General features: G+C 36.8%; 1 long non-coding RNA gene across 1 annotated transcript; it reads right to left on the reverse strand.

Annotated features, from left to right (window-relative positions):
- Positions 1–3235: 3235 nt before the first annotated feature.
- Positions 3236–38505, reverse strand: LOC117980062 (uncharacterized). The gene is made up of 3 exons (XR_004671194.3): positions 38349–38505; positions 7865–8296; positions 3236–3909 (listed from the first exon to the last, which is right to left on the reverse strand). It is a non-coding gene; the product is annotated as an uncharacterized LOC117980062 (long non-coding RNA).
- Positions 38506–72089: the final 33584 nt, after the last annotated feature.

The following is a 72089-nucleotide window of genomic DNA, read 5'->3' on the forward strand; positions in this document are numbered from 1 at the left end:
CTAACATTACTCCCTCTGTTTGATATCACAGACTGTGTTTGACATTTGCTTCTTTCTCACATATTGCTGAGTGAGAAATCAGAATATGCAATTCAGCAAATCCAGGGCAAGAATTTGGTCTGCAATGTCACCTAAAATGCTATGCTGAAAGCCATATCAAGATTTTAAAATAGATGCCTTTAGCACTTTTTTTTGGGTAAATCTGAGAGAAACCATGAGTGATTGCAAAACTTGATAGTAGTTGTTTAATAAACAAAAATAAAGGTGGTAGGCTGGGAAAAAATATGGGATAAAAGCACAGAACCAGGCGATGTGGAGTGTGTAAACGCTGCTGTTTCTTCATTTTCTGTTAGCCTTACTCAATACAACCAGAAAAGTAATGTTCTAAAGATGGTACTGACACTCTCTTGGTCTTAGCGGAGTTAAATGAGATAATAATCATTTGTGTGCATTAATGTGTAGACTATTGGCACAAAATGGGAAGTTAAGAGATTTTGTGTGTTGCAACGTGAGACAGAAAATGTAATTTTGCTGATTGTATATTTTTAAAAAGACTTAACTAGGCTTTCTGGAAAATTATTTTGCTACTTGTTAACCTAGACCTGGGTTTGGCAAACTTTTTATGTAAAGGGCCAGATTATACAGGTTAAATACTGTGAGCTTTGTAGGCTAATGATCTGCCACAGCTACTCCTCTGTCATCATTGTCCAAAAGTTGCCATCTATAGTACATAAATGAATGAGAATAGCTGTGTTCCATTTAAACTTCATTTATATAAACAGGCATGAGCTTGACTTAGCCTGCAGGCTGTCATTTGTGAAAACTGACCTAAATCTAAACAATTGTTTGTCTGTGGTTTCTAAAATTTTATATATTAACGTTATGAAAAAACGGGGCAATACAAAGAAACTGAAACTCTCTTCACTCAGTTTTGGAGATACTCAATTAATTGGGTATTTTAAAAGTCCAAAATCCCACTGTTGCATTTTAAACCCTTAAGTACAACATGGTCTTAGATATTTTGTTATTATAAATTGGAGTTATGAGGCACTTAACAAGAATTTAGGGTGTTAGGACATTGTCATGTCCCTACCAGTGACCACCAGGAAAGAATGACACCTAGATAGGTACTGTAAAATTTGATAGATATCCTGGAACATCTGATGTTTTCATGATTTCAGAGCCAAATATTATCTCAGCAAATAATCCATTAATGTGATACAGGCATAGCACACGGAAGCATGCATTTCTTCTTACTTGAAATGGATTCACCAAAGTACCAAGAAGCTGTATAAATATGAGTAGAGAAAATTTCTCTCTAATTTGAGAAGAATGTATTTAATCAGCCATAAGTTGAAAACAAACTGTGATTTTTTTTCCAGTTACTCTTTTCTTTTTCTTTCTTTCTTTTCTTTTTTTTTTCTTTTGCCTATGTCAATGCCCTTCAGCTAACGACCACCAGGAAAACATTTATATTTGAACAACTTTTGTGTACTAATTGCAGTGAGAGAGAACACACATTGTGGGGACTGACCGAGATGACCTCAAAGTTCCCCTTAGTTTGTCTAAACTTTAGACAGATTTCTTCCTGACTGTAGGTCCCTGACCTCCCTGTCTCAGAGCATCTACTTCAGAAAACTTGCAATTATAAGTGCTTTCTCTATCCCTTCAAGAAGTCAATCTTCTCTCAGCCTCTTGCCAGTTTTACAACCCATAAATGTCTTTTTCAAGACTTGGAAGACATCCCTTTGAAATGTAATCATCAAGAAAGAGAGAATACCTTATTTCCTACTCTCTGTGGGAATCAGAAGCTTACATGTAATAAGTGCCAACTAGCAAACAGAGATGGCCTAGTCACAGTGACCCACCTCCCTCCCATGTCCTCCAGTGCTTTTCCACTAGCTCGCCCTGGTGCTTAACATCTCTTCTGCCTTTTGTGTCAGCAGACTGAGTTCAGTCCCTCTCTCTTTTGCAGTAGTCTTGAATAAAATCTTCCTTGCCTGTTTAATTCCATCTGGTGCAACTTTTCTTTGACAGAAACTATGGGTCATTTCAGTAAGGGGGAGTTAGGACTTCCAAGATTTGAGTTATGGTTGGGTAAATTTGGAGAGGATCTAAGGAAGTGGGAACTTACTCTGCCAGAAAGCAAAGAAATTCTGTGAATGAGTGTCAGTGAATCTTATTTATAGAGAAGGCAGACTAGAGAGGACAACAGTGTAATTTGTCAAGAAGTAGTAGCAGTCACTCATTTAATGAGAGAGGGGACATTTTGTGTTTTGTGGGTTGTGCAGTTAACTTGTTTTGGTCTCAATTTATTATGGTCTCACAACAACCTTGTTTAATGTTGATGTTCTGTGAAACAATGTATGTCCAACAGAGGAACAAAATGGCCTGACTGTGAGCATCAGACCAGCTTGTAATAACATCGAGACCTAGCTGCCGGGTCAGATCAGCTTCCAAATGTCAGGGGCGGCTGTTTTTCCTTCTTACTTTCTCACACCAAAAAGGAAACACCGCTGCCGCACTTACAAAGCTTTTTAAGGCATAAGACAAAATAATGGTTTGGGAATTTATGTTTTTAGAAGATCAGAAATGTCTATTCTGACATTTATACACAAACACGTACACTTTCTCTCTCTCTTATAATGATCATGAAAATTGCGTCTGACTTACTATGATCTTGATGAACTAGGAAGAAACCTTACCTTAGGTAATGGTGTGAATAAAATGCTATCAATAAATTACAGAGTCAGGGGTATTTTGTCTATGCTTACCTCGCATATTCATGATCAGTCTGTGTTCTTTGAAGTTGATAACTGGCAAGTTTAAGACTCATTTTGTCTTGGAAAGAAGGTCCTATTTATTCCAGGGGCTCATTGGTTTTGCTGAGTTGAATAATTGTTCGTATCAATAGGGTCTATGCTGGAGATGAGATGAGGCTCTCCCTGGTTGAATGATATTCTAGATATCAGCTGGCTGTACTGCACCTGCAAGGCCTGTTCTTGCATCCCTGAAGTGAGAATACATTTGGCTGAATTCTGCAGGCTCATTTTGATTTTAGTGAAATATCAGTCCACTGGATCTTCAGTTCATTTGTGTAAAAGACACTGTGCATTCATTTATTCATTCACTTATCCTTCCAGAAATCACTGAACACCTCCTATATGACAGATGCTGCCCTAGATACTTGATAAACATTAGTTAATAAACCAGAATTTTATGGATTGTAGCATTTACAGAGAGACAGACAATAAGTAAACAAATAAATAAAAATACATCAAGTGTTGTGAATAAGAACAATGGTTATATTAAAAATAACTGCAGGAAAATAAGCATAAAGATTCAGCTGTCTCTGAAGAGCTGAATTTAAGCTGAGACTTTAAAGTTGAGAAAGAATCCGTCATGCAAAGATTGATGTGAAGAACGAATTCCTTTCACTCTCCTTCATGGTTGATCCATCAGCATAGATTTAATTAATAGCCTGATGCCATTGTTTTGTTTTATTTATACAACATTTACTTGCTTGGCTGGGTCTCAACCCTCATTAAATTGTGTTCTTTTACATTACATTTACACTTAACATTTTTATTAACATAGTTACCGTTACAGCTTGACCCATAATGTCTCACAAATAGATGTTGCCGTTAAGTTGTGTAGGCAGGATGCTTTATCTTACTTTTGAGAATCTGTTAGTTTTCCATGGTGTTAAGGACAGTTTTCTTTTCGTAAGAGTTTCTGACAGTGAGAAGTATCAGCTTGTATTTGTAGTTTTGATATATAGGTTAAGATCCAACAGCTTATCAGTTTTATGTAGATCAATACAGTTAGGAAAAGCATGAAGCCATGGTTCCTGGTCAGTTTAAATCTTTTTGTCATTTCCAATGGCCTGCTGACAAGTTTCGGAGCTGTCTATCGAAAGAACAGAGACACAGAAAGAGATAAAGAGAGAGAGAGAGAAACTTTCCGTCCCTTCCTCATTACCTCTTCTGAGATTTTTGTGTTGCAGTCCCTATAAGTGACATGACCATCTTTCAGTTCCCTCTGATTCTAAATCTTGATCAGACAGGCTTCTCCCTCTCCTTCTCCTTGCACATTCAAGTAGTCACAGAATCTCTTCACTAAGTCTGATTTTGCTCTCATCTTTCTACCTGGATGTTTTCTATCTTGAGTCCCTATTGTTCTAGATCTGTGCTGCCCACTAAGACAGTCATTAGCCACATATGGCTATTTAAATTTAAATTCAGTGAAATTATACATTCAGGTCCTTGGTTGTACTAGCTACATTTCAAGTACTTAAAAGCAACATGTGGCTTGTGGTTACTGTATTGGACAGAACAGATACAGAACATTTCTGTTATTTCAGAAAGTTCTCCTGGGCAGTGCTGGCCCATATTGTTATAACAGCCTCTCTGCCCCCCAAATTGTGTGGGTTCTCAAGCAAGCCAACCCCACCTTATCCTACCTCTTTCTTTCTGCCAAAATTAATCTATTCAAAGGGCTAATCTAGATATTTTGCTCCATTGATTAAAAATCATCAATGAGTTTCTCCTTAACTTTCTAATTAAATCCAAACTCCTGGCCCTGTTATTCATCATGCTCTAAGATCTAATCTCATTTTCCACTCATACAATTAGCAAATATTTTTAAAAGTGGTGATACTCAGTTCTGGCAAAGGAAACAGTGAGGCTGTTTCTCTTGCATATTGATGGTAAATTGGCACATTTCTAGAAATAAATATGGCAAATGCAGCAAGACACTTAAAGTGAATATACCGTTTACTTTAATAATTTCATTTCTGACAATCTCATCTTTAAAAACTAGCTAAAGATATAATCAAAGTTATGTACCAAAGGGCATTCATCTCAGCTTACTATTTGGGAAAAATTGGAAATACTCTAAATGCTCAAACAAAAGGGAAATGCTTAAATCAATTAGGCTACATCTACACTAATGATTCTCAACATTGTAATCTTGATGCCACAAAAATACTTATAGCTTCATTTCTTGCCACTTCATTTGTTCTTCCATTGCTTCTAAACTCCAGGCACATCAAATACATAATACTGAACCTTCATTTTTTGTATAAGCTCTACTGTCTGCTTGAATTTTTTTTTTTAAATTTTGGACCACCTAATGTCTACTGATGCTTTAAAACCTGCTCAGATTTTATCTCCTTCATGAATTCTTAGACTTCCTCCACCAGAGTTGATAGTTCCTTTACACTCACATGGCACTTGTGTAGCATATATTATGTTTTATTTGCAATTTATAGCTCATATATTTATGTCTCCCACTCATGAAATATAAAATCTCAGAGGCTAGAATAGTTTCTTTTTTTTAATCATTGTGTCTATAGTATGAAGGACAGTATCTGGCCCATTTTAAATACTAAATAAAATATTCCTGAAGAAATAAATGTAGGAGAGAAATAAATGTAACCGTAATAATTAATGCCTGGAAGGTCCAGTGAATGCTGTCAGATCTTCTTTTTCTTTTTTTAAATAATAGAGTTGGGGAAAATCGATCTGAGAAAAGAGAAGATAACCATAGAAATGAACTGAAGGAATGTCAAAGGTTTAATTTTGTGTTATTGTTAATGTTAATCCTCTTCAGGCTGTGTAAACTTTGTTCAGTTAAGCAAATATTCCAGAAGACAAAGATTTTATATTTACTGGGAAATTCACAGTTGCAAGTGTCTGTGTGTTCCCAGTATCCTTAGGAACCTTAGCAAATAACTAACAGATTTGCATTTTCTTTCCACCTAAAGTGAAAGGTCTCTAGGTCCCTCACTGAACAATGACATTAAATAAATACTTAGAAAACAGGCACAGAGTTGGTAGAAGGGATTTGGGTTGATCTTTGATTTTGGAATAGATTACTCACAGATATTATAGCCCAGTAAAGAGAATAGAATTAAAATTACATTTATAATTATATTTGTATTCACTCCATATGCACTGTTAACATAGGCTTTAAAAATCATGACTTTTATATATCAGGCAGGTCAGGTAATTTTAAAACAAATATTCAGCTCAAAGTGAAGCAAACTCATGGAGTAGGGAAAAATGATCCTAATATGCCACAACTTTTAAAAAAATTACATTAAAAATGCATGCATAGTATTTCACCACCAAATCACCCAATTTTATAGCATATATTTAGGGAGCAGAAACATTAAATTCATCAAACTCACCTAATTTTGGATGCCCCATAAATAAATAATGAAAGAAAGTCAATAAATCCGAATCTCTTCCTTATATTTATTTATACAAACTTATATTTTTCAAGAATTTATATAATAATTTATATGGAGAAATGCTCTGTGGGGATTTCTGTCATCAATCCTTGTCAGAGCATTTTGACGTTAGCCAAATTTATGAATTTTGTTTTACATATAGTGAAGAAGGGGACAACAAGATGGCAATTTCTTGAAAGTGGCAAATCAAGATTCTGAAAAGTTGAGTGGAAAAAATTCTTGATTTTCACTTGTAAAGTGGAGATTTGAATATCAGTGTTATTCGATGCCAGGCATATTATCACTGACAAATGTGTAGAAAAGGGAGTGGATGTGGTCCATGGGCCCTGGGATGATGCAGATGTTTATTTGCCAATTTCTAATTTTTAATTGGTTCCTAATTATTTAGTTGTTTTAAGTATATGTTTTTGTAATTAAATGTAAGTATGTGGTTTTTGATTTATTTTATTTTTAAAAATAGGTTACCCCATCTTGAGGTCTCAGGGTCATTCAGTTTCTGTTCCCAAATAACTGGCAACTACTCACATGTACTGGCAGCAAAATGTGATGGATGAAGGAAAACTCTTGACTGGCTTCTTAAAAGCCTAGTGAAGAGGTAGTTCCAACCTTAAATACTGTGGGAGTAAGAATGTCACAGCAGGTCGCAACAGAGATCTTGTCCCAATTACACAAGAAGAAGAAGAGCAGGAGGCCTTTGAGATTCCCTCCAACTGTAGCATGCAGGCCCAGTGGGTCGGTCTGCTAGAGAATACATCCACATGGCTGGAAAAAAACTGCTTCAGAGTCTTCCCTGAGCAAATGCAGTAATTGTACTCACTAGAACATGTTGTCTCCCAGAGGCGTGGTGATTCTCTGAGGGAGACCACTGGGCTCTTTGGAGAATTCTTACAGCATTTCAAAATTTTTTAGTGGATTGTGTTGTATAGTCCTGGCCCACTTTAGAAAATAGTACAGTATATTTTTGCCTCTAAATACATTTGATTTTCATAACATTTTCTCAGCCTGGATCCTGGGACTAGGTGAAAATTTGCCTCAGCAAGAGTCCTCTATTTTCTTTTGTGCATTGCTTCTTTAGAAAGAGGCAAAATCATTTTGCTGACAAAGTAATTTCTAAAGCTTGTCTAAACTGCATTCACTGAAGCCAAACCAGTTTATTCTCTTTTCTAAAAATCCCCCCAAATTTTGTCTTAGTGTTAAATTATTTACTTCCTTTATAATCCTCATCCAGTCTGTATGGTTTATATTACCTGCGTTATTGCCTGATGATCTTTTTGTTTACTTCCATTAAGAAACAAACTTCTTCTCTTTTGGTTCCTTTATCTGGTCCTTTAAACTTACACTAAATGTCTTTGTTATTTATATATCTAAAATGCGTGATCTTCCAAGAAGTCTAGCTTCATTAGTTGAAGCAGATGAAGAGCCCTCATTCAATCAACTATGGCTCACCACCCTGATCAGTTTCTCAATATGACCCTACTTAGCTCCAGGAAACATTTTCACTCAGGCATGTTTCTTAGTTTCTTAGCCTTATTTATTTATTTATTTTTAATATGGGAAGAGAAAAACAGTAAGAAGTTTTCAGTTTTGAGTATAAGCTTAGTACCATACCTGTATTGGTGGAAGAGAGGGGCAGGGTAGTACCTTATTACAGGTTCCTATGCTGACAGGTCGAGCACATACTGGGAATTCAGGCAAATGATCCTTTAACTCAGTGTTAACTTGGGTGGGGGAAAAAGGGTCTATGTGAAAGTTCCAGAATGGCCCTTCCATTCTTTAGAATTTTCCCCAGTTCCCTACAGTATAATAGTCTTTCAAATGCAGGCCTGAGATTCTTCATATATTCAGGGTGGGTTAGAAACACGCTGCCTCTTATGAACTTTCTTTTTTTTCTTCTTTCCTTATGGGATGTTTAGTTCTGTTAGTTTAGTTTAGTTCTTTTCTAGTCTTCTAGGGTACTGGTTGTCCTTGGCTCTGCTGTTGCTCCTCTTTAGGTTCCTCTAAGGAGTTGGGGGAACCAGCTTGGACCACACGACAGAGTAACTGGAAGACAAACAAGACATTCACACTGCAATGTTGCCCGTTTCCCAGCAGATTCCCATATATGAATGAAGCAAGGGCTCTGTTTCTTTTTTGTCACTACTAATTGACAAGTTTTGCCAAACTCTGATTTTGGTGTACACTTTGCTTCAAAAAGGGAGATGGGAGGAAAAAGTAAACCATCTATTAACAACACCTTTTTTTGCTAAAGATATCCTTTCAGCTCTTGAATGTGGGATATGATCAGTTTCCTGTTAATGGGTAAAGAAGCCTGCTGAATTAATTGGGTTATCATGGATAAATGGAAGGAATATATGACACCATTTCTCTGCTCAAAACCCTCTGATTGCTTCCTGTCATAAAGATAATGAAATCCAGTCTTCACCGCAATCTATAAGACAAAATACAATCATATCCCTGACTTCTTCTCCAGTTCATTCCTAACCATGCTTTCTTGAACACTCTTCTCTGGCTTTATTAGCCCAATTGCTGTTCCTTGAATACATCAAATATGATATTGTCACAGAGTCGTTGTGCTTGCTCTTCCTTCTGCTTGGGACACTTTTCTTCCAAATGTTTACTTCACATCTCTAGTCAACTGTTACCTTCAGTGAGAGGCAGCCCGAACACTCATTTAAGACAGCATGCCCAAACGGCTTTTATTTTTCCCATTGTCCTTATCATTATAAACCACTGGAACAGAGATTTTATTCTATTCACACTGCCACATTTCCTAACAACTAAAGAAATGCCTGGTTCATAGGAATCAGTCAAAAAATATTAATTAACTTTATTTTTATTAATGGGTCACTTTATTGGCTACTACTATGACCCATAAATGGGCTGCAGTTGCAGTTGTTATTGCTTCAGAGATGCTACCTTTTGTGTTGCAAGTAATGATGAAATGATGAATTGAATACCTACGGCAGGTATCAAGAGTAGATTTTACACAGGCCTGGGCCTTATGGCCCAAGATGGTAGAGACTATTGAGGCAAAAATACAACATAGGCTTAATTCATTCAGAAAACACAATCGAAATGGCATATTCAGTCAGTTATGACCCATGATTCATTGAAGTGAGTTTGCATTAATATTTCATCTTTAATTACAAAGTTATCTGAAACATGGGCAAGGTGTTATGATGACATACTTCTTTACCTCCTTCAGCCAGGATTGAGTAATTCCTGGGGTAAGTAGTTTTTCATATGGTGTTATACAAATAAAAGAAGATTTGTTTTTGGTTTGGTGGCTCTCTGTCTTGATCCATTCTGACCAAGAAACAGATTTAAGAGTTAATTATATGGAAAATGTTTCAATTATTAAGAATAAAAATATTTAAAACTCCTGTATGTCATACTCAAATGGATCCACAACCAGAGAAATTTAGTGAAATTTATTTAAAAATTAACAGAAATGTCTGGAAATGTCTGGACATTAACAGAAATGTCTTTTTCTTTGATTCAAATTGGAGTATCACATGCCCTTTCTGGCACCATGGCCATGCTCTTGCAAGGGTAGTAGGTAGAAAGAAAAATCTGTCTCACTCCATGAAATTTCCCATGGATTTAACCACATCAGAATTTCTTTGGGATTCTGATACAAAGTAATTTAGTTAAATAGAAGTTATAAATCTGTAACTGACTTGAAAATAAATCTTGCAGTATTTCTTCTTTGACCATAAACTTCATCTCAATAACAACATTACACTGCCACATGTAGATTTCAATTAGATCCCAATTTTGACTAAGTATGGCTTTCTATGTATTTAGTTTTAAAAAAAATTCCTTTTTTTTTTTTTTTTTTTTGTGAGTTACAGTCCTTACTGCATCCCAGCAGGTCCGACATTGTTTTGGTCTTTTTCTTTCAGTTGCAACTGTAATTCATATTCTTAAGGTTAGGAACACAAAGCCTGCAACCAGCTCATTAGTGGATTTGGTCATTATGCTCAAATTATACATTAATTTTACCTGAATTACTTGGAGCCAAGTAACAACAACAACAAAAAGCCTGCCTCAATATCTGCTTCCTTAAAGGTTATTGAATTCAATCATATTGAGATAATACCTTTAAATTAACATTTATATTGAACTTTGCAGATATGCAGTTCTTAAATTTTTGAACTTGGTTACTCAAATCATAGAAATTGCATCCCAACTAGATCTTCTGGCCTCCAACCTTTCTCTTATCTCACTCATTCATTATCTTGTCACCAAAGTTGTTTCTCTAAGTCACAGATAGGGTTATGTGTCATCCGGCTAGGAAACTGGCTATGACTCCTCCCAGCCTACGGAATTAAGTTCAAATCCCATTGTGTAGTGTTCAAGACTATTTATAATCTCATCTCAGTCTGCCTTTCTAACCTCATCTCCTGCATACACACAGCTACTGCCACACATATCTTTCATACACTGAATTTAACAGATGAGCCATAATTTTCTAGTCATGCATGCCTTTTCATGTCTCTATACTTTCGCTTATGCTTTTTGCTCTGTCTGAAATGAACTTCCTCCCCTTTTCAATTTGGTTAAGTCCAACTCAACCAATATGTCACCTCCTCTGCAGTCTGCTCTGACCCTCCACCTCTTCCCTTACCTCAGAAAGAAGTTATCATCGTTCCCTCCAGTATTCAGCATGAATGAACAGAAGGCTGTTACTAAAAAGTAAAAATAAATTTCTTTACCATATATTACCAGTTAAGTCACTGGATGTATATTTTATGGTATTTTATTCATTTTAAACTGAAAAGCTTCATAAAATTACCTGTAAAATCTGTTCTCTGTGATCTGTATTCATAGAACACATAAAAAAACAGCATTGCTACTGTTGGCTGGGCCATTAGTCCTGTGAATCGATTAGTCTTACACAAATATCAAATGTCCACCAGTTCAAAAAGAGGCCATTTACACAGAATACTTTGGGGCCCATTTCTGGGTTGGATCTGTTTGCCCTGAGTTCCTTGGAAAAGGACCCTAGCTTCAGCCCTCATCTCACAGACCCATTCGCATCAGCTGATCCGCCAGTGTAGAGGAAACTAAAACGGTATGACACGTGCTCGATAGAAGAAGCAACAAGATATAGTGGGATGGTTTTAGAGGCTTGAGGAAAGCTTCCAGAAGGAAGGATCACTAACTTGAGAATTGGCATGGGAGTGGGTATTAGGAATTAGCCTAATGCTCAAATTATACATTAATTTTACGTGAATTACTTGGAGCCAAGTAACAACAACATTAGAAGAATTCTAATGTTGAAGCAAAAGAAATTCATTAAGGATGGAGCATGCTGGAGTTGGTGTGTCCATATGAGTAGATGTGTGTATAGGTGTAGTGGAGGCTTCCCTTAGGGGGAGAAGATGAGAAAAGCAGAGACCAGATATTCAAAAGTCAAATATATTTTTTAATCAAAGTATCTTCTAAACATTAATGCTTTCTTTATCTGGTTATTTTTAGAGTTCTATCTATTAACATTTAATTAATGAGTGCCAACTATGTGCAAGGCACCCTGTTAAGTCCTTGGGAAACAAAAAAATAATTTACTATCTTAGTATAGAAGAGAGAAAACCTGCATACAAATAACCATAATACAAGGTAGAAAATGATACATGCTACAAGAGAGACAAAAAAAAAAAAAAAAAAAACAATGCTACGGAAGTTCAGAGGAGGGAGAATTCACACATTTATATGTGGCTAACCTATTTTTACTAACACTATGATAATCTTAGCTATGTGGCTTATCTCAATCATGGTGATGCTAATTTTGCAACTACTTTGACTTTCTGTAGTGTACAGTCCTTAGACAAAAACACCCTATTTATGAGACAAACTTGATGTAATTACTGAGTGTTTGCAGGCTGATTACTAGAATGAAATTAAAACCTGAGTTTCAGTGGGTTTAAGCTGTAAATGAATGGAAGTAATAAAAATTGAAGCTCACTATTTCTCAAACTTGGGGACCATGCCAGTTAAGTGTGGGTCAGTGTAGAGTTTTAATTACTGGGAATGGGTGAAAAGAAAAATTCAGAAAAAATAAGTTGAAAGTATTATTAATGTTCAAACAGTAGGCTTTTAATCTGGGTAAATGCTCTTCCTGTGAAGGAAAAAGTTTAATTTGTGAAGAGACACCCTTTTTTTCACTGTAAGACACCTATGCTCCCTATCTGAGTGGACACCACCGAACTAGAGGGAGTCTATCCCATTAATAGACTCATGTATGTAGTTGGTGATGACGAGCCTCTATTTTCCCAAGCACCTGCAGGCTCAGCTCCACTACTTGGTGAGCCCAAAATCACCAGGCCTAGTAATAGGATATCCCAATGCATCAGATGAAGAGATTAGAATTAGTTCTGTTCTAAGTCCAGCCTTGTGTTCATTGAGCTGTGATCATTTTTTTGTAAACGCTGCTGAGCTTGCCTGTCAGGCTTCTAAGACTGGTGTTCATATCCTTCCGTCTTTAAGCAGATGGTGCTATCCTGTCAGCAGAAATAATTGTTACTTTCCATCCCCTTGAAATAACAGTGGTCAGAGCTAACGTCTTGTACTTAATTTGATCCCTCAAGCAAACATTTTTAAAAGGCAAATGTAGCAAATGCAACCTAGTGGAAAAGCTCAAGACTCAGAGTTGGATTTTGGATTCATTTGCTTAGTAATTATGTCACTGGGATAGATTGGTATATGTCTTTGAGTTTTCATTTAGTCATTTGCAAAATGGATTGCTATGGGATTAAATGTGAAATATAAACATAAGGCTTTAAATGCTATATAGGATAAGGTATTATTTATTGAAGATCAAAAGCTCTTTTATAATTAGAAGTGCTTTTCTATTTTCCCAAATCTTACACATAGGGACATTTATTATAGCCATTCAATCTAGAGATCAAAGGGAAGGTGCCATTCTTCCAAACGTGTAGTTGAAGACACTTCCAGAGAGTAAAGATGAGTGTGATTTTATTTACCTTTCAAGGGTGTGTATAGCCACACAAGCTAATTAAAAGATATGGTCACACTGGTAAATTCAGTAAGCTAAAAATGTACCTTATATTTCTTTTGTAAATGGTATATTATTCCATCAACTCCATTTTCATACATTCACATAGAACAGGAGTATTTAAGTGAAAGAATATTTCAGAAAAAAGAAGGACAGGATAGTAATTACAACCCAACTTGTCTTGTGCTGACAGCAGCCAACTCATTTATTAAGTCAATGTAGTCAAGTAACACGGCAACATCACACTTGATTGAAATCTTGGCCAAGTCTGACAGATGTTCTCTACTCATTGTCAATCTCAAGTATGTTTTAATGAGTTTCAAGTGGCTGGAGCTCCCCTCTGCAGGTGCCACTGTTGCAGAGATTGTGAACAGATTCTTCAGGGCAATGGGTTTTGTATTTAATAAGTGGTGCACGGTAGGTAACTGGTAGAAATCATTGCTGAAAATGCAATCGCATCTCTGGAAACAGACACTCCCATTCTATAGCTGATGAGCCTCTTTCAAATCAGTTAAATTCATAATAGTGTCCCAAAGCTGGTCTGTGTGTATAACATCTCCAATCTTAAAAGTTGATAGAAGTATTTCAAAACCTCAATCTTTTTGGAGATTTTAGAAGATTCCTGCTTTAGAAGACTCACTGGAAACATTTTAAAAATTGCTTTTTTTGTTGTTGTTGTTCTTCAGTGAAATTGCAATGTCTGATGACAAAGGGGGTGGCGAGAGTAGCTTACAAAGTAATTCCCATTTTTTTGTATGTATTATAAATAGGTTTTAGATTTTTTTAAAGTAGTTTTCAGGAAGATAGTTTGATATTTCTACTGGCTTATAGACCTGCTTTTTCACTTTAAAAATTATTACTTGTGTAGAGAAAAACCACCAGGCTAATATTTCCTTTGGTCAATCTCTATCTCAAACAAAATGGTTTATATATTTTGTATACTATGCCATAAAAATGAATATTGCTTAGCTGCTGTGGTGTATTAGTTTTCTCCACACTAGAATAAATCTACTTCTTATTACTAGCCTATCTCTTCAGTATAACAGTTCATTTCTGTTTTCTTTCTTCATATGTCATATATAAACCTTTTAATGATCTAAAATGTCTTTTCATAATGGTCTGAAGTGAACAACAATTTCTAAGAAACTTCTTTCATCTTATGACGTAGAAATTGTTTAAGAGCAGAGAAATTTCTGAGACAGGAAATAAAACTCAGTATAAATCACAGGAGATGTGTTGAAGTCCTGATTTCATTTATCCAACATTTTGTCTAAGTAAATGAAACTTACAAATATTAAAAGAGTGCTTTGTCAGATTTCTGATATTTACAACTTTTCATGCTTCATGCTTGATTTAAAACCCAAAGCCTGTCAGAAAGCCTGATGGCAAGTAAGGACATCTCTGATGCATTAATACTTAGCTCCTAAGAGGTGGAAAAGGATTTATTTGCTTCTGAGAAGACGTGGGGTAGGGTAGACCACCACTGCCCCTAATGCGTAGTGGGGGAGTGATGATGGTTTCTGTGTTAAGAGGACTTCTTTAAAAATTATTTATTTATTATCTGTTAGGTTTCCATAGCTCCATGCCCTTTGAGTCTTCAGAGCCTGGCTGCTGCATGCAGCAATTAGTTTGTGCCAGAGAGAAAATGAGTGGTGAGAGAAATATCTGGGCTGAAATGCAGTGTGTGACAAACACAGTGGAATCTGAAAGAGTTGCTTGTTAGTTAGAAATTAGTCATGGGCTAGCCCAAGGGTGGGTGCATAGTAATTTTAGATTATTCATTCTTGTCTTTTTTGGGTAGCCCTGCCCTTCTCTTAGACATGGTATATTCTCTGGGGAGTTGATAATGGCACTGCCAAAAGTATACAACATTGAAATGAAACACCAACTGAGAAACAAATTTGCAGCTTGGAAAAGCAATAAATAAGGTGGATACTGAGAATGGGAGGCAATTTTTCTTCTCTCCCAAAGAGAAGGGCAGTAAGGGGTGAGGTTGCTCACTGTAGGCTGATTACAGAGTGCAAAGATGGTGGGTTGATTGAAGGTGTGTAAATAGACCACAGAATCTGTTAATCCAGGAGAGCATATTTGTCTGTGTTCATTCGAATGTAAAGCTGAAAGGTGGTTTAGATCAACTGCAATATTTAAAGTTATTGTTTACCAAAGCAACATTCCAATGTCCTTGGCATTCTTGTAAATTGTGGGCAGAGCACATGGGCTAAAATATTCAACCTCTGAAAAAGTGCGGCTTTGAAGCTGTAAAAAGCCACTAACTGCCTTAGTTGATTACATAGCAGGCTCTTTCGACCGCCAGTTTCTCGGCAGGCATCCCTGCCTCACATTTTCCTATTTATTTCTGCTGAAACTCTACCATGGATTTTAACCTGAAAGAAAAAATAAACATGCAGGCATTTGTTTAAGAAGAATCGGGAACCTCTCTGATATGCTATGTGAGCTGAGAAACACCGGCGTGGTGGGTTATTGTATGCCACCAGCTGTAGCCACTTTAGCTGGAGAGCACTTTGTATTCTTCTTCTTTAAGGCAGTAATTGGTAAGTATATTTCTGCCTGTAATCAATAGCTTTTACATTCAACGTAATATTTCTAAACAAAAAGAAATATTACATTCAATGTAAAAGCTATTGATTGCAGAGAGCAAATGTCTTTTCCACATGCCACTCCACATGGCTGAATAATCCTGAAATTCTATAGAGCTACCAATGTGACAGATGCCTCTGTCATTAACTGGTTCTTCAGTCTTTGAGACCCAAGAAAGAAAATTTCTTTAACCAAATCTCCAGTGAAACCATGTCTTGTATATAAAAAGAATGCCATGTGATATGAATCAGAAAATATTATTTGACCCTTTTTTCTAGTAGTGAGTCTTTAGACTGTGTATACATTGAAATATATATGTATATATGTATCAGTATGGATATATATGTATATATATCTATCAGTATAGATATACATATGTGTATATATATCAGTATCTACATATATGTATATATTGACTCACATTCTCTTATATGTATATGGATATATGATACATATATCAGTGTATATATCAGATATATATAAGTATATATACATGTATATATGTGTATATATACATATACATCATATGTATATCTATACATACATATGACGTTATATCATATATGTCAGTATATATGTACACATATGCATATATACATATTAGTATATACATATATTTATGTACATATAAATATACTGATATATATCAGTATATATGCATATATACACGTATATGTATACCAGTATAAATCTGTATGTATGCACACATATACATATAAGAGAATGTGGATCAGTATATACATGTGGATCGGTATATATAGTATATATACATATATAGGTATATCAGTATATATCAGTATATATGTATACACATATATACATACAAGACAATTGTATCAGTACATAAGTGTGGATCAGTATATATATATATATATACAGTGTATATACAGTATATGTATATACACACTGTATATATACTGATCCACATTTTTTTCCTTGATCCTTCCCATGACTGGTGTGTATACACACACACAATCTACATGTAGTTGACTTTTGAACAGCATGAGAGTGAACTGAATGGGTTCACTTACATACATGGATCTTCTTCCACTTCTGCTACTACTGACACAGCAAGACCAAACCCTCCTCTTCCTCCTCCTCCTCCTCCTCATCTTACTCATTGTACAGATGATGAAGATGAAGACTTTTCTAATGGTCCACTTTCACTTAAAGTATAATAAATATATTTTCTCATTTTTATGATTTTCTTAATTACGTGTTTTTCCCTCTGGCTTACTTTATTATAAGAAGGCAGTAATAGAATACATACAACATACAACATTTATTTAATGAACAGTTTATGTTACCAGTAAGGCTTTTGGTCAACAGAAGACTATTAGTAAGTAGTTAAATTTTGAGGGAGTGAAAAGTTATCTATGGATTTTTGACTGTGCAGGGGATTGGCACCCCTAACCTGTCATGTTGTTCAAGGGTCAACTGTGTGTGTGGGTGTATAATATATAATATATAATATATAATATATACATATATATACACCCCCCACACACATATATACACATGCACTATATATATATATTAGTCATAGGGAAAATCATATATATGACATAAAGATATATATAATATACCCACATATACACATACATATTGATCCTCACTGAACCAATCTCTTCCCTGATCTTCCATGACTGATATATGTTGAACTTCCCCATTATATCTATATCTCTGCATACCATCTAACCTTGTTATATATATGTATATATGCACACATGCATACATACATTATATATGTATGCATGTGTAATCCTTCATCACCTGGTCTTTTACATAACTAATTGTAAACCCTTCCAAAGTAGCTGACTCTGGTCAGCAAAGCGGCCTCTGACTGAGTTCGTTTTTCTTTGTGAAAGCAAACCTGCTTTTGTTGTAGCATTTATTTTTTAGGTTAGGATCACTGGCCAAAGCATACAGTTGTGCAGGTTGTGTCCTGCACAGGGGCATCTCCCTGAGTTGATAGGCAATACGCAGTCCACTCTCAGTTTTCTGAGCTCAGGGCTGCCTCCACCTTGATAAAAGAACACTCCCTTTAACCTATGTGAAAATGCTATCTACTATCGAAGTCATGGTGGATGTATGTTTTCATAACAGCGGTAGCCTTTTTTTTTTTGTACAACATTGTTTTATGAACTAGCAGTAACTTTGCTGGCACGATGACCTATGAATTTAGCTAATGAATTAGGTACTAACATTGTTATAATTAATAAAACATGTGATCTCTGCATAATCAACAACAAAACATTATTTTCAAGCCAAGAAAAATACTGCAAAGAGATGAAACTTTGTAAAATGTAGCTAAGCCAGTAAGAGGTGGAATTCAGACATCACCAAGAGAAATTTGAGTAATCAAGATTCTTTGAATTTGAAATTTATGATGTAATGTAGCCACTCCTACATCATAGACTCCATCATGCATAAATAACAAAAGAAATCATTATAGAAATTTTCTTCAGATTTGCTACTTTGGAAGGACATTCTGAAACTCAAATATATGGGTGGGAGTCTGGGTAGATTAGAATGGAGATTTTATCCCCTAAAAATAAACAGTTCAAAGCTAGGTTAACAGTGCATTCTTACTTTTCATTATTTTTATTTTTTATTATTATACTTTAAATTCTAGGGTACATGTGCACAACATGCAGGTTTGTTGCAAATGTATACATGTGCCATGTTGGTGTGCTGCACCCATTAACTCGTCATTTACATTAGGTATATCTCCTAGTGCTATCCCTCCCCTCTCCCCCCACCCCACAACAGGCTCAGTGTATGATGTCCCCCTTCCTGTGTCCAAGTGTTCTCATTGTTCAATTCCCACCTATGAGTGAGAACATGCAGTGTTTGGTTTTTTGTCCTTGTGATAGTTTGCTGAGAATGATGGTTTCCAGCTTCATCCATGTCCCTAAAAAGGACATGAACTCATCACTTTTTATGGCTGCAGAGTATTCCATAATGTATATGTGCCACATTTTCTTAATCCAGTCTATCATTATTGGACATTTGGGTTGGTTCCAGGTCTTTGCTATTATGAATAGTGCCGCAATAAACATACATGTGCATGTGTCTTTATAGCAGCATGATTTATAATCCTTTGGGTATATACCCAGTAATGGGATGGCTGGGTCAAATGGTATTTCTAGTTCTAGATCCCTGAGGAATTGCCACACTGTGTTCCACAATGGTTGAACCAGTTTACAGTCCCACCAACAGTGTAAAAGTGTTCCTATTTCTCCACATCCTCTCCAGCACCTGTTGTTTCCTTACTTTTTAATGATTGCCATTCTAACTGGTGTGAGACGGTATCTCATTGTGGTTTTGATTTGCATTTCTCTGATGGCCAGCAGCCAACAGACGCATTCTTTTTTTTTTTATACTTTAAGTTCTGGGGTACATGTGCAGAACATGCGGTTTTGTTACATAGGTATACATGTGCCATGGTGGTTTGTTGCAGCCATTGACCTGTCACCTACATTAGGTATTTCTCCTAATGCTATCCCTCCTCTAGCCCCCCCATCCCCCAATGGGCCCTGGTGTGTGATGTGCCCTTCCCTGTGTCCATGTGTTCTCATTTTCAACTCCCACTTATGAGTGAGAGCATGCAGTGTTTGGTTTTCTGTTCTTGTGTTAGTTTGCTGAGAATGATGGTTTCCAGCTTCATCCATGTCCCTAAAAAGGACATGAACTCATCCTTTTTATGGCTGCGTAGTATTCCATGGTGTATGTGTGCCACATTTTCTTTATTCAGTCTATCATTGATGGCCATTTGGGTTGGTTCTAAGTCTATACTATTGTGAATAGTGCCACAAATAAACATACCTATGCATGTGTCTTTATAGTAGAATGATTTATAATCCTTTGGGTATATACCCAGTAATGGGATTGCTGGATCAAATGGTATTTCTAGTTCTAGATCCTTGAGGAATCACCACACTGTCTTCCACAATGGTTGAACTAATTTACACTCCCACCAACAGTGTAAAAGCGTTCCTATTTCTCCACATCCTCTCCAGCATCTGTTGTTCCCTGACTTTTTAATGATCACCATTCTAACTGGCATGAGATGGTATCTCATTATAGTTTTGATTTGCATTTCTCTAATGACCAGTGATGAGGAGCATTTTTAAATATGTTTGTTGGTTGCATAAATGTCTTCTTTTGAGAAGTGTCGGTTCATATTCTTTGCCCACTTTTTGATGGGTTGTTTTTTTCTTGTAAATTTGTTTAAGACTTAAACATAAGACCTAAAACCATAAAAATCCTAGAAGAAAACCTAGGCAATACCATTCAGGACATAAGCATGGGCAAAGACTTCATGTCCAAAACACCAAAAGCTATGGCAACAAAAGCCAAAATTGACAAATGGGATATAATTAAACTAAAGAGTCTCTGTACAGCAAAAGAAACTACCATCAGATTGAACAGGCAACCTATAGAATGGGAGAAAACTTTTGCAATCTATCCATCCGACAAAGGGCTAATATCCAGAATCTGCAGTGTATTCTTTTAAATGTTTTTTTTTTTTTTTTTTTTTTTTTGACACAGAGTCTGGCTCTGTCACCCAGGCTGGAATGCAGTGATCTTGGCTCACTGCAACGTCTGCCTCTCAGGTTCAACCGATTCTTCTGCCTCAGCCTCCCAAGTAGCTGGGATTACAGGCACCTGCCACTACGCCTGGCTGATTTTTGTATTTTTAGTAGAGATGGGGGTTTTGCCATGTTGGCCAGGCTGATCACCAACTCCTGACATCAGGTGATCCGCCTGCCTCAGCCTCCCAAAGTGCTGGGATTACAGGCATGGACCACCACGCCTGGCTTCTTTTAAATGGTTCTATATTAGTGATATTGGCATAGTCTGGTTCTATTCTAACAATGTTTAGACCAATGATATTTTGGTTTTGAATCTTAATATACAAAATAACGTGAGAAACTTAAAGAGATAACTTCAGTTTTAGGTTGTGCTAAATGTAGGTTCTCATAAACTCCTAATAGTTTATAGGTGATGAAATAACCATCTTGAACATTTCTCCATAAACAGAATTTTTATTTCAAGACCCACAGTCTCAGATGCAGGTTCAATGGAATCACTAGGGACCAGACAAGAAGAGACATCAAGTAATCTCCCACCACTGAAATCAGCTCCCTCTAGAAAGGGGCTACAGAAGAGACAAGACAGCTCTCTGAATTTACTTGCACATGAATAGAATTCAGGCTCCAAAAGAGGCCACCTGCTACCCTTTATAGGTGCTAAGAAATACCAAAATTAAAAGTACAGGAAATACGATACTCTAAACAGGGAAGGTAAAAGAATGGTAATGAACTTTCAGAATAGACAAGTAGACTGCACTGGTTGCTATTAAAAATACACATCCACAGGCAGAGAAACAGTTGCCCAAATTGTACAGGGATGCTACAGCACTCTTTTAACTTATAATGAGGCATTGTAAAAAATATTTTCTTATTGTGCATGTATCTATGGATTTGTGAGTTCACTCATCAGAGCAGGCACTACTTTTAGGGAGTGCGTGTGTGTGTGTGTGTGTGTGTGTGTGTGTGCATGCACATGCCTGTGTATTGGGGGAAATTAATTTCTTTCAGAGTGTTTCAGTCCCTAGGGGAAGCCACATAAAGAAAGTTGTTTGATGTATGAAAGAGTGTTTTATACAGTATTAAATCCAGGAGTTTACTATTTGGGGGACAGACTCACATTTTATGGCAAGACCACTATTCACTTTACTGTATTCTGTCCTTTTTCTGGCAGAAACATCCTGTAGAAAATTCCAAATAGTTATACCCTCAAGTCATAGTACCAGTAAATATCTTTTTTAAAAAAATTTTTTATTTTTATTTTTTGTTATACTTTAAGTTTTAGGGTACATGTGCACAACGTGCAGGTTTGTTACATATGTACACATGTGCCACAGCAGAGAGGCATATTTCCCAAAACATGCTCTGGGCTATAAGATTCTACTGTAAATCTTAACTTTTCTAGTGCTCAGGGATGGTACAGAGGGAGTTTGTTGATGTTGAATGGGAGCACTAAGTGGAATACTTCTGTTAAACTTAGTTTTTTTCAAATGTGACACTTTAAAAAGCCTTGGTTTGTATAGGATAAGACAGAGATATTCATGGATCCGAGTACCAATACACACACACACACACAAATACACAATAAATTATAAATTACTTGATCCCAATGTAATAATTCTAAAAATATTTGTACCGGCAGAATAGAAGGAAAATCAATAAGCAAATTAATTAATGAATTAGTTGAATTTATGACAATTTAGAATTCATTTTGCAGACATAAGCTGGCATAAATACATCAGTTACAGAAAAATTTATAACTACCAACCTCATCGCAAATAATACCACACATACAAATACATGTACACATATATATGGTGTTTTTTACATTTCTGGAATTATCCGTTTTTTAACATAGTTGGATTCAAAATGTATTGTTATGATTCGAATACGCAAAAAGCAAAACTTTTGCAAACCCTTTAGGAACTTAATTTAAATCACGTGACCAGTATTAGGTAAAAGTAAATAGCATGCTTCAAAACAAATGGCACTTTTGATTTGGATAAATATATTTCTTCTAATATTTAAACCTGAAAGCTTTCTTAGTTGCAATATACTATTTATGGTAATCTGAGGTGTTGTTACTGAAGATGAAAAATACTTAACCCATTAGGTGTGCCTCAAATGAAAACTCCACTCTTTCTTTTCTGCTCTGCATAAAATCAGAGTTCTATATAACCAGGCTAAATAAGTTCACATGCTATGGACCGATGCATGGTGTTTCTTATACAATGACCCTCGTCTAAAGAGAGGGATCTGCTTTGCATCTGAATATATGTAGTCAACTTAAATATGCTGATGTTAGAAATGAGAATTAGTGGTTTTTATAACTACAGTTGAGAGAACATTTCATCTAAAATGCTGAAAACTCTGGTTTAATATATGAAAATAAAGCAGCCAAGACATTTTTCATATGTTCTAGATTTCATCCTGCAGCCTTTCATAAAAAGGTGAGATGACAGATATCAGATGGATTTACCTTTTTAGTTAGCTGCAAAACTACAAATCAATTTCATATAAACAGATCTCTCAGCCAAATATAGCTTGACAGTAATTCTATAAGATTCATCAAGTCAAGGAAAGAGATTATGTCTGATGACATGAACTAATGTAAAAGTAAGATATATCACAATTTCAATATACTAGGTGAGAGAATCCATTCAGTATCACTTTTTAAATGAAAATGCTTTCCTCTGTACTGATGATTTCAGTATTCATTTACTTTTTAGAATGATAAGTAATTATTATACCTTTCACATTGTTACCCAGAATAATGTGAAAAAAATTACTAAAACAGTTTTCACATTGCAAGTGATATAGAGTATGTAAAATTATTTAGAAATATCCAGGTCAGTGTAAGGCTTTGAAAATATTGTTATTTCACTTATTAGACTAACAGTGTATATTGGAACTGCAGTTAAGTAATTACATTTAAGTAATTACTTTACTCATAAGAGAAGAAACAAGATGTGATGTGCATAAAGCACTTAATCACTTGTAGTTTAAAGCCTATTTTATTTCTCTGTAATATTTGGAGGCAGACCTAAACCAACTCCAGAACAGTGATGGAAGAGATTCTGTACATTAACGAAAGGCTCTCAGTCTGCACTTAATTCTGATATAATGACATCTGGCCAACATCCTAAGATGAAATTTTCAATAAATGCTGGCAACTTAACACAATTCATTATGGTTTCTCCTGGTAAATGATGTGGGTAAAAATTGCTTTGGCTCTAAAAAAGCTTTCACTTCATTATGAGACCGGATCAATCAGCAGAAGATACTCATTGGGCTACTTATTTTGCAGCTGTGATGCATTTCGTTATCAGGGCCCGTTGAAGACACTAAGAAATTGTTTTTATTAGGCAACCATTATTGCTAAACTTCTCTAAGCTAAATGCATTTTTAAGTGTATTTCTTTTTTAAAGAGATGGAACAATCAGTCTGAACTGAAACTGGCATGAGATTACCTGTTCATCCTTATAAAAGCAATGCCATTTAGATGGCATTTTATTTGTACTTTTGCACAAAAAGAAATGACAATATATATTTCTCCATTAAACTAAGAAAGCGATCAAGTTACTCAATAATCACTATGTATTTGAGACAAGTGGAGAAGTTGAATTCACATCCAGTGCCTCCCTTCTTCTCTCCTTAACCTCCCTCCTTGTAAGGAAAATTTAAATGATGCTCTAAGTTGAGTAGTGGTATAGAACCAAAGCTCACAACCATATCTACCGGCACCATCATTTCACGTCTCCATTGATTTTTGTTTGAATTTTTGAGGCCTGAAAAGAAAAGAAATAAAACTTTTCTGACATTAAAATGAGTTTTAATAACTATCTCACTAAAAATCTGATGTATAAGCATTATTTTGCATTTTACACTTGTGGTTTCTAAATATTCTACAATATATTGCAGCAGATTCCTCTGGACAAGCTGTATTTAAATTTTCACTACGTTCCTCTCTCATGGGTCCTCTAGAAAAAAAATTGCAGCATCTTCTGTTACCCACAGTGTCAATTAATCCCTTCAGTCAAATTCCCTTTATCATCAAAGAAAAATTCAGAAGGTTGCCTACCATTTCATAGGTAGTTTATTCTGAATATGCCTAAAGAAAAACACATAAATTGGCACATACGAGTATGTACAATGGTTCTCACATGTTAAAGAAGTGTGAATTATTGCAGATGAAGAAGATATTTAAGAACAAATAAGCATGCTGTAGTGATTTGGAATGACAACTGAAAAATTCCAAAATAGAACTTGTGAACCACCTCAAATATCCAAGGTGGGATTTTGTTCTGGCGTGTCTCCACCAGCAAAACAAGGGAAGTGATTTACCATCAGTTGTCAAGTTGCTTAGTCTTTCACAACTGCTAAAGCGCCAAAGCCTTTTTGGATGGTCTTATCATACTTCTACCTTCTTAAAACTGCTTGGGTAGAGTAGTAAATAACTGGCTAGAAAATATAGCTGAGAAACTTTTGGGAAGTGGATAATTCTTAACTCTCCCACACTACCCTATTAGTGCTATATAGGAGTCTTATCAGAAAATGTGTTTTGATGAATGTATAGGCTTCTCCATGGACCCTAAATGGAATAAGGTTTTGTTTCCATGTTTGGCATAGATAAATACCAATTTCATTGTCATCTCTGTTAGTTCATATAGAAAATTAAATTACATAGTGAATAGAACACTTCTGAAGTTTTGCTAAATGGCTAAAGAGGAGAAAAAAGTAGATCAGGAAGGTTATATATATTTACTAGTTTAGGTAACGTCAGTTTTTATAACAAGTCAACATTAGAATACAATAGTATTCACAGATCCAGGCCAATAGATCTACTATCTTCAGCTTAAAGATTCTAAGGTTGTCCTGGGGATTAACACCCAGGTAGAGGTAGAAGAATATGGATGGTTTTAAAGGTCCAGTCCTGGGATTAGTGAACTTTACATTCACTCATATTTTGTTGATTAGGATTCAGCAACATGACCACAGCTATTTATAAGTAAGGCTGGAAGCTGTAGTGTAGATGTGTGTTCAGAAAGAAGAGGTGAACAGCCATCTAGTCTCAGCAACAAAATTGTACTGTATTCATTCTTATGGAAACGAATGGGAAAACAAAATAGAACTTTTTTCATTTGGATGCTACAGAAATTGTCATGAAACTAGGTCATGAGATGGAATTTCTAAAGATAAAACTTCTGGGATTGGGACAAGAAGGTGGGATTTGGTTTGAATTAAAAACTGATTAAATAAAATCTGAATTTAGTGATTGACCACCAGGTCTCTCCTCTTCTCCTCATTCCCCTTTTACCCTCCATTCTGCTTCCCTTTGGAAAATTAGAAATCATATCACAAGCTGTAAATACTTGCTAGTCTGATTCAGTCAATGCTTGGGTATTTTCAGCAATAGTATTACAACATTTAAAACATTTTAATTTATACTTACATATTAATATAAGGGTCCCTACTTAAATTCAAATATTATACATAATCTCAGTGCAAACCACATAATCAGTGCATAATCTTGTGCAAACCACACAAAATTGGACCTGCTTTGGTTGAAATAGCCATAGGGACCCAGAGTTTCTCCCATTCTGCCTGCCCTAATCCCAGCTTTGACCCCATGTCAGACCTTAAAGAGACAGAGTGAGAACAACTGTTCTACTCTAATACCACCAAGAGTCATGTTAATAGCGAATTTTTAGGTGCTTACTCCAGATTTCAGCTGTACCTATGTCTCCTAGTTCTCTAGTGTGTTTGGGTCATTCTGTTGAATGGTGTTTAAATAAAAATGATTCAATTCCTTATTCACCTCAACATCATCTATGGTTTCCTAATGAATATTTCTAAATACTCTCAGACAGAATCTATTTCTTCTGAATTGCTTGTTATTCCCATTTGTTGAAGCTGACAAATTCTCCATTGGTCTTTTTCATTTATGCTCTTTTCCATTTATCTATTCTCAGTTGATCCAAATGGGCAATCGGGCTCCTATGCCCTAATTTTCATTTTGAAATTCACAGAAGACAATTGTGTGACTAGACTGTTACTGAAGGTGAGGTCACTCTGGAAGGAGATTGCATATTTCATCAGAGCACGATAGACAGACAATTTATTCTGATAGCTATCCCCATCCTTAAATGTGGCCAAACCACCTGCACGTTTCTCACTGGCTGATTTTTGTTTACACGTCACAGCCTCCTGCCATTTTGCTGGCCTTCTCCTCTACGGCTCCTAGCCCCTCTGCTTTTCCAGATTCCCAGGACTATTCTTACTCTCTCTTTATAGGGCAGCTAGTGGAAACTCAAAAAACTTTTTTCTTTTTACAGAGTTTTATTTTGTCTCATTCACTGTCTGATCTGGTCATGGCAAAGAAACTGTTCATATATATATACATATATATATATATAATATCCTTTCAAGGCTATTATTTGTGAAACAACAAATTTTCTTACCTAAAAAAAATTTGCCACCACTTTTAAAGTAACACTGTTAAGATTAAAGAAAGAAACCCTGAAATGAATGCACAGTGGGACCTGTATGCTGAGACAGAGAAATTATGTGGAGAAATCAAGACAATAATGTCCACATCTGTATCTCAATAGAGACAATAATTATATATGGGTTTTATCCTCCAGACCTTAATACTTCCTTCCTTTACTTTCCATTGTGTATACTGTCTCTTAGATTTCTAACTTTCTTTGCATTACTGTGCCTTTTGACTCCATAGTGCATTGTGGTGATAGAGGGTTGTATGGCATATCAAATAAGCTAAGCAAAAAACTTGACCAGTCTGTTTAAAAAGAAAACCACTTTCTGATATCTAACACTTATGATTTTTATGATCTCACCACATTCACATTTCTTATCTGTTATCACTCTCTGGGATTTCCATCTAATTTCCATAATGCATGTTCATAGTTCATGTTTATTACAACAGAGAGCTAAGTTAACTTATAGCTTTTCTGCATTTATATTTTTCTCCCATTTTTAAATTTTAAGAGACACCAAGGCAAATATGACAGTTACCTAATAAAGCTGAAATTCTGTCTACAATTGGAGTACCCTGGGATGTTGATTGCCTTTGGCTCTATGAACGCACACTGTATGCTTGTGTTGCATTGATCAGAATGAGTCTGCGGGCAGTGAGCCATGGGCATGCTCTGGGCCATGAAACTTAAGGGGAGTGAGGGATGGTGTAATCATTGTGAGAGCAACTTAGATTCCATTGGTTGATGCTCATGACACCAACAATGAACTTCTCTCTAGAGGGGCGTATTGCAGTTGTGAAGTCAAGCAAGTATAAATATGATGGGGTGGAACTTCAATTTTTCTCCAAGTAAAGAAACTAGTCCAGAGGTCACAGCTGATGAATGATGAACTGCTCCCTTTTGTGGGGTGTCTGTAAAGGTGGACTGATATTCATAAAAATCTGCAGATAATCCCATAAAAGTTCTCCTTTAATTCTAAACATACACCTTTGCTTTAGGCTACTAGCAAAAGGAAACTAACTTTAAAAATATGGCTTGATACAATATGAAACTGGGAACAATAGCACTAAAAAAATCCCTCTTGAAAGTGAAATGCTGATGGTCTGATGGATTTATGATTGAAGGAACCTGTAGAAGTTGCCTGGTGCAGCCTCTCCCATAGTGCTCAAATGAGTGCTAGTGGTCATTTCAATCTATGCATGGGGCATCTGAGTTGGGAGAGCTTACCTTACAGTTACAATTTTATTTATTTGGAAATTGTGTTGAGCTGAAAGATGTCTTCCTGTTACCTATAGTTTTAATCTTACTTCTGACATTTGGAGCTATCCTGCAGTACATCCTAATCTTTCTTCTTAATTCTTTCAAATATTTGATAATAGCTCTTATGTTTCTACTATGCCTTCACTTTACCAGTCTTTGTTAATTCTAATATTCCTCAAATAATGTAATTTATAGACACTTAATTTTTTTGTTGCTCTCCTATGGACAACTTTAGCATGTCTGTATCTTTTTAAAATGTAGAGTCCAGGACAAAATGCAGTGAACTTGTTTTGGAGGGAAAAATTCATAGTACAGTGTGAGTTTCACTTTTCTCTTTTTTTGGCATTGATATTTATTTACAACCTAGAGTAATATTAGCTATTTTTGCAGCTACATTTCATTATTATCTTATGATAGGCATTTTTTTAAAACAAGAACTGCTCTTACATTAGGTTTCTTTTACTGTGAAATTCTATAGTAGATTTTTGAACTATTATTTGTTTTTTATATTTATTCCTATTGAGTTATACCATGTTAGCTGCAATCTACTCTTCCAATCCAATATGAATTTTTAAAATTTATCATCAATAAATGAATCTAAATTTTAAGTTAGTTACATATACATTTAATAAAAATGTCTTATCTATTTAATGAAAATGCTTTATGTGACTTAATAGATCACTGATAAAAATGGGAACAAGGCAGGATGAAGTACATGCCTCAACTAGTACTCTATCTTGAGGCCTGTATCAATATATTAATTTACAATTTGGCCATAGCTGAAACAGCTATGAATGCCCTGAATTCTACTATCATCTAGCCTCCAAATCTCTTAGGGAATCATGGGAAAATTGGTCATATTTCTTTCTGAAATCCATATTTATTCTATCTAGGTTATTCTTCTTTGCTAATATAGGGATTCTATTGCAAAGGAAATAAAATCGACATGATTTATTCTCAGTGGAGCCATTGTAGCTGCTAGTAATTACTGTTTTATGTGGAAAATACCCATAAAACATCCACCTAAACTTTTATTCTTGTGAAATGTGATATACAAAATGGCATCACTATGCAGCAGAGCTCAAAATGGAGTCAAGAAGCCATTCTAAGAAGGACTTTCTCCATGACCTTGCACAGAAAAACAAAAACAAAACCAAAAAACAGGAATTTGCCTTGAATCTTTTAACTGCCAAACTGCAATGATCACAACATCATGGAAAGCAGCTGAATTTCACCAGTGCTGCAATTTCTGGGACAGTGACAACCAATGAATTGTGGCTGCCTCGACCAATGATAGCTCTTTCAAAACAATTTGTGTAATCACCCTCAGCATTAAAATAAAATATCTTAACTCTCCTCCCTCTCTTTGGAACACAATTTGACCCTTCAGCAAATCTTTGTCTCCTGAATTGCAATTTCTAAGACCCCCCAAAATGCCTTGTCGCACTGATTCATAGTCTGGTCTCTTACCTCTTCTTGGTTGGCATTCTCAAGTTTTGCCTGAGGTGGATATAAAGTTACCACATCATTTGGAGAAGGTACAAGGACACTTAGAAGAAAGCACTTGGGAGAAGTTGGATCTACATAAAGAACTGAATTCTAATTCTCACAGGTAGAAAATTTGTTTTGTCTCAATAAGATTGGGTCTGGAAGAAGGCCTGCCCACTATGGATTCATTGGTGGGCTCACCTATGGTGGATAGGAGTACTACAAAAAGGCAGAGCAAGAGTTGGAGGCAAAGGCCGATAGAGCATAGCATGCTGTAATTTCCAGAATCTGCTTCCACTCATGTTTGAAAATTGGAGAGTTTTTCAAAATTATTTTTAGTTTTTCTAAATCTTTGCATATTGTCTAGATATGTGCCAGTAGCCATTCCACAATTACATATGGATATTCTTTTACTATTTTTGCATGCATTTAATCTGTATTTGGAGTCTTAAAGGTAATGTAAAGCAATTTAGTTTACTCTTATCATTTCCTTATCTAATTTATACTCTAGTTCCCTGGTAACCAAGTCTGTTCCGTATTTTCCAATGGGAGGATCACTGTCTTTAGTAAAGAATGAAAGTGAAATGGAAATCGAGTAGCCTTGCTTTCTCGCTGTCTCTGGTTATCTTTGTACCACATATCTCAAATACTGAGCCTGTGCCTTCCTTTCCCTAAGCATCAAGTAAAACAAATGTTCATTGTGTGCTAACTCTGTGCTAGGTATGAAGCTAGGTGTTTTATTTACATTATTTTATTCAATTCTCAGAAACCCAATGGAGAAGTATTGTTATCCTCATTTTACAAATGCAGAAACTATAAATCAGAGAAATTAAGTATATTTTCCAGGGTCCACAGTTAAAAATGCAACAAAGCCAGCCTTAGAATCAAGTCTATTTTAAAATCTTATTTTCCTAAGCAATATATCCAGTGATGTCATTTTAGAATTTTTAGCATTTTACTTCAAAGCCTCAGTATGGGGCTTTTATCATCCTAATTACATTCTCTTCTTCCTCCTGGCTTATAATAATGTGTTTTGCTTGTGTTTGGTTATGAGGATTTCCTTGCATTTTTTTAGACATGCCTGTTAAAAATCCAAGTTCAGGTGGCTGGCGTGATCCACAGAGAAGAAGGAAGAGCAATGTGGTATGGCAGCCCACCTGAGAGCCACACAGGGCAGGGACCCCCCCATGCCCCCGGCCAGGGGAGGTGGTGAGTGAGTGTGCTACTCAGCCTTGGAAACCATGCTTTTTCCATAAAACTGTGTGACCCATGGGTTGGAAGATCCCACTTGTGAACCCATGTCACTGGAGCCTAGGGTCCCAATCAGGGAGCCAGTCAGATTTTCAATAGCCACTCAGCTAGAATCTGCTTAAGCCTGCCGAGTTCCTGGTGGAAGGGGTGGCATCACCACAGCTGCAGCTTCCTGCTATCTAAGTCATCTGAGCTCCTTGGGGAGGGGCAGCAGCCAACACTCAGACCTAAAGCTGCCTAACATACTAAGCTCCCAGGGTGGGGGAAGGGTGGCAGCCATCTTTATAGTTCCAGGCCACGCTTTTCCCCTGCTGGAGCCAGGGAGGCTGGATGGCTTGGTTCAAGCCCAACACATCAGCTGTGGCAGACTGGCCAGAGTGCCTCTCCAGGCATGGCCCTGACCCATCCCTGCTCACTGGGTGAGGCCTCCCTGCAGGAACTCCAGCAACTCCAGCCAGGGGCTCAGGGACAAAACTTTGATCTCCCTGGCCCTGAGCCCCTAGTGAGAGGGGTGGCCAGTCTCCACTGACCAGAAGATTTAGTCTTTCGTCCTGCTAGTTGTGAGGAATCCAGGTAGCCCAGATGAGTGGATTTCCCCCGAGTAAAGCACAAACCCTCCACCAAGAGACAGTCAAAGTACTTCATTAAACTGGTCCAGTTCCCTGTGTTACCCAATTGAGTGAGACCCTTCAACAGGAGTTGTCAGACACCCTCTACAGGAGTATGCCTATTGGTCGGTGCCCTTTGAGGTCAGAGATCCCAGAGGAAGGAGCAGGCACGCATCTTTGCTGTTCTCCAGGCTCATCTCCCAGGCGTGGGGGCAAACTATAAAAATAGAGCCCGAAGTGAGCCCCCAGCAAATCACAGCAGCCCTACAGAATAGGGTCATGACTATTGAAAAAACAAACAAACAAACGAACAGCAACAACAACAGCATCAACAAAAAAAGTCCTCACAAAAACCCCATCCAAGGGTCAGCAGCCTCAAAGATTGATACTAGAAAAACCTCACGAAGATGAGAAAGAATCAATGAAAAATGCTAAAAACCCAAATGACCAGAGGCCCTTCTCTCCAAATGATCACAATGCTTCTCCAGCAAGGACACAATTGGATGGAGGATGAGATGCACACATTGACAGAAGTAGCCTTTAGAAGGTGGCTAATAACAAACTCTGTTGTGCTAAAGAAGCATGTATTAACCCAATGCAAAGGAGCTAAGAACCTCGATAAAATACTACAGGAGCTGCAAACTAGAATAACCAGTTTAGAGAGGAACATAACTGACCTGATGGAGCTGAAAAGCAGAGCATGAGAACTTTGTGAAGCATACGCAAGTATCATAAATCAACCAAGCAGAAGAGAGGATATCAGAGTTTGAAGACCATCTTGCTGAAATAAGGTATGCAGACAAAACTAGAGAAAAAAGAATAAAAAAGAATGAAAAAAACCTCAGAGAAATATGGGACTACATAAAAAGACCAAACCTATGCTTGATTGGAGTACCTGAAAGAGACAGGGAAAATGGAACCAAGTTGGAAAACACGCTTCAGGATATTATCCAGGAGAACTTCCCCAACCTAGCAAGACAGGTTGACATTCAAATTCAGGAAATACAGAGAACACCACTAAGATACTCCATGAGAAGACCAACATCAAGACACATAATCATCAGATTCTCCAAGGTCAAAATGAAGGAAAAAAAGTTCAGGGCATCCAGAGAGAAAGACCAGGTGACCTGTAAGGGAAGCCCATCAGACTAACAATGGACTTCTCCACAGAAACCCTACAAACCAGAAGAGAGTGGAGGCCAACATTCAACATTCTTAAAGAAAATAATTTTTAACCCAGAATTTCATCTGGCCAAACTAAGCTTCATAAGTGAAGGAGAAATAAAATCCTTTCCAGACAAGCAAATGCTGAGGGATTTCATCACTACCAGGTCTGCCTTGGAAGAGCTCCTGAAAGAAGCACTAAATATGGAAAGGAAAAACCAGTACCAGCCACTGCAAAAACACACCAAAATATAAAGACCAATGACACTATGAAGAAACTGCATCAACTAGTGTGCAAAATAACCAGGTAGCATCATGATAACAGGATCAAATTCACACATAACAATATTAATGTTAAATATACATGGGCTAAATGCCCCAATTAGAAGACACAGACTGGAAATTGGATGAAGAGTCAAGACCCATTGGTGTGCTGTATTCAGGAGACCCATCTCACATGCAAAGATACACATAGGCTCAAAATAAATGCATGGAGGAATATTTACCAAGCAAATGGAAAGCAAAAAAAAAAAAGCAGGGGTTGCAAACCTTGTCTCTAACAAGACAGGCTTTAAACCAACAAAGATCAGAAAAGACAAAGAAGGGCATTACATAGTGGTAACAGGATCAATGCAACAAGAAGAGATAACTCTCCTAAATATATATACACCCAGTACTGGAGCAGCCAGATTCATAAAGCAAGTTCTTAGAGACCTACAAAGAGACTTTGACTCACACACAATAATAGTAGGAGCCTTTAACACTCCGCTGTCAATATTAGACAGACCAACAAGACAGAAAATCAACAAGGAGATTCAGGACTTGAACTCAACTCTGGATCAAGTGGACCTAATAGACATCTAAAGAACTCTCCCCCCAAATCAACAGAATATACATTCTTCTCAGTGCCACATGGCACTTATTCTAAAATCGACCACATAATTGGAAGTAAAACACTCCTCAGCAAATGCAAAAGAATGGAAATCATAACAAACTGTCTCTGAGACCACGGTGCAATCAAATTAGAACTCAGGATTAAGAAACACACTCAAAACCACACAGCTACATGGAAATTGAACAACCTTGGTAAATAATGACTCCTGGGTAAATAATGAAATTAAGGCAGAAATAAATAAGTTCTTTGAAACCAATGAGAACAAAGAGGCAATGTACCAGAATATTTGGGACACAGCTAAAGCAGTGTTAGGAGGGAAATTTATAGAACTAAGTGCCCACATCAGAAAGCTAGAATGATCTCAAATTGGCAACCTAACATCACAATGAAAAGAACTACAGAAGCAAGAGCAAAAAAATCCAAAAGCTAGCAGAAGACAAGAAATAACTAAGATCAGAGCAGAACAGAAGGAGATAGAGACACAAAAAAAAATTTCAAAAAATCAATGAATCCAGGAGCTGGTTTTTTGAAAAAATTAACAAAATAGATAGACAGCTAGCTAGACTAATAAAGAAGAAAAGAGAGGGGAATCAAATGACACAATACAAAATGATAAAGGGGATATCACCCCCGATCCCACAGAAATACAAACTACCATCAGAGAATACTATAAACACCCCTATGCAAATAAGCTAGAAAATCTAGAAGAAATGGATACCAGGACACATACACCCTCCCAAGACTAAACCAGGAAGAAGTCAAATCCCTGAAGAGACCAATAACGAGTTCTGAAATTGAGGCAGCAATTAATAGCCTACCAACCAAAAAAAGCCCAGGACCAGATGGATTCACAGCCGAATTCTACCAGAGGTACAAAAAAGAGTTGGTTCCATTCCTTCTGAAACTATTCCAAACAACTGAAAAGGAAGAACTCCTCCCTAACTCATTTAATGAGGCCAGCATCATCCTGATACCAAAACCTGGCAGAGACAAACACAAAAAAGAAAATTTCAGGCCATTATTCCTGATGAACATCAATGTGAAAATCCTCAATAGAATACTGGCAAACTAAATCCAGCAGCACATTGAAAAATGTACCCATCACAATCAAGTCAGCTTCATCCTTGGGCTGCAAGACTGGTTCAACATACACAGATCAATAAACGTAATCCATCACATAAAGAGAACCAATGACAAAAACCACATGATTATCTCAATAGATGCAGAAAAGGCCTTCAATAAAATTCAACATCCCTTCATGTTAAAAACTCACAATAAAGTAGGTATTGATAGAACGTATCTCAAAATGGTAAGAGGTATTTACGACAAACCCACAGCCAATATTATACTGAATGGGAAAAAGCTGGAAGCATTCCCTTTGAAAATCGGCACAAGACAATGATGCCCTCTCTCACCACTCCTATTCAACACAGTACTGGAAGTTCTGGCCAGAGCAATCAGGCAAGAGAAAGAAATAAATGGTATTCAAATAAGAAGAGAGAAAGTCAAATTGTCTGTTTGCAGATGACATGATTGTATATTTAGAAAACCCCGTCATCTGAGCCCCAAAACTCCTTAAGTTGATAAGCAACTTCAGCAAAGTCTCAGGATACCAAATCAATGTGGAAAAATCACAAGCATTCCTATACACCAACAATAGACAAGCAGAGAGCCAAATCATGAATGAACTCTCATTCACAATTGCTACAAAGAGAATAAAATCCCTAAAAATACAGCCAACAAGGGATGTGAAGGACTTCTTCAAAGAGAACTACAAACAACCGCTCAAGGAAATGAGAGAGGACACAAACAAATGGAAAAACATTCCATCCTCATAGATAGGAAGAATCAATATCATGAAAATGGCCATACTGCCCAAAGTAATTTATAGAATCAATGCTATTCCCATCAAACTACCATTGATTTTCTTCACAGAATTAGAGAAAACTATTTTAAATTTCATATAGAGCCAAAAAAGAGCCCGTATAGCCTAGAGAATCCTAAGCAAAAAGAACAAAATTGGAGACATCACGCTACCTGTCTTCAAACTATATTACAAGCTTAGAGTAACAAAAACAGCATGGTACTGGTACCAAAACAGACATATAGACCAATGGAACAGAACAGAGACCTCAGAAATAATACCACACATCCACAATCATCTGATCTTTGACATACCTGACAAAGACAAGCAATGGGGAGAGGATTCCCTATTTAATAAATGGTCCTGGGAAAACTGGCTAGCCATATGCAGAAAAATGAAACTAGACCCCTTTCTTACACCTTATACAAAAATTAACTCACGATGGATTAAAGACTTAAATGTAAAACCCGAAATTATAAAAACCCTAGAAGAAAACCTAGGCAATACACATTCAGGACATAGGCACATGCAAAGACTTCATGATGAAAATGCCAAAATCAATTGCAGCAAAAGCCAAAATGGATAAATCGTATCTAATTAAACTAAAGAGCTTCTACACAGAAACAAACTATCATCAGAGTGAACAGGCACCCTTCAGAGTGGGAGCAAATTTTTGCAATATACTCATCTGACAGTGGCCTAATATTCAGAATATACAAGGAACTTAAACAAATTTACAAGAAAAAAACAACCCCATCAAAAAGTGGTCAAAGGATATGATCAGACTAGACACTTCTCAAAAAAAGACATTTATGTGTCCAAAAAAACATGAAAAAAAAGCTCGACATCACTGATCATTAGAGAACTGCAAATCAAAACCACAATTAGATACCATTTCATGCCAGTCAGAATAGTGATTATTAAAAAGTCAAGAAACAATAGATGCTGGTGAGGCTATGGAGAAATAGAGACACTTTTACACTGGTGGGAATGTAAATTAGTTCAACCATTGTGGAAGACTGTGTGGTGATTCCTCAAGGATCTAGAACCAGAAATACCATTTGACCCAGCAATCCCATTACTGGGTATATACCCAAAGGAATATAAATCATTCTACTATAAAGACACATGAACATGTATGTTCATTGCAGCACTATTTACAATAGCAAAGACATGGAATCAACCAAAATGCCCATCAATGAGACTGGATAGAGAAAATGTCGTACGTATATACCATATTATGCTATGCAATCATGAAACAGAATAAGATCATGTTCTTTTTCAGGGACATGGATGAAGCTGGAAGCCATCATCCTCAGCAAACTAACACGGGAACAGGAAACCAAACACCACATGTTCTTACTCATAAGTGGGAGTTGAACAATGAGAACATATGGACACAGGGAGGGGAAAAACACACACCAGGCCAGTCGGGAGCTGGGGGTCGAGGGGAGGGAGGGCATTAGGACATATACCTAATGCATGTGGGGCTTAAACCTAGATAATGGCTTGATAGGTGCAGCAAACCACCATGGCACATGTACACCTATGTAACAAACCTGCACATTCTGCACTTGTGTCCCAGAACTAAAAGTAAAATAAAAATAAAAAATAAAAATCCAATTTCATTGTATTAATCTATCTACAGCTACTTTAATTTATTTTGATAATTCCCTATGCTCCCACATTTAGATTGTATTTTCAGGATGATTTTAATAAATAGATATTTCCAGTTGAGCCCTATAACTAAACTTTATGAATTGATATATTTTGTAAATTGGTTGAGGTCATCAGAGCAATTCTGTAGTCAGCTGGAACAAGTCCTCATTGGTCCTCTTTATTGCTATTGTCAACAGAATGTTGCATCGAAGTTCAGATTATTTTAAAGGTATGTAGTAAGCAATGCAAGGCCTGTGACCATTTGCCCCAAAGATTACAGATTGCATTCACTATGATCACACATTGTAAGACACGGCTATATACACTTGTTACTCAGAATCAGCTATGTGATGTATCGGTTAAGCTAGAATCTGCAGAAACAAGGCTAGTATAATGAAATTATAATTATCTGGCTAATTGTGATCCCTGATAGTATTAGTTAGGAGAACATAGTTTGGAGGGTGTGATAGATTGTACTTTATTTTGGATTAGAGTTTTGTGCTTGTTGTTGCCAGATTATTGCTCAGGCCTCATTACCAGACATTCCTAGCTACTTTGACTTTCTTTGCCTAGGCAGAATTTACATTTCCTGGGAATCTAACCATTTTTTAAAATTAAATTTTGTTCATTAAAAAAGTCACATTTGCTTTTTTTAAAAAAGATACCATGACTTTCAAAATTATAGTGTTTTCATATGTATGTAAGTTTTCTAATGGTAGAAGAACACAGTTTTGCAAATATAATCACAGATAGGCAATTTGCTACTCTTTTTTGTTTATAGGCAAAGGTGAAATTTTTGAAACTTCCCCCTTGCAAATGAACTCAGAAGTTAGTCATTAGATATAAATGTATAATTTTCCAGTTTTTCTGCATTCATTCTGATGATAACTTTTGGGAAACCCATATATCTAGCAGTAGCTTTTCAAGCACTGAAAATATACACAGCACTTTAATTCCTTCATATTCAAGTGTCCACTGTATATATAAAATATAATTTCAGACATAGAAACAGGACTTAAGTGAAGCTCCTGCTTAGGACAGGCGCTTAACCATCTGGCTCTGAGCTGTGAAACAGGGATAGTGATACTATTTATCTCATATGGTTGTGGTAATGAGTAAATGAGAACTACTTTACAAATGACAAAACTGTAAAGACATTAGTTATCTAAAATTTGTCCTTGGACTCTGAGAATACCTGATGGCCACTGTTGTCCCAGCAAAACTGTGCTCTGCTCTGTTTTTTATCACAGCCACATCCAGTTTCTGTAAATTCCTTGTGCCGATGTAATTCGGTAGAGAGCATCATCTTCACGGTCAAGTATAGCAAGTCAGCCGTAAGAACCTCCTCAGTGAAGAAGTGAGTCTCCTGTGTAAATCAGCACATCTTGTTCATTAACACAGCTCAGGATAAATGGGCCACAGAGCCAAGAGAATGTTGGAAGAGGTCCAGATTGCTTCAAATCCAGATAGATGGAAACAGATTGAGATATGTCTGGAAACCAGAGTCTGCCTACTAAACACTATGTGCTTTCCCAGCAATCACTGATTAGGAAAAAAATAAAAGTTTAATGCCCCTCCACCCACACAGAGAACCCTCAGATGAAGTCAGGCGCATCATCTCCCCTTGCTTTACACAGATCACGGGAGCACTCTCAAATAACCAATGCTGCATGCAATTTATTTTCTCTTACCCTCTGTTCTTCTGAATGACACCACTTGGCAGGAGGTTTTGCCACTTTCAGAAGGTTTGGGACCTGAATGGTTAGCAGGCTGCCTCAGTGGAGATTTATCATGTAGAATAATTCATTGAGCCATATGTTCCAATGAATATATACAGAACATTGTAAATACATCCACTGAATTTCTCATTTGCTACCAGAGGGAATCCATCTTTCACATTTTCCAGCAGAGCACTTGACTGCAGATGTTAGAAAATATTTTGCTTTAAGTTTTGTTCTGACTGTTCCCTCTGGTATGATTTACCTGGTTTTTATTTCCTGCAATAGTCTAAGCTCTGTGCCAATATTTCATTTATATATACCGTAAGCACCCTTGGGTATTCTCGGGCTGATTATTTCCACCAAAATAATCTCTCTTGCCATTTGCCTATCTTAACAACAAAATGACAATGTCTCTTATGCCACCTGTTTAGGTACTTGTTTCCATGTGATGCAGAAAAGAATTTGATTATAACTCTGAATTCAAGAAGTGTAACAAAATGCTCTCCTAACTCTTTAAGATCTTTGATGCAGACTCAGTCTTTCTCAGATAGTCCAGTCTGTATGCTCTTCTGTCTCCACTTTCTAAAACAAGCCTGTGGTAGCTCCCTCTGGATGACATTAACAGCAATACTTTAGCTAGATCTCAACTTAACATCAGCTGAGAACAACCTCAGTGTCGAAATTTTGATTAGTCACCAGAAGGAGAGACAGTTAATACTGAAGTATGGGTACTTTTAAATGAGTTGGTCTTTGATAGGTTGGGAATTTCATAGACAAGCATAATAAAACAGATAGTCTGGAACTGGGAAGAGAGAGAAGAAGATGGCAGGAAAGAGCAAGGAATAATTGTGTTTGCTTCTATATTTCATAGGGGATCCTGAGGATAGTTTGTGAGCCACTGAAAATCATTTCCTTCTGCCTTTACCATGTGTGTTACAGTTAGTTGCCAAGACATGAATCTGGATGTCGAGACTATTATGAAACCTTAAAAATGGAAAACCATGCTTATATTAATTGATTGTCTCCCTACTAAAAGTTTGTCTAATGTCCTCCACTTCATCAAGCTGCTTCACTGACGGAACATAGCTCCATTTCTATTCAGGATAGAAGAGACTAAATGGAGAAAGATAAAGGAGAATGAACAAATGGAAGGGTAAAACTATACCATGAAGAAAATAAGCCAGTTATCTTCTTTTTCATTTTTATTATGGATTCCTAGGGATCTCTCATAACCTATTCACCTTCCTTAATGCCAAGAGCTGTCACTGCTTTGGAGGAAATTGGATTCATGTTTTAAATGAAGAGAAGGGAGACAATGAAGGCATAGTGTAAATTGGTGGTGGTTGGAAGGACGGCAACTTACATGTGAAAGGTATTTGAATATTCATACCTCATTTCCACCTGCAAGCACGTAATAAAAACTGAGCAATAGAATTAGAAACTAAATGTTTCTCAAGTAGGTATCAATGATAATTTTCTCAAGTAGTTAATAAAATACACCTTTTAATCTTTCCTTCTCCCCACTTCCTTCAATTGTCTAATAAAGGAGCGTTCCTTCTCATTCATGTGTCCCCTGCAGTAATCTGTTAATAATCCAGGGGGAAATAATGCTTGCTATTGGTTCACTACAATTGTGTGAAGGAAGCTAGTGATGGAAGACACAGCTGCTACCAGAAAAAGGCAGTTTGTTGGCAGCCTGACAGCTGTTGACTGTTTGAGTGTTTAAGCAGCAAGACCCTGAATGCCCTGCAGTAATCCTATAGAAATACTGGAGACTCTCCAAGTTTAAGATGCCATGGCTGTGACTGTCATGCTTGCTTGTGCCTTCTCTTATCAAAGGTAGTTTTACTTATTTTATCTGATCAAGTTAATGTCATTTCTGGGGCAACAACAGGAAGAAAAAGTAATGCACCTTCCAGAAAACCAAATTCAAAATGGCACCTGGCTGTCTGGTACCATGATTGTCCAAAAAGCAAAGTTGCAATTAATGACGCAAGATCAGGAACTTGAAATTTATTTTGTAATCATGCTGCTACATTACTTAAACTAGTTTTAAATGTGCTTTCATCTCTATCTTGAAAAGGCCCAATGCTTAGGGTGAAAATCAAATAAAAACCATTGTAATATATTGTTTATGTTAGAATATCACAAACCTTCAGTCCAGAAATGCTGGATTATTAAATAGGAAAATTTATAATTTTGCAAATTATGAGGAAACTAAGGAAACATGAGATTCTACTTTAGAGTTTGAGATCTAAAATTAAGAAATTGACAGATAATGTCTGTAGCTTTGGTTATAGTAATCTAAAATGAATGGAAAAATATATATGCCTTTCTATAATGTGAGTCTGTTTTACCAATCCCTTATCACTAGATTATGAGTACAACATTTAGTCCTGAGTTGCTAAAATAATATCTTTGTCCTGATTTTGCATTATGCTTCACTTTCTTGTTACATCTAAAGCTGAACTAGTCTTTTTCATGTTATGTTGGTCTCCCTTTTGTATAAAAGATTGCTATGCTAATTGAAAATAATTTTTAGTTTATTTGCATACAATTGGTTAATGTTCAGTCTGTAAAACACATCAACTTCCGTTCCACTAGCTATTTCTGTGTCTGTTGCCACATATAATTGCATGATGCTGGAGAGATGGTTCGTTATATGCTCTTAAAAATGCATGTAAATGCCTCCAGAAAAGAACATTTACTGCAGCTGCAATGGGAAAATCATTTTTTTTCTAGCATCCCTGATTTTAGGAGAAAATATGAATAAATTCTAATTAGATTTCTACTTGGGATACTTTACTTGGTTACTCAAAAGACTAATGTTTCCTACAATCAAATATAATACACCTCTCAGTGTAGGACTTGGATTAAAGAGAGCTTTGCATCTTCAGTGATTTTGGTGCATAATTTAATCCCTGTGGGTTACGTGGAGTACCATAGCAAGTACTATTGACTACTCCAAGAGCTTGCCAGTTCTTAAAGCATTAACAGGTTTAAAGAGGTTACAGTATTCAAAAGAGAAATTATAAGCCCATGAAATACTTCTAGTAAAAACTCACAGGATGTGAGTGTGGGAGATGATTGTTAAATGGTGATTAGTCCATCTTGGCTGGAGTATATTCATTTCCTAAAAAAGCATAAGACTTATTTAATAAAAGTGTTACATGACAAGAGAGTGGTCAGAAATCAAGACTCCCAAAACAGGGAAATCTTGTTTTCAAATGCTTGGGTTTGATGAAGAATGGACAGTCGTGTAGATGTATTATTGGACAAAAGGGGTAGAAGCTAATGGTAATAAACTAGGGGCAACTTAGCAAGGTCTTGATCCAGTTTGGATGTTTGTCCCCTCCCAATCTCATGTTGAAATGTAATCCCCAGTGTTGGAAGTGGGGCCTAATGGGAGATGTTTGAATTATGGTGTTCCTGGACAGAATTGGGGTCTGGCTGCTTGTTCTCCCGGTCCAATAACAAGATGCAGACAGACTGGGAATGAAGGGAGTTTATTTCTGCAACCGGTTACAAGGAGAAAGTCAGAGTAACTCACCAGACCAACCCAAAGTTACAAGTTTTGTTCTAGTGCTTACATACATTTTAAGCTCCATGCTAGATGTGAGGTTGCACCTACAAACAGGAGTGTTTCACTCGATCTATGTCTAATCTTTAACTGGGGTCTGAGGTCTGGAAAGCTTTCTCTAGAGTCTTGGAAAATTTCTTAATCTTAAGACAAAACGAGGTGTGTAAGAATGCTATTATTATTCGATCAGACTTTAGGGTCTGAGAAAACCCGGGTATGGTCTTAATGGGTTTGTTTTGGCATTCCAGCCCTTGTACTCAGGCACCAGTTTCTTCAGTTCTTCAAAGTTTAACTTATGCGTTCATCAAAATTATGGTGAAGGGTTATTGGAAACTGTTCTGGTTGCTAATGGAAACCTGGCCTGCCACCATGGCACTGGATCCTCTGGAATGGCTTAGAGCCCTCCTGACAGTAATGAGTTCACAGGAGTTCTGGTTCTTAAAAGCCCAGCACCTCCTCTTCTTCATCTTGCTTTTCTTCCTCTTCTTCATCTTGCTCCCTCTCTCACCGTGTGACACACTTACTCCCTTTTTGTCTTCCACCATCATTGTAAACTTCCGAGGCCTCACCAGAAGCCGAGCAGATGTTGGTGCCATGCTTGTACAGTATGTAGAACTATAAGCCAAATAAACCTCTTTTCTTTATAAATTACCCAGTCTCAGGCATTCTTTTATAGCAATATAAAATGGATTAACACAGGCCTAGTCGTTCAGATTCTTCTTGGCCTCTAAGTATAGTGCAGGGCCTCTCTTGAATGAAGGTCTTATGACCCACTTTCAGGAGAGGTGGGTCAGATAATTCTTTTATGGCTTTTTTTGGGGGGGGAAGAAAGATGGGAGAAGGTCAGAGAGTGACCTTTTTAATTGCATTCAGCTTAAAATCAGAGTATATGCATTGACAGGGCTGCAACAACAACAACATAGGATCCTAGATGAGCCTGTGTCATGAGGGACCTGATTTTAGGCTTCATTTAGTAAGTTGGGGAGCCTTTCAGAATTATGGCTAGGAAGATTCACTGGTATGATGTAAACAACAGATTTGATCAGGAGAGGAACTCCAGCCTATCCCTACTCTCAGAGGAGAAGCTATCAATTGGAGGTTTCTGTAAATTAGGACAGAGATGGTAGGAATCTGAGATAGGATAGTCATATTAGGAATAGGTGGTAGAGGATAAATGTAAGAGGAAATGGGAAGGCTTCATTTGAAAGGTTTGACCATTTCCCCATATCCACGATTTCCAGCATCAGTGATGGAGACTTTAAATGTAAATCTAAAGTTTTCCACCTGTGCTCTTGTGGTGATGTTATTTCTGAAAATAGACAAGAGAACAGTGTGAAGATCTAAAGATAGACGGAAATAAATTTGGTTTTAAAATGCATTATATTTGAAGTTCTAAAAAGAATATCTAGGTAGAAATGTCAAGCCGGCAGCTAGAAATGTTTGTTTAGGCTCAGAGGAGAGAACAGAGTTGGAGATATTGATTTGGAAGTAGAAGGTGTAGGAGTGAATGGAATTTTCAGGGAGAAAACAATATTGCTGCCCACATGAGCTATTCACTGGGCTTGGTGGTCATTAAAAGGCATGCTGCGTAGGGTTAGGTCACCATGGTTGGTCAATACCTCATTAGGTAGTGGATCAGTAAGTCAGCCAGGAAGAGTATGGGAATGAGGAAGAGTACACATGTCTATCTCTTGCTGATGCAACCAAATACATTGGTTGAAAAGACATCACCAAATTATTAAAGACAAATATCCACAGTTTTCTTGGCTATTTATTTATGTATTGCTTGTTTGATTATTTTTATAATGCATTGGGTTTTAAAATGAAGAAACTACTGCTTGAACTGTTATTTAGACTATCTTTTTTGGTTCTACAGAAATTATGTGGTTCTGCACAAACTCTTCAAAATTTATATTTTCTATCCTCACATTGACTTGGATTATATTTAACTGCATACATAATGAATTTTTAAAAATGACTTTTTAACTTTTTCATATAAAATCTTAAAAATTAAAATTTTAATTTTGAAATTAAAAATTAACAAGTAAATAATTGAGCATTTGATAACTGCCTAATATTCACTCTAGTTGATTATTTAAATCCCCAAATTGTTGAAAGCATATGTCATAAAATAAATTTTCATGTACTCAGACATCAGTGTTTACTTTAAAAAATGATTTGCATTACTTTTAATTGTAAGACCTCTTTGAGGCTTGATATAAGGGAATAAATCTAATAATCCATATTTCCTCATTTCAGAAGAGTCAAACATATGCAAGACACAACTTTTCTAATAACGGATTTTGCAGAGCTACTCAGTGTAAAAACAAAATTCTGTCTAAACTTTTTCAGTTAAATGGCAGGAATTAAATATAAACAGACTGCCATTTCTGTATTTAGTCACTAAGCTAAATTGAGATTTGAGGCTTCATAAAATGGTAAAAACAAAACAAACAAATAAAAATCCTTCCTCATCTCAAAACTTTATTTGTATCATTTTTGACACTTAAAAAAATTTCAGGCTTAATGCTTTGGCTTTTTCTCTCCTAAGCAAGTGCCTTTGGGATGAACATTTGTGTGCTGTGCTAAATAAAAACCAAACACAAAGTTGATGAACAGTGTTCTTACATAAGAGTTATGCTTGGCCGGGTGCAGTGGCTCATGCCTGTAATTCCAGCACTTTAGGAGGCCGAGGTGGGTGGATCACCTGAAGTCAGGAGTTTGAGACCAGCCTGGCCAACATGGTAAAACCCCATCTCTACTAAAAATACAAAAAAAAAAAAAAAAAAAAAGAAATTAGCTGGGTGTGGTGGCAGGTGCCTGTACTCCCAGCTGCTTGGGAGGCTGAGGCAGGAAAGTAGCTTGAACCCAGGAGGCAGAGGTTGCAGTGAATAAGCTGAGATAGCGCCACTGCACTCCAGCCTGGGTGACAGAGCGAGACTCTGTCTAAAAAACGAAAACAAAAACAAAAACAAACAAACAAAGAGTTATTCTTCTGTAGCCCCAATGCTGGGTATCTGTTCTTGTCTGTTGGCATGTGCTTAGCAACCTGCTTAAAGTTAGGTGGTGATTGTAGGTAACCTTAAGGAAGGTTTTCATTGCCACTAAGAAGGAGAAATGGTAATTGTATAAGTGGTCATCTCTTCAAAAGTTCAGAATTGAAGTTACAGTCTATAAGACATGAAGGGTTTTGACATTTTGATGCTAAACACTTATGTTAGTAATATTATGCCTTCTGGTCTGGGGATTTATACTATGTCCTTATGTGTTTCTTTTCAGCTTTCCATTTTAAGCTATGGTGTAACTGGAAAGTTGCTCTTAAAAAGACTTTGAGTACAATACCGTACTCTCCACACATGAATCAACTGTTATTGTACATAAAATGTTATCAAGGGGCTTGGCAAATAGGCTCTTGGAAGAAAAGCCCTACTTTAACCAGGATTACTGGCAGGAAAGCTCACTAAATACTGGAAATAACTGGGCTTTTACTTTTCTACCATAATATCTGTAACTAAATGCTTTCAAACATTATAAAAATAAAATTATTCAGAAATATCAAAGTAGTATCATTAATCTACTGTTTAATGTGATACTTTTGGTTATCTTGTTATATTTTAAATATGAATTATTTTGTCATATATCCTGTTGCATAGATTAAAACAGGCATAACAATCTTAGAAATTTCCATTCTTCATCATCTTTTGTAAGGGAAAGAAAAGATGTGTTTACATCTGAAGAAATCATTCAAGATTTAGTATAATGTATACAGACATTTACATGATTTATAATGGAAAATCTTTCTGTTTTTGTACTCTTACTTGTAAGGGACTAAATAGAAAACAGTATATATTTAGAAGAACTTTGCTAATGATATATTTACTCATGACACAGTATTGACCTGCCAGTGTTTTTATTTTTTATTTTTTTTTATTTTTTGAGATAGAGTTTCATTCCATTACCGAGGCTGGAGTGCAGTGGCGAGATCTCTGCTCACTCCAACCTCCATCTCCCCAGTTCAAGTAATTCTCATTCCCCAGCCTCCCGAGTAGCTGGAGTTACAGGTGTGCCCCACCACACTCGGCTAATTTCTGTATTTTTAGTAGAGATGGTGTAACGCTTAAGGTTTTTGCCTAGCCACGCCAAAGAGGTGGTGTGGTGGCTGACTGCAGCGAGTGATAGAGACACGGACCGATAGAGAGGAAAAGCTGTAGGCTTTATTGAGCAGAGTGAAAGTACAAAGCTTCCACAGCATAGAAGAGGTCCCGAACGGGTAGCCACTGCTGGTTTTGGGCGATTGCCTTTTAAACTCTTTAAGACGGGAAATACGTGCAGCGGGAAGATGTTACCAGAGTGGGAAACAAAGGCAGTAAATTATTTTGTGACATGTCTTAGATTTTGAGGAAAAACCGGAATTGCAACTTAGGTTTAATTTACTTTACGACCTTGCAGTGGCATGGCAAAGGAGACAGGATCTTACAGGACTTTACAAAGTATGTTTACAAGGAATTGGAATTGGGAGCATAGATAAGGTCCACTAGTCACAGAAAAACGGGCAGTTAACATTCCTTTTACTTTAGTTTCGGGGAGGGGGAAGGGAGAGAGGGACAGAGGACACAGGGAAATTTACAGCAAAATTTTTGCTGTTTATAGCTTTCTTGGGGAAGAAAACACATGTACAAATCCTGGTTTAAGCATATATCTTCAATATTATCCATCCAGGACTGAAGTAAGTCCTGATGCAGGAAATGAGTGAGTTTCACAGCTTTCTGAGCCCCTACTCGACCCAGGAAGCCCAGCTGGCCCCTCCTCTCAATAGGGTTTCACCATATTGGCCAGGCTGGTCTCAAACTCCTGCCCTCAAGTGATTTGCCCACCTCGGCCTCCCAAAGTGCTGGGTTGACAGGTGTGAGCCACTGCACCCAGCATGACCTGTCAATATTTAAAATAATACCATGTTCGACCATTTTTAAATTACTAATGTCTGCAGTAAAATATAAAAGATAATAATTTACTATCTTATAATGCAGGATTATTTTTCAGATTTGCTTTCATATTCATAGCACCACTGTGAATTCTGACATGAATGAAATTTCAACCTTGATCATTTGAATTAATCAACACAAGCTGTTGGGTTTGGGACAAAATGTTTGTATTTTCTCATTTGCTATTTACGTGTAAAACTCACTTCAGCCACTGCTTGGCTCCCATGAAAGCAGAGCATGAGACATGAAACGGAGCCTAGAATGTAGAAAATTGATATACAGGGAGCAAGAGGGAAGGGCAAGAGGAGTGAAACAGGAAGGGAGGACAGCACAAGGTGCATTATGGACATGATCACAACGAGAGGTGACATTGCTCTTATAGGACTTGCTGAGGGTTCTGTGACATGGGTCTCGGAACCCTATGAGAGACCAAATGAGAGAGCATTTATCTATTGGTTCTTATTCCTTGAGTTCACGGACAAAGATGAATTACCTTGCATTTCTAGGTTGGACCTGTGTTGAGTGTCAATGGAATCTTATAGTCCAAAGAACCCTGAGGCATAAAGAGAGATATATTATATAATAAGTGGGTGCTGTTAGGTTGCATTAGTGGGGAGCTGGTCAAATACTGCTTGGAAATGAACTCTAAGGCAGGATCTGGAGTAAGAGGTAAAGCCCAAAAGATTTAAGTGGTGTATAAGAGATGTTTGCTGTGGCTATTTAGAACCTATAACTGATATTGTGACTTCATTACCTGCTTGAGTTATATACATAAAAATCTAGTGAAAAGGTTCATATAAACCATTTTATCATATTCTTCCATTTTCTCTGTTGTTCCCTCCTTTAAAGTGGACAATCCCACTTCTGACTCTCAACTTTTGTTTATGGGACTGGTCTAGCTGTAAATCTGGTTGTCATCATGCCTCTATATCTAATTATTCACTAAGTATTGAAGATTTAAAGTACAAAATATTATCTATATCTATCCTCTCTCTGTTATCTCTATTAACATAGCTTGGGGCGTCTTTCTTCTTTCTCTATGATGATCCCGGGCAATTAGCCATATAAAATCATTTATACTCTCTTAGCACCCCTTGGCAACTCACCATGATTAATGGGGGAACTATAACCTGTTTAGGGAATTTAATTGAACAATATGATTATTAGACTGTGAAGAAATCTATTGGGTTATGGGGAACTGGCAGGGTTGGAGAAGGTGAGTGAAAGAAAGAGGGTATGGAAGATGATTCTTATTGCAGCATATTAGGAAATTTGCAAAGGCATATACTTGATAATGATCCCCTTCTCCAATGAAACCAGCAACTATATATAGCCTATATGTGAATTTTTCATTTCTGTGTATTGATTATCATTCAAACAGATGGTAAATAACTTTTGAGGACCAAAATGTTTAAAGAGTATGAAGAGACCACATGAATATTATGGTATCTACCAATGGCATTTTGAGTACATCAGTTGGAAATATGTATAATATTCTTTTTTTCTTTGTTTGAGACAGAGTCTCACTCTGTTACCCAGGCTGGAGTGCAGTGGCATAAACTCAGCTCACTGCAACCTCTGCCACCCGGGTTCATGGGATTCTCATGCCTCAGCTTCCCAAGTAGCTGGGATTACCAGTGCCCGCCACTCGCCTGGCTAATTTTTGTGTTTTTAGTAGGGGTTTCGCCATGTTGGCTAGGCTGATCTTGAACTCCTGGCCTCAAATGATCCTCCCACCTTCACCTCCCAAAGTGCTGGGATTACAGGTGTAAGCCACTGTGGCCGGCTGGAAATATGTATAATATTCTTAAAAATAATTCTGTCTATTTTATTGGAGATAAAAATGGTAGCCATTTTGCTGGGGATGGTGGCTGATGCCTGTAATCTCAGTGCTTTGGGAGGCTGAGGCCAAGAGTTCAAGACTAGCCTGGGCAACATAGTGAGACCCCATCTCTACAAAAAATAAAAAAAATTAGCTGGGCATGGTGGTGCATGCCTGTAGTCCTAGCTACTCTGAAGGCTGAAGTGGGAGGATTGCTTGAGTCCAAGAGTTTGAGGCTGCAGTGATCTATGATTGTACGATTGCAATCCAGCCTGGGTGACAGAATAAGATAGAGTCTCTATAAACAAACAAACAAACAAACAAAAAAGAGTACTAATTTCACAGGATTATTCTGAGGATCAAGTGATTAAATGAGGTAATATATGAAAAATACCTGTAACAGTGTTTGGCACATAGTACATGTTCAATAAATGCTTATTATTGTTATCATTATTAAAATATCTTTTGTCCTATTTTAACTACATATTTAAGATTTTCCAAGTTTTATCCCATTGGATAAGAACATAGAAATTTGAGAGCTAACTACGGGAGTCTTAAAAATATCTTCCTTTTTTTCCTTCAAATGTGTAACTGCTGTCTAAAGTAGTTCTTTGTGCATAAATGTGTTGCGGGGAGTAGTGCTTAGAGAACTATCTACTATTTAATTAATTAAACTTTAAAGGAATTTTCTCTACTTTCTTTATTTCAGAACTCAAAATTATTTTCTACAGCAATTGCCCAATCCACTGTGGGCATCCTAATGACCAAATTATAAAGCAAGAGTCTTAAGTGGGGCGGGGGGGCAGGCATAGAGATTCTCTTTTTCTTCTACGTCTTTTTAAAAATTGGAGTATTGCATGCCTAAGTTATGAGAAATTCTCTTTATATTTTCTAATTTGTTGATCTAATTATTTTCTGATTATACATAATGCTGGTGGAAATAAATACCTCAGTTTTCAAATAGCAGCATTAATTCTTTGGAGAAACAATTTTGTAGTAGTCACAGTAGAAAGATAGAAGGGAACTATTGAACTTGTTATTTTCTTCAAGAAGACTGAGAACCTATCTTTCTGCCAGTATGTGACTCAACTTGTTCTATTTAAGGTGAGTTGCTTTTGGTTTTCTTCGGTTAGGAGAGGGGAAGAGGGGCTGTAATCACACTTTGTTGCTCAGTGCCACTTCTACAGTCTTTTGATCGGCAGGAGAATCTAATACAATGGAGATGTCAATCAATGCACATCTTTGGCCAAAAAGCTCCCCTTGAAAACCATATAACAGTGAATGCTTCAGACTAACAGTCTTCTTTACTTACCAGCAGACTGCACAGGGTGATCACCAAGGGTTTTGTAAATGAAAAGCCTTGCACCCTTAGTGCATCCAGCTAGGGGATAATTCTGAAGTGGAATTTAGTAGAAACCATATGAAACATCACAAAAGATGCCACACAGGCAGCTCGATGGAACATAATATGTCACTCACTACTGACTGTATGACCTCCTGCCTGTCCACTCAACACAGGAGCCCAAACAAATAAACTTGTGCTTAACTAAGAGAAAGAGATTTCTGTTTTCTTCTTTTACAATGTATGCAACATCAGTAAACAGTGAGTACTTGCTAGGAGAAAAATATGAAATAACATTATTTGTCATTAGTACATTTCTGACAATGACATTGACTTAAAGACTTTCGATAATAATTTGAAGTAGTTCAAGGCAGTGAAGCTTCTGCAGTGGAGACTGTAGTCTCCACTGCAGAAGCTTCACATTGGTCCCATTACTGTTAACAGGATTCATGAGTGTTTTTCCATACAAATTATTTGAACAGTTTACCCCACAGAGTCTTGCACACTGTGGAAACAGGAGATCACTGGTAAAGCAGAATCTGGAAATGAAAGTTAACATGAAGAAATCCATATTTTGATAGGAAAGCAACTTGGTGACAAAATAGCATTCTGAGCTGCAGAAATGTGGATAATCAAATGGATCTTTGATCTCTTAAATATCTTGGGCTTGATCATTATCAGATAGTCTTTGATATTGCCCACCAGAATGAGATATTAGCCCCATAAAAACAAAACAAAGCAAAGCAAAACAAACAAACATAAAACACAGAGTAGTATAGAATGCTGTTCTTGGCATGCAGGCAGAAGTAAGAACTAGATGTTTGCTACTTTTATGAAAATTTAAACTGAGAGGTATAACCAAAATAATTTTTTAATATGAATTTGTTAAAAATCAAGAAGTAAAAAGAAAACAACAAGAAAAAATGACTCCAAATGTCAATTTTAGGTTGTTTTAAATTTTTTATAAAATAATTGATCCTTTAGTCAAGCATCAAAAAATTCACCTTATTGACTGTATCAATATTTAATTTCAGAACACTTTTATTTAAACATTGGACTCTTTTTGGAAATTATCAAATGTTTTCTTTTCATTCCTTATATTTCTATTCAGTTAAAGCACCCATACATCTCCTGAATTATTTTTGGTAAATAATGTTATTTGTACTGGGTTGAATAGCATCTTCCCAAAATTCATGTTCACCTGGAACATGTAAACATGGTCTAATTTGGAAATAGGATCTTTGCAGTTGTAATCATGTTAAAATGAAGTTATACTGAATTAGGGTGGGTCTCAAATCCAATATGACGGGTGTTCTTACAAGAAAAGCAAAATCTGGATACAGTGACACAGGCATATGAAGAGGAGAACAACGTATTGTGACAGAGGCCGATGAGAATGATGCATGTATAAGACAAGGAACACCAAGAATTACTGGCAACCACCTGAACTAGGAGAAAGGCACAGAACAGATTTTCTCTGAAAGCAGTCAAAAAGAAACCAATCCTGCAGACACTTGATTTTGGACTTTCAGCCTCCAGAACTATGAGGGAATAAATTTCTGTTGTTTTGAGCTACTCAGTTTTTGGTACTTTATTATGAGAGCTCTAGGAAAATAATAACATACAATAAATACAGTTGTATTTTGCAACTTATTGGGAAAAGTTTCCACTTTCTATCATTTTATTCTTATTAAAAACTTTTCATTTCAATTTTGCCTGCTGACTCTACTTTTGTTTTTGTTGAGTTGGATTTCAATGTAATTCCTACTCTGAAAGTAGGAAGAGAAATCAGTGCCAGTTCTTCAAGGACCATTACAAGAGTAGAGTGAAACACACAAATTAAGCCAGAAATTAAGAAGAAAAATATAAAAAGAAGTACGAACCCACAACCTGGGAATCAGGCTCAGAAGGGAATAGATGCTGTTGTGAAAGCACCACACACCTTACTTAGTCTTGCTGTCTGGACCTTCCTCTGCCTCTCAGTCTTCAGCACTAAGCATAAGTATTACCACCTTTTTACCATGAGACCAAGGGACCAGTTCTATATTTTACATTTCTAATTCATGTAATAATGTGGAAATAAGAATAAGGAATGGTAAAACAACTTTACTTTAAAATTTCATAACTATTTAAACAGAGCAAGTCCACATTTTTATTTCATGTTTTCTGACTTTTGAAGATATATTAGTCTGAAATGAACCCTGTTCTCTGAATGAAACTAATAGCTGTCAGTTGTCATGTCTGTACTTGGAACACATTCATCTTCTATATACTGGTTTCAGATTTTAAATATATCTTAGGTAGATCCTAGTTTATCATCATAACTGGTTCTTCTTGCACTTGCATGACCAAAATGCATTACTTGACAAACCTTTTGAAATACTAACATCTTATAATTTTGTTGAAGATGACCATCTTCTGTGTTCCCTAATTACAAAACATTTTTATTTCTAGGTTTATAAACACAAATTATGATGATTAACTTAATTTGATTTTCATTTGACATCACTTATAGTGATGTCAAGTAACTCTAGTTACTTATGTGTACCCATATACTTTCAGCATCTGTCTACTTAGGAACCTTACGATTGCAAAAGATGAAAGGATATGGTCACATGTTTTTTTAGCCAAACAGAATAGTCCAAGTTCCTGTCTTAAACTATTACATTACAAAGTTCTTTGTTAAATGACTAAGTGAATAAGAATACTAGATTTATTTCTCTTTTGTTCTTAAAATATTGTTCATCTGTCAATCTTGAATTTGAGGCAATTCATATAGGATATTGTCATCTGAAGACACATAGTCTGAGATTTCACTTATACCATCAATTTCATTATCATCATTCTAGTCTAGAATGCTGCAGTTCATCACTTTGTATTCATCTTCTGATTTACCTAATAAACATGAATCATTATCTTCTGACAATTTTCTTCTCTTTGTCAGTATGATGAGAAAACAAAATTTCTGCATTCTCAACTGTCTTCAATGAAACCTTAAAGCAGTCTACAAAGATTGTATCTCCAGCCTCCTTTCATCATTCTTTTTAGAAGGTAATGATGTAAAATTTTGGTCAACTCAGTATGAAAATTGAAAGATGATGCAATAGTAATGATTTACTTCAATGTTGTATCATCATTTTTAGATGATTCCAACATTTTTCTGTCTTATTATTTAGTCTTTCTTAGCATTGCTGGGAATAATCAATGATAATTGATGAAACAATTCTTAGAATGATGAAATAGCAAATTGTTTCAAGATACAAAGTATCTTAGATTTATAAAAAGTTTCAATTCACTTATATTGTAATTGTGAGATAGAACGGATTTTATTCAATTAAAAAATAAGTAAATTTAATTTTGTTCATTGATAGACCTTTAATAAAAATTAAAAGAATAGATGCCATGAAATATCAATTCGTATAAATTGTTAGTCATTCTCATCAAGGAAAATAAAAAACTAAAATTGAGTCCAGAGGACTCTGATGATATACCAAGGATTAAGTGAGTGAAGATACGGGGCCACTAGATACATGTTTCAATAGATGGTGAAAAAGGGGTTAAACATATTTTCCTTAGGAATGTTCACTTAGATATTCCAGATAAAAAAGAATCCCCCATGATATGTTCTTTTAAAAATTATTTTTCTTCTTCTTATTTTTTATTTCAATAGTTTTTTGGGAACAGGTGATTTTTGGTCACATGGATAAGTTCTTTTGTGGTAATTTCTGAGATTTTGCTGCACCCATCACCTGAGCAGTGTACACTGTACCCAATGTGTAGTCTTTTATCCCTCACCCCCTCCCACCCTTCGCTCTGAGTCCCCAAAGTCCATTCTATCCTTCTTATGCCTTTGCATCCTCATAGCTTAGCTCCCACTTATATGTGAGAACAAACGATATTTGCTTTTCCATTCCTGGGTTACTTCACTTAGAATGATAGTCCCCAACACCATCCAGGTTGCTGCAAATGACATTATTTTGTTTCTTTTTATGACTGAGTAGTATTCCATTGTGTATATATACCACATTTTCTTTATCCACTTGTTGGTTGATGGGCATTTACGCTGATTCCATATTTTTGCAATAGTGAATTGTGTTGTTACAAACGTGTGTTGTAAGTGTCTTTTTCATATAATGACTTCCTTTCCTCTGGGTAGATACCCAATAGTGGGATTGCTGGATCAAATGGTGGTTCTACTTTTAATTCTTTCAGGAATCTCCACACTGTTTTCTATAGTGGTTGTATTAGTTTACATTTCCCACCAGTGGTGTAAAAGCGATCTCTTTTTCTTTCTTTCTTTTTTTTTTTAAAGATAGAGTCTTGCTGTGTCGCCCAGTCTGGAGTGCAGTGATACCATCTTGGGTCACTGCAACCTGTGCCTCCCGGGTACAAGCAATTCTTGTGCCTCAGCCTCCTGAGAAGCTGGAATTACAGGCGCGCGCCACCGTGCCTGGCTGTTTTGTATTTTTTTGTAGAGATGGGGTTTCACCATGTTGGCCAGTCTGGTCTCAGACTCCTGGACTCAAGTGATCCACCTGCCTCGGCCTCCCAAAATGCTGGGATTACAGGTGTGAGCCACTGAGCCTGGCCTAAAGTGTTCCCCTTTCACCGCATCCATGCCAACATCTATTATTTTTTTGATTTTTAAATTATGGCCATTCTTTCAGGAGTAAGGTGGTATTGCACTATGGTTTTGATTTGCATTTCTCTAATAATTAGTGATGCTGAGCATTTTTTCACATGTTTGTTAGCCATTTGTATGTCTTCTTTTGAGAATTTATTCATGTCCTTTACCCAGTTTTTGATGAAATTATTTGTTTTGTTCTCGCTGATTTGTTTGTATTTCTTGTAGGTTCTGGATATTAGTCCTTTGTCAGATGCAGAGTTTACAAATATTTTCTCCCATTCTGTGGGTTTTCTGTTCACTCTGCTGATTATTTCTTTGGCTGTGCAGAAGCTTTTCAGTTAATTAGGTTCCAGCAATTTGTTTTTGTTTGTGTTGCATTTGCTTTTGGGTTCTTGGTCATGAACTCTTCCTAACCCAACATCTAGAAGAGTTTTTTCTGATGTTATCTTCTAGAACTTTTATTGTTTCAGGTTGTAGATTTAGGTATTTGATCCATATTGAGTTGATTTTTGTATAAAATGAGAGATGACAATCCAGTTTCATTATTCTACATGTGGCTTGCCAATTATCTCAGCACCATTTGTTGAATAGGGTGTTCTTTTCCCACTTCATGTTTTTGTTTGCTTTGTTAAACATCAGTTGACGGTAAGTATTTGGCTTTATTTCTGGATTCTCAATTCTGTTCCCTTGGTCGATGCGCCTATTTTTATACCAGTACCATGATGTTTTGGTAATAATAGCCTTGTAGTATAGTTTGAAGTTGGGTAATGTGATCCCCCCAGATTTCTTTTTTCTTAGTCTTTCTTTGCTTATGTGGGCTGTTTTTTGGTGTCATATGAATTTTAGGATTTTTTTCTAGTTCTTTGAAGAATGATGATGGTACTTTGATGGGAATTGCATCGAATCTGTAGATTGTTTTTGGCACTATGGTCATTTTCACAATATTAATTCTACTCATCCATGAGCATGGGATGTGTTTCCACTTGTTTGTGTCACTGATGATTTCTTTCAGCAGTGTTTCGTGGTTTTCCTTGTAGAGATCTCTCACCTCCATGGTTAGGTATATTCCTAAATATTTTTATTTTTGCAGCTGTTGTAAAGGGATTGAGTTCTTGATTTGTTTCTCAGCTTGGTTGTTGGTGTATAGCAGTGCTACAGTATGTGTACATTGGTTTTGTATTCTGAAACTTTACTGAATTATCAGAGGTAGGAGTTTTTTGGATGAGTCTTTAGGGTTTTCTACGTATACAATCATATCATTGGCACACAGAGTTTGACTTCTTTTTTACCAATTTGGTTGCCCTTTATTTATTTCTCTTGTCTGATTGCTCTGGCTAGGACTTCCAGTACTATGTTGAATAAAAGTGGTGAAAGTGGGCATCCTTGTTTTGTTCCACTTCTCAGGGAGAATGATTTTAATTTTTCCCTGTTCAGTATAATATTGGCTGTGGGTTTGTCATAGATGGCTTTTGTTACCTTAAAGTATATTTCTTCTATGCCATTTTTGCTGAGGGTTTTAATCATAAAGGGATGCTGGATTTTGTCAAATGCTTTTTCTGTGTCTATTGAGATGATCATGTGATTTTTGTTTTTAATTCTGTTTATGTGGTGTATCACACTTACTGATTTGTGTAAACCATCCCTGCATCTCTGGTATGAAATCCACTTGATCATGGTGTATTATCTTTTTGAAATGCTGTTGGATTTGGTTAGCTAGTATTTTGTTAAGGATTTTAGCATCTATGTTCATCAGGGATGTTGGTCTGTAGTTTTCTTTTTATTTTGTTGTTATGTCCCTTCCTGGTTTTGGTATTAGGATAATACTGGCTTCATACAACAATTTAGGGAGAATTCCCTATTTCTATATATTTTGGAATAGTTTCAGTAAGATTGGTACCAATTCTTTGAACATATGATAGAATTTAGCTGTGAATCCATCTGGTCCTGAACGTTTTTTTTCTTGGCAATTTTTTAAATTACTGTTTCAACCTTGCTATTTGTTATTGGTCTGTTCAAAGTTTCTGTTTCTTCCTGATTTAATCTAGGAGGGTTTTATATTTCCAGGAATTTATTTATCTCCTCTAGGTTTTCTAGTTTGTGTGCATAAAGTTGTTCATAGCAGACGTGAACAATCTTTTGTATTTCTGTGGTATCGGTCATAATATCTCCTGTTTGGTTTCTAATTGAGCCCATTTAGATATTTTCTCTTCTTTTCTTGGTTAGTCCCATATGGTCTATCAATTTTGTTGATGATTTCAAATAACCAGGTTTTTACTTCATTTATTTTTTGTATTTTTTTGGTTTCAATTTTATTTATTTGTGCTCTGATCTTTGTTTCTTTTCTTCTGTTGGGTTTTGGTTTGGTTTGCTTCTCTAGTCCCTTGAGGTATGACCTTAGATTGTCTCTTTGTGCTCTTTCAGACTTTTTGGTATAAGCATTTGATGCTATAAACTTTCCTCTTAGCACTGCTTTTGCTGTATCCTAGAGGTTTTGATAGCTTGTGTCAATATTATTGTTCAGCACAATTTTTTTTAATCTCCCTCTCGATTTCACTGTTGACCCAAAGATCAGTTGGGAGCAGATGATTTAACTTCCATTTATTAGTATAGTTTTGAGGGTTCCTTTGGGGTCAATTTCCAGTTTTATTCCACTGTGGTCTGAGAGGACACTTGATATAATTTCAGTTTTATTAAATTTGTTCAGACTTGTTGTGTAACCTATCATATGGTCTATCTTGGAGAATGTTCTATGTGCTGAAGAAAAGATTGTATATTCTTCAGTTGTTTGCTAGAGTATTCTGTAAACATCTGTTAAGTCCATTTGTTCTAGGGTATAGTTTAAGTCCATTGTTTCTTTGTTGACTTTCTATCTTAATGATCTGTCTAGTGCTGTCAGTAAAATACTGAAGTTCCTCACTATTGTTGTTGTCATCTGTGTCATTTCTTAATTGTTTCATAAATTTAGGAGCTCCAGTGTTAGGTGTATACATATTTAGGATTGTGATATTTTCTTGTTTGACTAATCCTTTTATCATTATATAATGTCCCTCTTTGTCTTTTTTGCTGTTTTTGTCTGTTTTGAAATCTGTTATTGTCTGATATAAGAATAGCTACTACTGGTTGCTTTTGGTTTCCATTTGTGTGGAATATCCTTTTCCACCCCTTTATCTTAAGTTTATGTGAGTCCTTATGTGTTAGGTGGGTCTCTTGAAGCTATTAGACACTAGGTTGGTGGACTTTTATCCATTCTGTCATTTACATTCAAACTTAGTATTGAGATGTGAGGTACTCGTCTATTCATCATGCTAGTTGTTGTCTTAATACCTTGTTTTATTGTGTGTATATGTGTGTGTTATTGTTCTATAGGTGAGATTTATGCTTTAAGGAGGTTCTATTTTAATGTATTCTGAGGTGTTGTTTCAAGATTTAGAACTCCCTTTAGCATTTATTGTAGTGCTGGCTTAGTAGTGCAAATTCTCAGCATTTGTTTGTCTGAAAAAGACTCTCTTTCATTTATGAAGCTTAGTTTTGCTGGATACAAAATTATTGACTGACAATTATTTTGTTTCAGGAGGCTAACAATGAGGCCCTGATTCCTTCTCACTTCTAAGGTTTCTGCTGAGAAATCTACTGTTAATCTGATAGGCTTTCCTTTAGAGGTCATCTGATGCTTTTGCCTTGCAAATCTTAAGATTATTTCCTTCATCTTGACTTTATATAATCTGATGACTCTGTACCTGGGTGATAATCTTTTTTTGATGAATTTCTCAGGTGCTCTTTGAGGTTCTTGTATTTGGATGTCTAGACCTCTAGCAAGGCCAGGGAAATTTTCCTCAATTACTTCATCAAATAAGTTTTTTAAAATTTTAGATTTCTCTTCTTCCTTGGGAACACCAATTATTCTTAAGTTTGGCTGTTTAACATAGTGCCAAATTTTTTGAAGGCTGTGTTCATTTTTTTAATTCTTTTTTCTTTATCTTTGTCTGACTGGGTTCATTTGAAAGCCTTGTCTTCGAGCTCTGAAGTTCTTTCTTCTACTTGTTCTAGTCTATTGTTGAAACTTTCCACTGCATTTTGTATTTCTCTAAGTGTGTCTTTCATTTCCAGAAGTTGTGATTGCTTTATCTTTATGATATCTATTCCTCTGGAGTGTTTTTCATTCATATCCTGTATTGTTTTTTAAATTTGTTTAAGTTGTTTTCCACCATTCTCTAGTATCTCCTTGAATAGCTTAATAATTGACCTTCCGAATTCTTTTTTTTTTTTTTGAGACGGAGTCTCGCTCGGTCGCCCAGGCTGGAGTGCAGTGGTGCGATCTCGGCTCACTGCAAGCTCCGCCTCCCGGGTTCACGCCATTCTCCTGCCTCAGCCTCCCGAGTAGCTGGGACTACAGGTGCCCGCTACCACGCCCGGCTAATTTTTTGTATTTTTAGTAGAGACGGGGTTTCACCGTGTTAGCCAGGATGGTCTCGATCTCCTGACCTCGTGATCCGCCCGCCTCGGCCTCCCAAAGTGCTGGGATTACAGGCGTGAGCCACCGCGCCCGGCCCCGAATTCTTTATGTGGCAATTCAGAGATTTCTTCTTAGTTTGGATCCATTGCTAGGGAGCTGGTGTGATCTTTGGGGTGTGTTATAGAACCCTGTTTTGTCATGTTACCAGAATTGCTTTTCTGATTCCTTCTTATCTATGTAGGCTATTTCAGTAGAGAGGTCTGAAACTCAAGGCCTGCTGTACAAATTCTCATGTCCCACAAGGTGATCCCTCGATGTGCTCTTCCCCTTCCCCTAGGAATGTGACGTCGTGCGAGCCAGACTGCAATAATTGTTATTGCTCTTCTGGGTCCAGCCACCCAGCAGGGCTACTGGGCTCTGGGCTTGCGCTAAGGAATGTCTGCAAAGAGTCCTGTGATGTTATCCGTCTTCAGGTCTCCCAGCTGTGGATACCAGCATCTGCTCTGGTGGAGGTGGCAAAGGAATGATGTAGACTCTGTAAGAGTCTTTAGTTATAGTTTTGTTTGGTGTGCGGATTTTCTTGAATGCTGGTTATGCTAACAGTGATATTGTTGTGTGGACAGACTCAGGACCTCTGGTTAGCCAGTATGTCAAAGGTGGTGTGATTAGATGTTATTTTCTTTTTCCTGGGATCAGTATTATTCTGTCGTGAGTTGCTGTAATGGCCTGAGTTCATTGGCCTCCAGTGGCACTGTCATGAGTGCACCAGCTGTAGTAGTAGTAGTAGAAGGATCTAAGCTTGCCTTAAATTTGCCAGGATAAGTATTTTGTTTTCTCAGGTGATGGGCAGGGCCATAAATCTCCCCAAAATTTCTGTCTTTTTTGTTCAGCTGCAAGAATGGGTAGAGAAATACCATCAGGTGGAGGCAGGGTTAGGGAGGTCCGGGCTCACGCTTTCCTTTGGCAGGGCTTGCTGTGGCCACTGGGCTGGGGGGTGGTTCTCAGGCCAATGGGATCAGTTCCAGAGGGGGTCTTTGCTGCCTCTCCTATGTCATATAGTTTGTCATGGTAGTAGAGGATAGCTGGTAGTGAGAGGTTTCAACACAGTTGGTGGGGCTGGTCTCTCCTTCAGTGCCCCTACTCAGACCTTGCCCCAGGCCATGAGCTTCCCTACTGAGAAAGCAAGCGTGGCTTTTAGACATCACCCTCCCCTATCTGCCTACTCTACTGGTGGCTCCTGTGTGCTTGATCTCATATCTGCAGCAGCTCCTGCTCATTCCCCGCACTCCACTCAAGAAAATTTGTGCCCAGTCAAAACTACTACCAATTTCAATCAGAAGCTTCCTTTGCCCTGCAATTTCTTTCCAATTGAACTGGCTGCCTTCCCCATGGGCCTTTGTGAGTTGTAGTCAGGAATGGCTTCCCTGGGTTTGAGCTGGAGACTGGGAGTCCCTGAAAGCACTTCCTGCTGCTACTTCTACTTTTATATTTCATGCCACTCCCTAAATTCATTTCAGCTCTATGTAAGGTTAAATTATTCTTTTGTGATCTAGACTTTCAGATTCCCCAGTGGGGCTGTGTGTTCAGAGGCATGTTTCCCCCAATCACAGTTTGAGAACTCATGGTTTTTCACCTGTTTTGCAGAATTTGCAGTGGCACACTGCTTCTTTCAAAAGATCTGTGAATTCTTTTGTTTTTCCTGGTATGTTCTTGCAATGATTTTTGAAGCAAAAGGTCATGGCGTGAGTCTCCACGTGCTGCTCTGTCCATCTAAGTGGGAGCTGCATGTTAGCTCTGTCTCTTATCCCCCATCTTGTTCCCCATGAAATATTCTTATATCATCATGTACTTCTTAGTAGCAGCAATCACAATTATTATTATTTATTTTGCTAATACCTCTATACTCTATTAATTTGCAAACTTTATGAGGGTAAAAATTTTATCATGGGTTCAGGCTGATATTCTCAAATTCCTATTGCAGAACTTGGCTCATAGACATTCTTCAGTACTGTTGGTAAATAAAAGGAAAAACTCTACAGGTCATTTTATTCACCTATCTGAACAAGAGGTCACAGGGTCACTTTATGCTTAGCAACTTCAGGAAAAGAAATCTTATTATTTTTTTCTTTCCCCACAATGATCCTTTGTATTTAAGAGAGCTCAGACTGTTATAAATTTAGGCAGCATATCTCTGGAGATCTGGATCCAGACTATTGTGCTTAAATCTTCACTGGTGCAACTTTGGGCAAACTATGTAACTTCTATATGTCTCAGGTTCCTCAACTTTAAATAGGAGATAATATTAGTGTCTTCTCCTGGCATCACTGTTAGGATTAAATGACTTATTATATAGCACTTATGACATTGTCTGGCACACAACAGGCCTCTTATAAGCATTTACTGCTATTATTATTATTACCATCATTAAGATGATTATTACTATGTTGACCTGAAATCTGACCAGCGAGTACTCTTAACTATTGATTTCCACTCTATTCCTAAAGCCTCCCAAAATCTCTCCCACATGACAGTCATTCAACTACATAATGTTGGCTAATTCTTCTCTTCTTTAGGCTGAATATTCGCTTTGCTTCAGGATTCTTCATAACGTTAGTCTTTTTCCCTCTTCTTGTTACTTTGATCACCTGAGTCTGACTTCTTGATCATAATTTTCCTGGCTTCTTCTGAAAATCCAACATCTAACATTGAAGTCAGTACCCCAGGGATGGTTTAACCATTCTAGGATAGGGTATTGCTTCATCTGACCTGAATGTTTTTTGTCCATCACCAAAGCTTGGGATTCTATTATCAGTTATAGCAGACTCATTCCATTGTTGAGTTTTACTAGAGTTATAGTTATATAAAATCCTTGCATTTTTCCATCATGTATGTCTTATGAGATATATATTCTGCATTCTAAGGTCTTATATTTTTATTTTAAGCAGATTATTTTATAGCTAATAATAAAAAATTATGTATGTTACTGTGCTTAACATTTTGTTTTCTCACATAGATCATCTATTTAGATATCAAACAAACTTGTGTGGTAGAAGTTATCCTAATTAGTATTTTATAGATGAAGGAACTGGGATAAAGAAAGGTCAGCAAATTATCCAGGATAACATAACCAAGCAGTGGCAGAATGGACACTATTAACTGAATAATCTTATTTATTTAATCTATGACCCATTCTCTTTCAATAAACAGTTATTATAATAATTATTATAATTCATGTTTATAGAATTATATACTAAATACTACACCACCATGTACAATACATATTAGAATCATATACTAGATTTACTATTCTTTTCAGCTTTATCCAAATATTTGATCAACTTGCCACTAATCTCCTCATCTTATATATTATCAAAATGTTGAACTAGTTAGTACAGGGTTAATGAGAACTGTTGAATTGACATCCTTTAAAAGATCTCCTTCCAAAGGGGCATGTGCCCATTAACTTTTGGCCTTTGTAATAACCACCAAAGAAGTTCGCTTCTTCAATGTCCTATTCTCTAGTTCCATGTCTCCATTTTGCCTACAGGAATATTTTGTGAAACTTTGTTAAATATCTATTGAAATCCAGATGCACTATGTTATAAGAATTTTTCTGACCTTTGAGAATGGCAAGCTAACAAATAAGATAAAATAAAATAAATCAAACACGTCTGTTCTTACTGAGCCTAAGCTAGCCACCTTCTTATAATTAAATGTTACATTTTTAGCCTTCAGATTTTTTTGTCTGTTGTTGTTGTTGTGTTTTTGAGACACAGTCTTGCTCTGTCAGCCAGGCTTGGAGTACAGTGGCGTGATCTCAGCTCAATGCAATCTCTGCCTCCTGGATTCAAGTGATTCTCCTGCCTCGGCCTCCCAAATAGCTGGGACTATAGGTGTGCGCCACCACAGCCAGCTAATTTTTGTATTTTTAGTAAAGATGAGGTTTCACCGTGTTGGCCAGGATGGTCTCGATCTCCTGACCTTGTGATCCACCCGCCCTGGCCTCCCAAAGTGCTGGGATTACAGGTCTGAGCCACCACACCCGGCCCAAAAATATTTTTAATGGCCATGTCTAGAATAATTCCTGGTATTAACTTAAACTTCATCAGTTTATAATGTGCAAATCCACCTTCTTTTTTTTGAAAAATCTAAATCTAATTTGTTTGTCTCTAGTAAGCCAGTTCCTCTCTTGTTCTCTGACTGTTCAAATCTTAAAGGGTTTTATGTGAATAATCCTAAATAACCCCCAGATATAAAAAATCAGCCAGGCCAGAAGCTATAGACACATTTAGATCTGTGACTTAAAGTCCTTTCGAAAAGCACTGGCATTTTGAAAATGGTTTTCACCCTAAGATTATTCCATCTGCTAGAGGAATCAGGAGTATAATATAAACTGAACATTTCTATAACAAAAAAAATGAGTGTCTAATTTTTGTTAGAGATTGTCTTATTTAGACAAATAAGACTTGGTTCCTGATCTCTAGAAGTTCCCAACCTTTGGAAGTACATCCTAATATTTGTGTAGTATTTTGCATTGTATTACACATCTTAGCATGTACTTTCTCAATTAATTGTGCTTCCTTTTGTCACTATTTTGTCATTTCCTTTTTTGGGCATTACTTCTTCCTTATATTTTTTCATACTCAGAACATAGCTTTAATTATCCTTTTTATTGTCTTTAGAGTTTTCCTTATTTAAGGAAAGCTTCTTTCTTTCTCCCTTCCTTCCTTCCTTCCTTCCTTCCTTCCTTCCTTCCTTCCTTCCTTCCTTCCTTCCTTCCTCTCTCTCTCTCTTTCTTTCTTTCTTTCTTTCTTTTCTTTCTTTCTTTCTTTTTTGAGATGGAGTCTCATTCTGTTGCCCAGGCTGGAGTGCAGTGATGCCATCTCAGCTCACTGCAACCTCTGCATCTTGTGTTTAAGTGATTCTCCTGCCTCAGCCTCCCTAGTAGCTGGGACTACAGGCATGTGCCACCACACCCGGCTAATTTTTATTTTTGTATTTTTAGTAGAGATGGGGTTTCACCATATTAGCCAGGATGGTCTCAACCTCCTGACCTCGTGATCTTCCCACCTCAGCCTCCCAAAGTGCTGGGATTACAGGTGTGAGCCACCGCCCCTGGCCTACGGAAAGCTTATTTCTAACAGTCTGTGTTAGTTTTTTATTCTTGCTGTAATGAATTACTACAAACATCATGGCTTAAAGGAACACAGTTTATCACCTCATATTCTGCAGTTTAGAAGTCCCACATGGGTTCTCACTGGGCTTATATCAGGGTATAAGCAGGCCTACTTTCTTTTCCTTGTTTTTTGTTTTCTTCCTTTGTTGTAGAGATAGGGGCTCACCATGTTGCCCAGGCTGCTCTCGAACTCCTGGCCTCAAGTGATCTTCCCGCCTTGGCCTCCCAAAGTGCGGGGATTACAGGCGTGATCCACCAAGCCTGGCCCCTACTTCCTTTCTGAGGTACTAGGAGAGAATCCTTCTTTTGTCTAGCTTCTTGAGGCTGTCCACATTCCTTGGATCCCTTATTCCATCTTCAAAGCCAACAAGGCGAGTTGACTACTATTCACATCACATCTTTTTGATCTTTATTCTTTGGTCACATATCACTGTGATCACAGCTGGGATATTCTCAGCTTGTAAGGATTCATGTGATTGGATTGGGTCCACCTTCATAGTACAGGTAATATCCTTATCTCACCTTAATCACACCTGCAATGTTCCTCTTGCCATGTAAGGTTAACATTATCACAGCTTCTAGGATTAGGGAATGGACATATTTAGAAGCCATTATTCTGCCTAGCAAATAATTTAACTGGCACATCTGCATTTCTGTTTTAGTTATGTCTTATTTCATTTTGTATATCATTTAAATATCTAATTGTAATGAAGAGCAACTTGTGAAGATTTAGTGGTTTATTAAGGCACCTTCAGCTCTTCTTCATAAATGAGTTAATATACTCTTATTTAATTGAAATCTTGTTTTTGAGATCCTCTCAACTTTTTTTGAAATACCTTTTACATTTAGAATCTCAAGCCATAGTCTTAATATTTTTTGAGCTATCTGTAGTCCTACTTACACAGCTCTCAAAAATTTATTGTGATAATACTTCCCCCTCTTTCTTATACCTAAACACAGTCAGCCTTGAGAAACTATTTCTCATAGGTGTGCCCAGATTACATTTAAATTAATTTGGAATGTAAAATTACATGCATACACACTTCTTTGAACAGATATGCGGAGTGGTAGTATACGTCGTGTTAAGAAAGGTGTGTAGTAGAGCTATTGCTTGGATTATTCTCTTTGCTTGTTGTGAAAGCTTGTGAAGAGACATTGGGCCATGTGGTCAGGTTTCTAACAGTTCTCGTATTGGCCTCAATTAGTTGTCTGCTTATTAATAGAAGTCATGCTACAGATTTCTTTGTCTCTGTAGACCCAAACTGTTATATTCACCCTTTTTCTGCATATACCATTAAATTTAATGTCCCCAAATATTATGTGTATGTTATGTTATATACACACACATCATTAAGTCCCACATCTCAAAGAAATTTTTCTCTGGAGTCCATTTCTGTTTTGCCTATCCCTCTATTGCCATTTTCTATACTACCTTTTCATATACCTTAAATTAGCTAGTATCTGTTTATATATTCACGTCACATTTTTGCAAGGTAGATAAAGGAAATTGCTCTCAAATGATGGGATTTTTACTTGCTGTGTTTCAGTTTAAAACATCCTTTTCCCCCCACAAAAACTAGTTTTATAAACATTTGTGAAGCAGACTGCGTAAAGGAAATTGCTGACACAACTTAACTGCATCTATAATCGTGCAAGTGATATGACTGCATGGGGAGAGCAAAGAAGATAGAAGCAAAAATTGGCTATATTTTCAACTTAAGTCTCAGTATGAAAAAAGAGACTAATGCCATTTAGTTATAATTTGAAGTGTTTGGAATATTTTTACTTTGTAGACACTTGGCTAGAGTGCTCCAAATAGAGATATGTGTCTTACAGTCTAAACGGAGCTTTTTTTTTTTTTTTTTGAGACGGAGTCTCACTCTGTTGCCCAGGCTGGAGTGCAGTGGTGCCATCTCAGCTCACTGCAATCTCCGCCTCCCGGGTTCAAGTGATTCTCCTGCCTCAGTCTCCCGAGTAGCTAGGACTACAGGTGCGTGCCACCATGCCTGGCTAATTTTTTGTATTTTTAGTAGAGCCAGGGTTTTACCGTGTTAGCCAGTATGGTCTTGATCTCCTGACCTCGTGATCCACCCACCTCGGCCTCCCAAAGTGCCGGGATTACAGGCATGAGCCACCGCACCTGGGCGGAGCTGTGTGTTGTATGCCTCTAGACTGCCTGTAATCCCAGAACTTTGGGAGGCCGAGGTGGGCAGATCATGAGGTCAGGAAATTAAGACCATCCTGGCTAACACGGTGAAACCCCATCTCTACTAAAAATACAAAAAATTAGCTGGGCGTGTTGGCGGCCGCCTGTAGTCCCAGCTACCTGGGGGGCTGAAGCAGGAGAATGGTGTGAACCTGGAAGGTGGAGCTTGCAGTGAGCCGAGATCGCGCCACTGCACCCCAGCCTGGCGACAGAGCCAGACTCCGTCTCAAAAAAAAAAAAAAAAAATACTCTCTAATGATTTTGAAAGAGACACAGCATGCTGTGTCCTGGGAAAAATCACCTAACCTCCAGGGTTTTTATTATTTTTACTGATTTATTGATTTGAGACAAGGTCTTGCTCTGTCGCCCAGGCTGGAGTGCCATGGCATGATTACGATTCACTCCAGTCTTGAACTTCTGGGCTCAAGCAATCCTCCCACCTCAGCCTCCTGGGTAGCTGGGATTACAGGTGTGTGCAGCCAAGTCCAGCTACTTTTGTAATTTTTTTTGTAGCGATGAGGGTCTAGCTATGTTGCCCAGGCTAGTCTCAAATTCCTGGGTTCAAGCAATCCTCCCACCTTGGCCCCCCAGAGTGCTGGGATTATATGAGTGAGTTACTGTGGCTTGCCTTTTTTTTTTTAAATACATATAAGGAATATTATAGTGCCAGTGCCTTTCTGTCTGGTGTTGGAGGTCCCATTATAACATCTGTAAATTATATATATCTTTTAAAAATGATTACATTAGATTATTATATTTGCTCTTGGCTGCTTCTGTCTTTTGCATGACATCTATGGGCATGAACAATATCTCCAACTCCAGATATGTATCTCTGTGTTAGCAATATCCTTAAGTTAAGATCATAGTTCCTCTGAATAACTTTTAAAAATCAGATATGTTTTAGGAAATTACTGCTCTAGTGTACAACATTCATTTCTTTTCCACTGGTAAAATCTGGATTATATATACAGGCATACCTTATGACAGGTTTAGTTCCAGATCACCACAATAAAGCAAATATCACATTAAAGTGAGTCATATGAATTTTTTGGTTTCCCAATGCACATAAAAGTTACATTAACATTATACCATATCTATTTAGTGTGAAATAGTGTTATATCTAAAAAACAATATATATATCTTAATTTTAAAATATTTTGTTACTAAAAAAATGCTAACGATTATCTGAGCCTTTAGCGAGACATAATCTTTTTGTTGGTGGAGGGTCTTGCCTTTATGTGGATGGCTGCTGACTGACCAGCGTGGTGGTTGCTGCAGGCTGGGGTGGCTGTGGCAATTTCTTAAAATGAGACAACAATAAAGTGTGTTGCATTGATTGATTGTTCTTTTCACAAAAGAATTCTCTGTAGCGTGAAATGCTGTTTGATAGCATTTTACCCACAGTAGAACTTCTTTCAAAATTGGAGACAGTCCTTTCAAACCTTGGTGCTGCTTTATCAACTAAGTTACTGTAATATTCTAAATCTTTTGTGGCCATTTCATTAGTGTTCACAGCATCTCTACCAGTAGTAGATTCTGTCTCAAGAGGCCACTTTTTTTTTCTCATCCATAAAAGGGAACTCTTCATATGTTAAAGTTTTACAATGAGATTTCAGCTATTCAGTCACATCTTCGGCCTTCACTTCTCATTCTTATTCTCTTGCCTTTTCCACCACATCTGCAGTTACTTCCTCCACTGAAGTCTTTCTTGAACCCCTTGAAGTCATCCTTGAGGGCTGGAATCATCTTCTTTTAAATTCCTCTTAATCTTGATATTTTGACCTCCTCCCACAAATCATGAATGTTCTTAATGGCATCTAGAAGGGTGAGTCCTTTCCAGAAGGTTTTCAATTTACTTTGGTCAGACTCATCAGAGGAATCACCATCTATGGCAGCTATTGCTTTACAAAATGTATTTCTTGAGTAATAAGACTTGAAAATTGAAATTACCCCTTGACCCATGGGCTGCAGAATGGATATTGTGTTAGCAGGAATGAAAGACAACATTTATTTTGTTGTGCAACTGCATCAGAGCTCTTGGATGACCAGGTGAATTGCAGATGTGCTGTCACACAGGCTTAGTTTTCCTACGTATAGAGCATAGTCAGAGTAGATTTAACATAATTCTTAAGGGATCTGGAATTTTTTGAACGGTAAATGAGCATCGGCTTCAACTTGAAGTCACCAGCTTCACTAGCCCATAATAAGAGAGTCAGCCTGTTCTTTGAAGCTTTGAAGCAAGGCATTGACTTTCTTCTCTAGCTATGAAAGTCGTAGATGGCGTCTTCTCATATAAGACTGTTTTGTTTACGTAGAAAATCTGTTGTTTAGTATAGCCAACTTCCTCAATGATCTTAGCTAGATCTTCTGGATAACTTGCTACAGCTTCTACATCAGCACTTGCTGCTTCACCTTGCACTTTAATGTTATGAATATGCCTTCTTTCCTTCAACTTTAGGAACCAACCTCTGCCAACTTCCAACTATTCTTCTGCAGCTTCCTCACTTCTCTCTGCCTTCATAGAATCGAGATGAGTTGGGGTCTTGCTCTGGATGAGGCTTTGGTTTAAGGAAATGTAGCTGGCTTGATCTACCCAGACCACTAACATTTTTTCCACATCAGCAAGAAGACTAATTCACTTTTTCATCATTTTTGTCTTCACTGGAGTCGTACCTTAATTTCCTTTAAGAATTTTCCTTTGCATTCATAACTTGGCTAACCAGTGCAAGAGGCCTAGTTTTGGGGACATATCAGCTTTTGACATGCCTTCCTCACCAAGGTTAATCATTTCTAGTTTTTGATTTAAACTGAAAGACATGTGACTCTTCCTTTCACTTGAGCACTTAGATGCCATTGTAGGGTTACTCATTGGCCTAATTCCAATATTGTTATGCCTTAGGGAAAAGCAAAGCCTGAAATAAGAGAAAGAAATAGGGAAACAGCTAGTCAGTGGAGCAGCCAGAACACACCCTGGGCATGGTTTCTGGCACCCCAAACAATTACAATAGTAACATCAAAGATCATTGATCCCAGATCACAGCAACAGAAGTAATAAAAAATAAAAAAGTTTGAAAGTTTTGAAAATTTTAGTAATTTTGGAATTACTATTATTTTATTAATAAAATATGACACAGAGACACAAAATGAATACATGTTGAAGAGATAGTGCCAATAGACTTGCTTGACACAGGGTTGTCACAAACCTCCAATGTGTAAAAAGCAAAATATCTGCAGAGCACAACAAAATGAGGTCTGCATACATATATATGCATAAGTATAGTGATATATATATACATATGTGCATATGTATAGTATATGTATATGTTATATATAGTGTATGTTACATATATATACAGTGTGCATATATATATTTTTTGTTTGATAAGTATTCCTGATTAGACAGAACACCAATCTTGTCTGTTTTTACCTTTGTGACTTTGAGCTAGTCATTTACCATTTTGAAGCCTCAGTTTTTTAGATCCCCAAAGTAATGAGGTGAAACCAAGTTATGTCTAACCTAACTGCCAACATCAATATGCTGGGTTCCTAAGCTTAAGATTCTGATCATCCTAGCATAACTAATACTTATTGAGTACTAATACTTAATGTGTGCCAGACACTCGTCTATGTATTTTACATATATGAAAACTTTTAGTCCTCATAAAAACTGTGAGAAGTGTAGTAAAATTTTCCACTTCATAGGTGAGGAAATGAGGCAGGGAAAGTTTCAGGAACTTGCCTTAGGTTATACAGCTTAGAAGTGGCAGAGCTGGTGTTTGAACTCAGGAATCTGTTTCCAGAGATCCTTTTTTCAGTAGATAGGTGCTCTCCCTGTTGGAGCCAGCCTTAGACAAATCTTGACATAGACCATGTTACTTCTACTCCAAAGAGCATTTCCCTTCTTATCTCAAGTTTTTGAAGTGTCTCAGGCCTGCCTCCTGTCTAGAGCTCGCCACTCTAAATGATTTTTATGTATGGCCGATATTTCCCCATCCTACATTCCTAGCTTTGGGTGTCCTGTTCTATTGGGATTTTGCACTATGGTAAAAAACTGATAAGCAGATTCAAAGTAAGGGCAAAACAACATGTTTAATAGCATGTTTAATGGGGAAAGATATTTGGGAAAGAAAAAGAGTTTTCCTTGATTCTAAACTTTGAATATGTGATTATTTGAATACCATATATGATATTTGAATATATTACATAGTGGCTACCTATGTGATTAAGCATGTGACTAACACAGTTCTGTGAACTCTTGACACACACAAGTAAATTAAACTTCTTTTCATGTACCATTCTGCCACCAGTAGGATGAGAAATGGATGCCAAATGTCTGCCTCTTTCAAACCAGTCTGAGTTTTCTGTAGATGTTTTAAATTTCATCTGGTTTTTTGGTGCTATGTTATTTATATGTCCCTTGAAAAACAGAAGATTCTGGTTTTACAAAATGTATTTCTTAGAGTAATAATTATAAATAAAGCTAAAAATTTAAAAATCTCCATTTGAAATGATAATATATTTGAAAAATCCAAGGGCACTTTTATTAAAGTTATCTTATTGAACTGAGCTCTAAGAGGGGTTATGATCTAAACAATTTTTTGATATGGTTTAAGTCCTTAAGCTTTGCTAATTGCAAGCTCACTGAAACACAGTATTAATTTTAAAAATCTTGCAAAAGTGTTTGATTCACATCATTGCTGGCTTGCCAAGTCTGTGGCTAGATAATCCTTTAGAGGCAATTTTGAACTATTTGAACAAGCCTACTTTGAGATTATGTACAAACAATTTATTTATGTGTGATAATATTGTCTGCACTATTTTCTGCTTCTGTGTTCTTTATTTTTCCAGAGGACTATAGCAGATGTTTTAGACTTTGTGAGAAAGGTCAATTTGTTCTCTCTATTGCCATTAGTAAAAATACTTGTGAAAAGCTATTTGTTATACTATATTTAGATAGTTGCATTTATATACTCAAAAATCAAGTTTACTTTGGGATAGTTATAGATGAAGTAATAAAGGCATTACTT

This window comes from Pan paniscus, chromosome 3 (genome assembly GCF_029289425.2).
Source record: "Pan paniscus chromosome 3, NHGRI_mPanPan1-v2.0_pri, whole genome shotgun sequence".
Classification (NCBI taxonomy): domain Eukaryota; kingdom Metazoa; phylum Chordata; class Mammalia; order Primates; family Hominidae; genus Pan; species Pan paniscus.